The sequence below is a fragment of the Phyllobates terribilis genome, unplaced genomic scaffold, assembly GCF_046119375.1.
Source record: "Phyllobates terribilis strain yellow unplaced genomic scaffold, ASM4611937v1 Scaffold_70__1_contigs__length_7381418, whole genome shotgun sequence".
In the NCBI taxonomy this organism is placed as follows: domain Eukaryota; kingdom Metazoa; phylum Chordata; class Amphibia; order Anura; family Dendrobatidae; genus Phyllobates; species Phyllobates terribilis.
The window spans coordinates 154,306-226,394 of record NW_027362830.1 but is presented as its reverse complement, the minus strand read 5'-3'; positions in this window follow the sequence as shown (position 1 = coordinate 226,394).

The following is a 72,089-nucleotide window of genomic DNA, read 5'->3' as shown; positions in this document are numbered from 1 at the left end:
CTAACAGTTGCCTGGTCCATTGCATACTTGGTCATTTTTTCAATAAGGATGGTGTGAGATACTTTGTCAAATGCTTTGCTGAAGTCAAGATATACTATATCTACAGCATTTCCCTGATCCACCCAGTCAGTGATTCTGTCATAGAAGGAAATTAAGTTAGTCTGACATGACTTGTTAGTTACAAACCCATGCTGACTCTGGTTAATCACTTTATTCTTATCCATGTACTTACATACATGTTGTTTAATAATTTGTTCAAAGATCTTTCCTGGTATAGAAGTCAGACTCACCGGCCTATAGTTCCCTGGGTCCACCTTCTTCCCCTTTTTGAAGATAGGAACAACATTTGCTCTTCTCCAGTCTTCTGGGACTTCTCCTGTTCTCCAAGAATTTTCAAAGATTATGGAGAGTGGTTCTAAAATTTCTTCTACGATCTCCTTCAGTACTCTGGGGTGTAATTCATCTGGACCTGGAGACTTGAACTCATTTATGTTAGCTAAATATTCCCTCACAATCTTTCTGTTTACAGATAACTTGGATTCCTCTATTCCTTTAAAAGGACAGTGAAGATCAGTTGATATTACATTTTCTTTCTGAGAGAAAACAGATGCAAAATAGGAATTAAAAAGTTCGGCCTTCTCAACATCCTCTCTTACCATTTCTCCATTTTCATCCTGTAAAAATCCTATAGCATCTTTGACTTTTCTTTTACTTTTGACATACCCCCAAAATCCTTTTTTATTGCTTTTGACATCTCTTGCAAGCCTTAATTCATTGTCAGCTTTAGCTAACCTGATACGTGCCCTGCAGGATCTGCAGACTGCATTATAATCTTCTTTAGATATGCCTCCCTCTTTCCATTTAATAAACATTTCTTTCTTTCTTTTTAGCATGTGTTTAAGTTCTGTGTTCATCCATCCTGGTTTCCTTAAATGCTTCCCATTCTTCCTACTTTTTGGGATTGTTAACGATTGTGCTTTGAGAATCTCATTTATAAAAATTTCCCATCCTTCCTGGACATTTTTGTTCTTAAGGACATCCAGCCATTGGATCCCTCATATTCTCTTTCTGAGTCTCTTAAAATCTGCCTTTCTAAAATCTAACCTTGAAGTCTGATTCTTCACATGTCTTCCTCCTCTAGTTATCCAAAATTCTATAATAGCATGATCGCTGCCTCCTAGGGTCCCAGCCACCTTTACCTCCTCAACCATTTCCTCTCTGTTTATAAGGATTAGATCCAAAGTAGCAGATCCCCTTGTTTTCTCCCATACCTTTTGGAAGATAAAGTTATCAGCAAGAGAGGATAACAATTTGCTTGACCTGTTAGTTTTACTTGAGAGAGATTCCCAACAAATGTCTGGATAGTTGAAATCTCCCATGACCACTACGTCATATTTTTTGGAGAACTTGGTCATTTGATACATAAAGAGTTCATCCATATCTTCAGCTTGCCCAGGTGGCCTGTAGTAAATGCCTACAATGGTGTCCTTTCCGTTGTTCTCTCCTTGTATTCTTACCCAAACAGTTTCCACAGAACTCCCAGTCTCTGAAGCTTCAATCTCTGTGCAGATATACGCTTTTCTAACATACAATGCAACACCTCCTCCTCGTTTATCAACTGTTTGATTTCAGTTTCTAATAACCTGCTAATGTTTATAGTTTAAAAAATGACCATTTTTTTGCTCTTTATTAAAATGAAAAGGTTGATCGAAGAATGTGGGGGATCTAAGAGTGTGGCATCCCAGTAGTCAGGATTACTTCGAATTCTGACAATCTGAGGGTCATGTTGCAGGTAGTGCAGCAAGAAGGCACTCATGTGTCTTGAGCATCTAGGAGCCCCAAAATTATTTTCCGGGCTAGATGCAGCTAAAAATTATTATTAATTTGAAAGCTGGTGGAGCTTAGTATAGATGGCCTAATAGAATCAGTACTGCACACTGCTACAAAGCCCAGATAATTTTCCAGCCAAGATACAGATAAATATGATTAGTAATTTTAAATCTGGTGGAGCTTAGTATAGATGGCCTAATAGAATCATTACTGCACACTGCTAGAAAGCCCAAATTATTTTCCAGCCAAGATGCCGATAAACATCATTACTAATTTTAAATCTGGTGGAGCTTAGTATAGATGGCCTAATAGAATCAGTACTGCACACTGCTACAAAGCCCAAATAATTTTCCAGCCAAGATACAGATAAACATGATTAGTAATTTGAAAGCTTAAAACGGTTGGTAGGGTGATTTTAACCAATCATCAAGCTTTTACTCTCCCCAGGATGACACAGGGGTAGAAAAGTCATTTCGAATCCATGATTTGTTCATCTTTATGAACGTGAGTCTGTCTACATTATCAGTGGAGAGCCGCGTGCGCTTATCTGTCAGCACACCACCAGCAGCGCTGAACACACGTTCAGACAGAATGCTGGCTGCGGGGCATGACAAGATCTCCAAGGCGTAAGTGGCGAGCTCCGGCCATTTATCCAGATTGGAAGCCCAAAAAGAGCAAGGGTCCAGTGACACAGTCATGGCTTCAATGTTTACTTGGAGATACTCCTGTACCATCGTCTCTAGGCGTTGACTATGTGTCAGACTTCTTGTCTCCTGTGGCCTTGCAAAGGATGGGCTAAAAAAGTGGTGATATGATTCCGCAAAATTGATGTTACCAGCAGATACTGTGTTTCTGTTACGGTTTGAGTGCTGAACAATCGACGGTCCCACGGTTGGCAAGTTGGAACTGTGAGATTCACTACTTGCACCACTGGTGTTTTGTGGAAAAGCACAAGTAAGATTCTGCAACAGTCTCTGCTGAGACTCCTGCATGTGTGCATCCCTTTCTAAGGCAGGAATAATTTCTGAAAATTTACTTTTGTACCGGGGATCTAACAGTGTGGCAACCCAGTAGTCAGGATTATTTCTAATTCTCACAATTCGAGGGTCATGTTGCAGGTAGTGCAGCAAGAAGGCACTCATGTGTCTTGCGCATCCATGAGCACCAAGTCCCTGTTGTGTTGGTGGCGAGGTAACAATCATGCTTCCTTCCTCTGTCCTCTCCCCCCAACCTCGCACAACAGAAATGTGATCAAGGTCTCCCTCATCTGATGAGTCTTCCATCAGTTCGTCCTCCACTTCTTCCTGGGCTCCTGCACCTTCCTCACTAGTTTGGCTGCTACCATGCGCCCTGGTAAAACCATCTCCCCCACCCTCACATGCCTGCTGCCTTGGTGCTGCGGACCATCTGGACCTTGCAGATGTTAGCCCTTCCGCATACAACTCCTCCTCCTCTACTTCCTCCACCTCCTCTTGTGCCACCAACTGACTCCGAATTCTGTTTAACATGTGCTCCAGCATGTAAATCACCGGAATAGTCATGCTGATAATGGCATCGTCAGCACTAAACATCTTCGTCGCCATTTCAAAACTGTGCAGAAGGGTGCATAGGTCCCTGATCTGAGACCACTCCTCCAGCGTGATTTGCCCCACCTCTGGATCTCGTTGGCCCAGGCTATACGTCACAACGTATTGCACCAGGGCTTGTCGGTGCTGCCACAGTCGCTGCAACATGTGCAGAGTTGAATTCCACCAGGTAGGCACATCGCATTTTAGCCCGTGAAGTGGCAGGCGCAACGACTTCTGTAGAGATGTAAGTCGCTGAGCTGCGGGATGCGAACGGCGGAAGTGAGCACACAGCGACCGTGCCCTCTGCAGAAGGCCATCTAGTCCGGGATAGTGGGCTAAAAATTGCTGGACAACCAGGTTCAACACGTGAGCCATACAAGGCACGTGTGTGACATTGCCCCGGCGAAGGGCCGCACCCAGGTTTGCAGCATTGTCACACACGGCCTTCCCTGGTTTCAGGTCCAGTGGAGACAACCATTCATCACATTGGTTCTCCAGAGCTGACCACAACTCCTCAGCTGTGTGACTCACATTTCCCAGACATTTCAAAGTAAAAACCGCCTGATAACGTTGAGCCCTACTGCCAGCATAGTAAGGAGGTGTGCAGGATCCCTTCTGCGCAGTTAGAAAGCTTGTGGCATGACCAGACAGGCTATGAGTGCAGGTGGAGGACCGAGAGGAGGTTGAGGAGGCAGAAACAGTGGAGGAACTTTGAAATAAAGAGGATTGACGCACAACTCGTGGGGACGGCAAGACTTGGACAGCAGCCCCTTGTCCTGCTGTCACCATAGTTACCTAGTGTCCAGTCAGCGACATGTAATGCCCCTGTCCATGCCTACTCGTCCAAGTGTCTGTGGTGAAATGCACCCTGTCACACACAGAGTTTCTCAAAGAAGCGGTGATGTTGTGTGTGACATGCTGATGGAGCACAGGCACACCTTTCTTTGAGAAGTAGTGCCGACTGGGCATCTGGTACTGGGGCACTGCGACAGACATAAGGTCTCGAAAATCCTCTGTGTCCACCAGGCGGAAAGGCAGCATTTCTGTAGCCAAGAGCTTGCAGATGGTGAAATTCAACGTCTTAGCTTTCTCATGGCTAGGAGGAAATGGTCTTTTACTTGTCCACATCTGACCGAGGGCTGGCTGTTGTGCTTAGACGGGGTTGATAAGGGTGTCCCCGGCAAACTGCCGGTCTGTGAGGAAGATGCAGGCGGACATGTTAGGTTGCCTTGATCCAAAGGTGGTGCTATCGATGTCGGACAGCGCTCAACACCAGCTGGTGTTACCACCTCCAAAGAAAATAATGACCTGCCAATCACGCTGGCTGTTGCGGGTAAAGAGGTGGCAGGTCTGCGCCCCAAAACAGGTGTGACTGCTGTCCCCCCAGTCACAGAGTATGACGAGGCCGCGGATGCACAAGATGTGGCAGATAGTCGTTGGCCCGGCCGGCTAGGCCGCATTGTAGCACAGTGAGCTTCCCACTGCAACTTATGCTTCATGTCCATATGCCGGTTCATGCATGAAGTACTCAAACTATGTATTTTTTGGCCTCTACTTAGCTTTTGCTGACAAATGTTACAGATAACACGAGTTGCGTCACCTTTATTGATCTGAAAAAATGCCCAGGCTATGCAAGGCTTAGCACCCATGCTACCTGAAGAGCCACCACGACTTGTGGTCAGAGGCACTAGCATCCTCCTCCACCTCCTCTGCTGACCTCATCTCTTGGCTGACTGTGGGTTGACAGTAAGTGGGATCTCCAACCTCATCATCATCACCCTGTGCGTTATCACACCCGTCGTCCTCAGAGCCAACCTGTTCCTGCCCTGACAAAAAACTAAAGTTGTCGCTCCAATCAGGTATTTGAGTCTCATCATCGTCTTCCTCATTGTCTCCACCAACAGGAGTTACAGTTTGGGAATAAGGGTCTACATTATGGTCAGAACCTTCTGCGTCTGGTCCTGGATCCGACTCATAAAGATTCTGGGCATCAGTGCAGATCATTTCCTCGTCTGGATTCACAGAAGCTCTGGAGCCGACCTCTGATTCCCAGGCTATAGTATGAGTAAACAGCTCTGCAGACTCAACCATCTGTTCTACCTCATACTCAGACGGGCAGCTGGTGATTTGGGAGCTGTGAGGAAGCAAGTGCGATTGAGGTGACACCTCTGAGGACTGGAGTATTTGTGATGTTGAAGTTGAGGTGGAGGAGAGCCCACTTAAAGGAGCACTTGATATCCGTTGAAGCACCTGCTGTTTTTGTGCCTCATCTGGAATTTGTAGCGATTGGCGTGGCCGTAAGAAAGGGATCTTATCGCATTGTCCGCTAAAAGAAGCAGACATTTTAGTTTGGCTGGAAGATGGTGTTTCTTCTGCAGATGTTACTGTTGCTTTAACACCTACCCCACGGACACAACCTTTTTTCCCCTTCCCAACACGCCTATTCCCCTTTCCACCAGCAGCAGGCCTTTTTCCACTCATTTTGGTGGTTAACTAATTCACAACTTTGGAGTTGTTTGCACAAAAAAACAATGGATGGGAACCAAGCAGAGCTGAGTGGCCAAACTGTGGTATTAGGCCAAAAGTATTGGCTGGGTTAGATGCAGAAAAAAATTATATTGAATTTGCAACCTGATGGAGGTCAGTATAGATGGACTAATAGAGAAAGTCCGACACACTGCTAGAAGCCCAATTTTTTTTTCAGAGCTAGATGCAGATAAAAATTATATTCAGTTTGCAACCTGATGGAGGTCAGTATAGATGGACTAATAGAACAAGCGCCACACACTGCTAGGAGCCCAAATTTTTTTTCAGAGCTAGATGCAGAAAAAAATTATATTCAATTTGCAACCTGATGGAGGTCAGTATAGATGGACTAATAGAATGATGCTATGCCCAAAAGATTTTACTTCACTAGGTGCAGTAAAAAAATTGGTATTCTATACACAGGTGGTATAGCTTGCAACACAAATAGGCTACTCCACTGACTAACACACTCTGCAATAGGCCAAAAAGGATTAGCTTTTCTAGATTTAGCCAAATGCTGTGAAAATAACTTGCACAGCACTGGCACAGACCTGCCTGGCAAAAACTGATAGGAACTGATGTAACCTAGTCCTGAAAAGGACTGCAATTACAATTAGTCTTTACTCCCACAATCTATCTATTTAAGAGCACAGACCTGCCTGATAAAAGTCATAGGAAATGCTGTAACCTAGTCCTTAAAAGGACTGCAATCACAACTCTTCCCTACTCCCAAGCTATCTGTAGATTTGTGCGAAAATTGGCTTGAAATTAACAAGGTATAGCGCACACAGCAACAGCGGTGCCGTCTAACACGCAGCTGCAGCAGTGAGAAAATGGTGGCGACGGGGAAAATGGCTTGGTCTTATAGGGCAAGGACATATGACATACACTGCCAATGACACATGCCCTTGCTTGTGTGAAAAAAAGCACTTCGCTCCGTGTGTGCGCTGCTAATAGGCTGACAGATTGCACCTCCCCACTGTAAATGCGGGAAAGAGAGAAAAAAATGGAGATCTTCATTGTTCCTGCAGAGATCCATCCCCTGCCCCTCCCCCCACCCCGCTGTACACTCAAACTGCGTATTAACATTAATTTTCAGAATTACTAAGAAAAAATCCAGTTATGATTTTGGGGCACGAACAGTTATCGAACATAACCTCGAACAGCCGAATTTTTTTCAAATCGTTCGTGTTCGCCGAACGGCTCGAACACCGCCCAAAACAGCTCGAATTTGAGATTGGCGAACAGTTCGAGTCGAACAACGCTCATCTCTAGCCAAGACTCTCCACTATCAAGAAAGTGCGGCAGTTCCTCGGGCTGGTAGGCTACTACAGGAGATTCATCAAGGGTTTCACCAAGATAGCGGCACCCATGCAGGACCTCTTAGTGGGCTAGTCCAAGAAGGCCAAGAAACCAAAACCTCCATTCAAATGGGGTAAAACAGAAGACGAATCTATCACTCGACTGAAAATCGCTCTTTCTGGAGACAAAGTCCTGGCCTACCCCGACTATGGCCAACCCTTTATACTTCATACAGATGCCAGTGACGTGGGACTGGGAGCGGTGCTGTCCCTGGTACAGCAGGGCAGAGAGAGAGTGATTGCCTATGCTAGCAGAAAGCTCTGACCTACAGAAAGGAACCCCGACAACTATAGTTCCTTTTAGTTGTAGTTTTTAGCCGTAGTCTGGGCTGTAATGGAGTGCTTCAAACACTACCTCGCCTCCTCCACATTTACAGTCTTCACAGACAACAACCCGCTGACGCACCTGAAGACTGTGAAACTTGGTGCCCTAGAGCAACGATGGATGGCCGGACTGTCTAACTACGAGTTTACCATCAAGTATCGGGCGGGGAATAAAAACACCAATGCTGATGCGCTGTCCAGGATGCCCAACTTTCCAGATGGGGAAGAAGACCCGGAAGATCTGGAGGAGATTCCATCGCCACGGGGTGACCCAGTGCTCCCACTGTGTGAGGAACAAGCGCTCTGCCAACAGAGAGGCCACGTTCAACCCATTGCCCCACCATGGATGGGCAGAGACGCAAGATAGCAACCCGGCTGTCTGCCTAGAAAAGGAGTTTCTGACAAAGCTGACTCTAACCCTGATGCAGATGCTCCACAGGAGGTCCAACAGTTCTGGTAGGAGAAGGGCAAACTGTTCATCTATGAGGGAAAGCTGTGTAGAAGAAGCATGAATTCCCGGACACACAATCTGGTCTGGCAGGTGGTGGTCCTGAGGTGGGATGCACCAATGGTCTTAGAAGCGTACCACGATGGAGCAGGACACTTCGGGTAGAAGAAGTTGGAAGTCCTGCTACGTGAGCGATTCTACTGGGTTGGCATGAGAAAAGCAATCGAGAGATGGTGTTGAGAATGTGGTCCATGCAACCTGAGACAGAAAGACCGTGACAGCCAGAGGGCTCCCCTGCAGCCCATAATCACCAAACAACCACTTGAACTGGTAGCCTTGGACCACGTGAAGATAGACCCAAGCCGGTCAGGCTACGTCTATGCTCTCACCATAGTAAACCACTATTCCAGGTTCTTTGTAGTAGTGCCAGTGAAAGATCAGATGGCTCAGATGGCAGCCAAAGCGTTTCAACAACACTTTTGTTGCCAGCACGGTTACCCTGAACGAGTGCTGACCGACCAAGGTCCTGCCTTTGAAGCAGAAGTGTTTCAGGAATTATAATGACCATGACGTATTATCCCCAGACCAAAAGATTTTGCTAGAAAATGAACCAGGTGGTAAGAGACCTGTTGAAGACGTTGCCCCTTGAAGAGCGTAGCCTGTGGCCAGAGAAGTTACCAGATTTGATGGACCTATATAACCACATCCCGGTGAACTCCAGCAACTGTACACCCGCTTACCTGATGAGAGCAAGACCTGCTAAGCTACCCATTGACTTAGACATGGGAGTCTTGACACCAGAGACTACATCACCAGAGCGGCAGCAACAATACCGCAAGGTGCAAGAATGTCTGGAGAGAAGTTTGTCCCAGGCGAGACAGAAGCAGGAGAATACTTATAATCAGCACGCACGTGCAGTTCCCTTATCACCTGGAGAACAGGTAATCAAGAGGAAGAGACGAGTCCATAAATTATATGACCAGTGGGAGGTTGAGCCATATACTGTCCTACCCTCGAATTATGATAACACCAAAGTGTGCCTCATCAGTAAAGATTGAGGGGAAACTTCTGCTGCAGTCTCAAGAGACCACCTGAAGATATTCCCTGAACTGTTGAAACACAAAGAAGAAGACCAAGACAGCCCTCAGCCCATAGAAAAAGTGGATGAAACGGTCCAGACAGTCCTTGTGGCATTTCCCCGGTCTTGGACGCAGGTGAACAGAGCAATTGTGGTATCGGTCCTGACCTTTCTCCAAGCGGACTCACCGGAAGCTGCAGAGGCTCCAGAACAGCAGAGAGACCAATCAGCGTCAGAGACAGATGCTTCATCAGCAGCAGATCAGGAGAATCTACCCTCTGCTAGCAGTGAACCTGTCATACCCAGGGTGAGCCAAAGAATTCGTAGGAGATTACCCAGCCTACCGGTGTTACCTCAGACTACCCATACTGTAGTTCACACTGAACCCACAACACCAGGGGCAGACACTAGGGACCAGGGTAGGTCAGTGACAACAAATGTACTACGTAGATCGACCCGGAGTACTAAAGGTCAGCTCCCTGCCCGCTGGGGGAACTAAAGTGTATGTTATATATAGTTGTATCCATTAAATAATCTTGGAAATATATAGTTGTTAAACTTATGGACAATTGGACCACAGGACTAGGTGTAGTCAGGACAATATTGAAAATAGTTAGTAAGTGGCCTTGAAAATAAAGAGCAGGCGTGGCCGAAGACCGGGCCCAACGACAGAGTGCCCTGAAGCCACGCCTGGGGACAATAGACAAAGTGCACTGATGCGGTTCCCACCAGCAAATTTCAATTATCCGATTGTGGTGTAAAGACTAAGCGCCACAGTGACTGCTATACATTTTTGGTTTGGTTGTTTGTAATTTTTGACTTCGTAAACTAATTGTAATGTGAATTGTTATTCTTGTTGATTGTTAATTAAAAAAGAAAGGTATCCTCAGTCCGTAAGTACTGAATTTAACTAAGGGGGAATGTGGCACCCCAGGGGTCCGGTTGCGACAGTGGCATTGCCTCCCTCACAAGAGGTGATGCCATGCCAGGAAGCAAGCAGGGGTCCCATAGTCAGGTATACTAGCATGCAACACTTTCCTGGCTCCAGACCAGTGAGGGGAGCTCCTCTCCTTAGCAACTGGGATCTGGAGGTGGGGTTAGTTAGAGTTAGTGAGAGGAATTGAAGACAGGACAGCGAAGAGGAAAGACCTGGTGAGTGGAGCTGCATGGCAGTTCACCCCAGAGAGGAGCATAGAAGAATCGGACACCGGAGTCTGAGGTTGTGGGGCACTGAAGGCCCAGCAGCAGAAACCGGAGGGCAAAAGACTGCATGTCTCCTGGCCCCATCAGATGCCCGGAGGCTCCGCAGCACATAGGGCCCAGAAACACCACATAGGAGCGACACTCCAGGAAGGCCCGAGCTGCTTGCCATACGGGTGAGCACAGAGAAGTTTTACCCAGGGACGATGACCACAGCACAGCTATAAGCAGCAGGGCCAAAGAGATTAGCGCAAAGAGAAGGCCTCCAACTTCACCTGGCGAGTTGGATTCCCAACTTGCTTTCAGGCCGCCCGGACCTCTACTACAAGCTAGTACCCGTGCCGCGGTCTGCCTAACCACCACAAGTAAAAATAAGAGGAAACCACCCTTAAGTTGTGGACTGGTTATTATTAGTGTTGAGCGAGCACTAAAATGCTCGGGTGCTCGAAGCTCGGGCCGAGCTCACTGTGATACTCGGGTGCTCGACCCGAGCAACGAGCCCAATGTTAGTCTATGGGAGACCCGAACATTTTTGCGGCGGCTCCCCCGGCAGTCTGTAGACAGCCTAAAAAGTGCCCAAAACGATAGTGACAGTGCTCAAATGACATGGGGACAGCATGGGGATCACCCCTGGAAGCATTTCTGACCCCCAGGTCACTGCTGTCAACAACGTGGTCAGAGGTATTGAGCCACTTTTACAGGCTCACAATAAAACGTTCAAAAACGAAAGTGAAAGTGCTTTCCTGTGAAATATGTTAACCCCTTAACGACCACGGATCTTTCTGTTTTTGTGTTTTCCTTTTTTGCTCCTCTTCTTCCCAGAGCCAGAACTTTTTAAATTTTCGTTCAATATGGCCATTTGAGGGCTTATTTTTTGCGGGACGAGTTGTACTTTTAAACACCATCACTGGTTTTACCATATCGTGTGCTGGAAAATGGGAAAAAAATTCCAAGTGCAGTGAAACTGCAAAAAAAATGCAATTCCACAGTTGTTTTTTGGGTCCTTTTGTTACCACGTTCACAGATTGCTAAAACTGACCTGCCATCATTATTTTCCAGGTCGTTACGAGTTCATAGACACCAAACATGTATAGGTTCTTTTTTATTTAAGTGGGGAAAAAAAAATCCAAAGCTTGCTAAAAAAACAAAAAAAAATGACGCCATTTTCCGAGACCCTTAGCTTCTCCATTTTTCGGGATCTGGGGCCAGGTGAGGGCTTATTTTTTGCGTGCCGGGCTGACGTTTTTATTGATACCATTTTGGGGTAGATCCGATGTTTTGATCGCCCGTTATTGCATTTTATTGCAAAGTTGTAGCGACCAAAAAAACTTAATTCTGGCGTTTAAAATTTTTTTCTCGTTACGCCGTTTACTGATTGTATTAATTCTTCTTTTATATTGATAGATCGGGCGATTCTGAACGCGGCGATACCAAATATGTGTATGTGGTTTTTTTATATATATATATTTTATTTTGAATGGGGCGAAAGGGGGGTGACTTAAACTTTTATATATTTTTTATTTTTTTTATTTTTTTAAAAACTTTTTTTTACACTTTCTGCTTGCTTCTATAGTCTCCAGAGGAGACTAGAAGCAGCAGTTGTCTGATTGCTTCTACTGCATACAAGCGATGAGCAGATCGCTTGTATGCAGGAGAAATGCTCACTTGCTATGAGCGCTGACCACTAGGTGGCGCTCATAGCAATTGAGACATGACAACCACAGGCGTCTGCTGCAGACCCTGAGTTGTCATGCCCACCCATTGGTGACCCGTGATCACGTGACGGGGTCACTGATGGGCGGGGCTTAGGACTCCCGGAAGCGCGAGTTAAATGCCACTGTCAGAGATTTAACATATTAACAGCCGCGGGTGGATTGCGATTCCAATAATCAGCTGACATGTGCTCGCTTCAGTGCGGGCTCACCGCCGGAGCCCCCGCTGAACCGGCCATCCCGACCTGGTGCGTACTATTACTGACCAGGTCGGAAAGGGGTTAAGGAACATCCTTTCCAGGGTAAAGACTTGTGTATAAGGTAAAATAAATAACCAAAAACAAAAATACTCCTCCACACCTTGGGCTATGTTCACAAGTAGCATTTTTTATGCGTTTTTGCACGTTTGTATTGCTTTCAACCGTGACAAATGCATTCACCGGGAAATGTCATTTTAACATTTTACAACCTTATCTGGCCATGTGCTGTGTGACACATGCATACAGCGCTAAAAAGACATGGGAACAGCATGGGGAAGACCCCTGGAAGCATCTCTGACACCCAGGTCACTGCCTAAAAGTGTGCCCATCAGAAGTGATTCTTGCCGCATCAGAAGATGCAGACTTGCAACTATCCCCATGCAAGTCCTTGTCCCAGGGCAGTGTTCAATTGTACCTCCCCCATAACTTGCAATACAAGCGCAAGTATGCAGCCTGCCACCCACCCACCCCCAGGCTGCAATACCATACTGCTAGCTTGCTTGCACTTGAAATTGGGCCTTTTAGGCATGTGGAGGTGGAATCTGGCCACCACGTCATGGCTGCGTCGGTAGCCTGGTATTCATACTCAGTCCCCAGCCGCCCGGCGGCCGGGTGTCCACGCTTGGTCCCCAGCCGCCAGGGGGCGGCCGGGTGTCCATTCTCAGTCCCCAGCCGCCCCGCGTCCGGGTGCCCACACACAGTCCCCAGCTGCGTGGGGGTGGCCGGGTGTCCATAAACGGTCCCCAGCCGCCCCTATTTGTCCCGGTGCGCCTTATACACAAGCGCGCATACCAAAACATTACCTGTGCCCTCCCCAGTGCATTTAGTGGGAAGGACAGCCTAACCACAAACACGTGGACAAGTGAATGTGGCCAGGAATGGTCCATCTCACTGACGCCTTCACACTGGGTTAATATTGTGGAAGCCGGGACACAGTTGGACACTGGGATGCAACACGTCCTCCAGACATAGAGGATTGCGGGTCCTGGGTCAATCAGGCTTCAACACAAAGTTCAGAAGGTAGACAGCAGCAGTGGTCGGCCTCCTACACAACGAGTAAATTATTCATGATCATGAGGCCATCCACCTCCTTAGCTTTCTGTTCCTTGGAATGCAAGCGCATGTATGTAGTAGCAGCTAGGCCTGAGGTGGTCAGCATTTTGGCGCATATTCTACCTCCTTCGAGGATTGCTGGATGTTTTCCTGCTACTATCCCAGTTCTATGACTCCCGTTAAAACAAAGCTTCAGGTGATGAATGATGGATGAGGTGGTGGCAAAGGAGAAAGAGCAGGAGGAACAGGGACCACTCACATCAATATCAGGCCAGCCAACCACACATGTCTTGTAGGATATGTTTCCGTACCAAAAGGAGCGGTTCAGCTACACAGTTATAAGGCATACAGTGAATGCAATGCCTACCAAAAATTTCGAGGCACTCCAATGCCCCTTGGAAGTGACATGGAGGTCAGAGGGCCTTAACTAAACCTTTTTTTCCATTTATAGCAACTGGGTCTCCTGTACACTGTTGGCCTAAGCAGGGAATGGAAGGCTTTCCAAAAATTATTAGGTACTGCAATGCCCCTTGAAACAGACGTGGATTACAGCGTATTAACAACCTTCTACCCATTATTGGAGAGTGGGTCTCCCTTAGTGTTCGCCTATGCATTGAAAAGCAAAAGCTGACAAAAATTAAGAGGAAATGCAATGCCCATTGCAAGAGTCGTGGAGGTTAGAGGTAATTAAAAACAACATGTCAATGCCCCTTGGAAGAGCTGTGGAGTTCAGAGTGGTTTAACAAGACGGTTTTAATGCCCCTTAGAAGAGACGTGGAGTTCAGAGTGGTTTAACAAGACAGTTTTAATGCCCCTTGGAAGAGATGTGGAGGTCACAGTAGCTTAACAAGATGGTTTTAATGCCCCTTGGAAGAGACGTGGAGTTCAGAGTGGTTTAACAAGACAGTTTTAATGCCCCTTGGAAGAGTGGTGGAGGTTACAGTGGAATAAAAAGACAATATCAATGCCCCGTGGAAGAGATGTGGAGGTCACAGTAGCTTAACAAGACGGTTTTAATGCCCCTTGGAAGAGTGGTGGAGGTCGCAGTGGAATAAAAAGACAATATCAATGCCCCTTGGAAGAGTGGTGGAGGTTACAGTGGAACAAAAAGACAATGTCAACTCCCTGTGGAAGAGACGTAGAGGTCACAGTAGCATAACAAGACGCTTTTAATGCCCCTTGGAAGAGTGATGGAGGTCGCAGTGGAATAAAAAGACAATATTAACGACCCTTGGAAGAGACGTGGAGGTCACAGTAGCTTAGCAAGACGATTTTAATGCCCCTTACAAGAGCCATGCAGTACAGCATATTAAAAACATTATTCCCATTTTATTGGGGAGTGGGTCTCCCATAGTCTTTGCCTATGCCTTCCAAGCAAAAGCTGCCAAAAATTAGGACAGAGGAACTTGCAATGCTGGCAACATGGACCACGGTCACCCTGGTGATATAGTGGTCGTGGAGGCTGAGGATAAGGAGAAGAGCAAAAAACAGCCGAAATGAGGAAGCGTATACCCATGTGTGGGTGTGAAGCGATGCATGGGAATACACCTCCCGAAATAACACAGTGGATTTGACTTTATGTTACTCTGCTGTCATTTGGTGGTGATGAGAAGTCTGGCCCAATCCAGCCCTTGTTCATTTTGATAAGGGTCAGCTTGTCAGCATTGTCAGTTGACAGGCGAGTGCGCTTATCAGTTATAATTCACCCAGCGGCACTAAAAACACGCTCCGATAACACGCTAGCGGCAGGGTAGGCCAGGACCTCCAAGGCATACAGAGTGAGTTCATTCCAAGTGTCCAGCTTGGATACCCAATAATTAAAAGGCACAGAGGAATCACGGAGGACGCTGGTACTCCCTCACCATCTTTTGAAACTTTCCACTCCTTGTGAGAGTACCCTGCGCCTCAGGGCCTGTAAGCTGGGCAGGTCTCAGAAAACTGTCCTAGAACATTGACAGTGTTCCCCTGCCTATGCTGGATTGGAGTTGCATCTCTCTCGCCTGTACGCCTTAGTTGGGCAGCGAACTGTGACCTCTGCCGCTAGCGTGTTCAGATGGGAATTTTTTTAATAGTTCTGCAGCAAGGGCCTTCTGGTACTGCCCCATTTTTGTAGACCTCTCCAACTCAGGAATAAGAGAGTGAAAGTTCTCCTTGTAGAGGGGGTCTAAAAGTGTCATCAACCAGTAATGACTGTCACCCAACATTTTGACAATGCGAGGGTCACGGTTAAGGCAGCATAACATAAAGTCAGCCATGGGTGCCAGACTGGTAACGGGCAAGACTTCCGTGTCCTCACCAAGATGACGACTGATAGTGTTGAGCGATCACTAAAATGCTCGGGTGCTCGAAGCTCGGGCCGAGCTTACCGTGATACTCGGGTGCTCGACCCGAGCAACGAGCCCAATGTTAGTCTATGAGAGACCCGAGCATTTTTGCGGCAGCACCCCCGGCAGTCTGTAGAAAGCCTAAAAAGTGCCCAAAACGATAGTGACAGTGCTCAAAAGACATGGGGGCAGCATGGGGATCGCCCCTGGAAGCATTTCTGACCCCCAGGTCACTGCTGTCAACAACGTGGTCAGAGGTATTAAGCCACTTTTGCGAGCTCACAATAAAACGTTCAAAAACGAAACTGAAACGGTTTTCCTGTGAAATATGTTAAGGAATTTCCTTTCCAGGGTAAAAACTTGTGTATAAGGTAAAATAAATAACCAAAAACAAAAATACTCCTCCACACCTTGGGCTATGTTCACAAGTAGCATTTTTCATGCGTTTTTGCACTTTTGTATTGCTTTCAACCGTGACAAATGCGTTCACCGGGAAATGTCATTTTAACATTTTACAACCTTATCTGGCCATGTGCTGTGTGACACATGCATACAGTGCTGAAAAGACAAGGGATCAGCATGGGGAAGACCCCTGGAAGCATCTCTGACCCCCAGGTCACTGTCTAAAAGTGTGCCCATCAGAAGTGATCCTTGCGCATCAGAAGATGCAGACTTGCAACTATCTCCGTGCAAGTCCTTGTCCCAGGGCAGTGTTCAATTGTACCTCCCCCATTCCTTGCAATGCAAGCGAAAATATGCAGCCAACCACCCGCCCACCCGCAGGCTGCAATACCATACTGCTAGCTTTCACTTGAAATGGGGCCTTTTAGTTTGGAGGAGGCCGAAGCTGGCCACTACCTCATGGCCGCTTCGGCAGCGAGGTATCCATACTCTGTCCCCAGCCGCCCGGCAGCCGGGTGTCCACGCTCGGTCCCCAGCCGCCAGGTGGAGGCCAGATGTCCATACTCGGTCCCCAGCCGCCCTGATTTCTCCTGTCACCTTCCCCCACACTTTTCTTAGCCTGGTCTGCTTTAGGGCAGCATTGGACGAGCCCACCAGAGAACAAGACTCCTCCGGTGGGCCCTGGCTTCTCCATCAGGGGAGTTGAGAGTGCCTAGGTGAGGAGCATGATGATGATGATAGAAGTTAACATCTGCTTTGTTTTCTTGGAATGCAAGCGCATGTATGTAGTAGCGGCTAGGCCTGAGGTGGTCCGCGTTTTGGCGCATATCCTACCTCCTTCGAGGATTGCTGGATGTTTTCCTGCTACTATCCCAGTTCTATGACTCCCGTTAAAACAAAGCTTCAGGTGATAAATGATGGATGAGGTGGTGGCAAAGGAGAAAGAGCAGGAGGAACAGGAACCATTCACATCAATATGAGGCCAGTCAACCAGATATGTCTTGTAGGATATGTTTCTGTAACAAAAGGAGCGGTTCGGCTGCACAGTTATAGGGCATACAGTGAGTGCAATGCCTACCAAAAATTTTGAGCCACTCCAATGCCCCTTGGAAATGACATGGAGGTCAGAGGGCGTTAACTAAACCTTTTTTTCGATTTATAGCAACTGGGTCTCCCGTGCACTGTTGGCCTAAGCAGTGAATGGAAGGCTTTCCAAAAATTATGAGGAACTGCAATGCCCCTTACAAGAGCCATGTGTGGCACACCAGGGGTCTGGTCACCACTAGTGTTGAGCGATATCTTCCGATATCAGGAAATATCGTATCGGATTGGATCGGACCGATACTCAAAAAGTATCGGATATCGCCGATTCCGATACCGGAAACCAATGCAAGTCAATGGGACACTAATATCGGAATGAAAATAAATCCTTTCTTTCCTTGTAGGTTAATTCTACATGAAGTAAAACAACTAAGAATAATGTAGAATGTATTATGCGAACAGCTGGCAATTCATCAGCGCATACACCGGTACCCGACAATTTATAACAGAAAGAATAGAGCTTCACACATAGATTAGATAGATAGAAACATGTCAGTCACATATATATGAAGTACAGTGACAGTGTTGATTACTGTACTTGTCATTTAGTGTAAAGGATTTATTTAAAAAAATAATAGTGTTTTCATGCACCGTCTCTTTAAAAAAGCCGGCTGGCAATTCAGCAGCGGTACCCGACAATTTATAACAGACAGAATACAGCATCACACATAGATTAGATAGATAGAAACATGTCAGTCACATATATAAGAAGTACAGTGATAGTGTTGGTTACTGTACTTGTCATTTAGTGTTAAAATAAAGGATTTATTTAAAAAAAAATTGGCGTGGGGTTCCCCTTAATTTTAGTCTCTAGCGGAGGTTAAGCAGACAGCTGGGGCAGATGTTTGAAGCCTGGGAAGGGGATAATGCCCACGGAGCTTCCCAGGCTACTAATATCAGCCCCCAGCTGAATACATAGCCCTTACTAGCTATTAAAATGGGGGACCCCCCAAAAAAATGACGTGGGGTCCCCCCTATTTTAATAGCTAGCAAAGGCTAGACAGACAGCTGGGGGCTGATATTAATAGCCCAGGAAGGGAGCCATGAATATTGGTCCCCTCCCAGGCTAGAAACACCAGCCGTCAGCCGCCCCAGAAATGGCGCATCCATAGGATGCGCCAATTCTGGCACTTAGCCTCGCTCTTCCCACTGCCCTGTAGCGGTGGCAGTGGGGTAATAGGGCTGGGGTTGATGTCAGCTTATAATGCCAGCTGACATCAAGCCCAGGTTAGTAATGGAGAGGCGTCTATAAGACACCCCCATTACTAACCCCATAGTGAAAGTTAAAAAAAAAAACACAAACACCCAGAATAAAGTCCTTTAATTGAAATAAACACACAATTCTTTATTGTTCTAAATTAAACCATACTTACCGTCACGCCCATTCCAGCTGAAGCCAACGATCTCCTGCAATAAAAGAAAAATAATAAAGCAACCTCATCCTTACCTTTCCATGGTTCCCACGATGGCTCCAGCTCTGCTACATCGAGATGACAGGCTGGACCGCAGCAGAACGCTGCCATCCAGCCTGTCACCCCGCGGACACTGAGAAGCGCAGGCTTGCTTACGCTCCTCAGTGTCTCTCTGTGACGGCATCCAGATGAGCCGGCAATGAACTCGGCTCACCTCATGCACGTCACTGACAGCGTGGGAGAATTCTCACGCTGAAGCGCTGAGTGCAGGAGAATTTTCCCACGCTGTCAGTGACGTGCATGAGGTGAGCTGAGTTCATTGGACATGAACTCGGCTCATCTTTATGCCGTCACAGAGAGACACTGAGGAGCGCAAGCATGCCTGCGCTTCTCAGTGTCCGCGGGATGACAGGCTGGATGGCAGCGTTCTGCTGCGGTCCAGCCTGTCATCTCGATGTAGCAGAGCTGGAGCCATCGTGGGATCCATGGGAAGGTAAGGATGAGGTTGCTTTATTATTTTTCTTTTATTGCAGGAGATCGTTGGCTTCAGCTGGAATGGGCGTGATGGTAAGTATAGCTTAATTTAGAACAATAAAGAATTGTGTCTTTATTTCAATTAAAGGACTTTATTCTGGGTGTTGTGTTTTTTTTAAATACTTTACTAGAAATTCATGGCGGTCATGTCTAATATTGGCGTGACCCCATGAATTTCGGGCTTAGGGCCAGCTGATAATGCCAAGCTGGCCCTAACCCCTTTATTACCCAGTGAGCCACCGCACCAGGGCCCTGGATGAGTTGGGTACAGCGCCAGAAGATGGCGCTTCTATGAACGCGCCATTTTCCGGGACGGCTGCGGACTGCAATTTGCAGCGGGTGGGGCCCAGAAAGCTTGGGCCTCCCTGCGTTGCGGATTCCAGCCCCCAGCTGCCTAGTTGTACCTGGCTGGACACAAAAATAGGGCGAAGCTCCACGTATTTTTTTTTTTAATTATTTCATGAAATTCATGAAATAATTAAGAAAAAAAGGGCTTCCCTATATTGTTGTGTCCGGCCAGGTACAAATAGGCAGCTGGTGGTTGGGGGCAGCCCGTTCCTGCCTGCTGTACCTGACTGGACACAAATATAGGGCGAAGCTCCATGTCAATATTTTTTTAATTATTTCATGAAATAATTTTTTAAAAAAAGGGCTTCCCTATATTGTTGTGTCCGGCCAGGTACAAATAGGCAGCTGGTGGTTAGGGGCAGCCCGTTCCTGCCTGCTGTACCTGGCTGGACACAAATATAGTGCGAAGCTCCATGTCAATATTTTTTTAATTATTTCATGAAATAATTTTTTAAAAAAAGGGCTTCCCTATATTGTTGTGTCCGGCCAGGTACAAATAGGCAGCTGGTGGTTGGGGGCAGCCCGTTCCTGCCTGCTGTACCTGGCTGGACACAAATGTAGGACGAAGCCCCACATAATTTTTTTTTAAATTATTTCATGAATTTCCTGAAATAATTTAAAAAAAATTGACGTGGGGCTTTGCACTATATTTGTGGGAAAGTTCATGTGAGTTCATGCAATGCAGTCAAGCATGAACTCACATGAACCCTCTGAGGGCACCGCGGCGACTTCAAATGAACAGCTGATCGGCATCACCTGATACCTCAGCTGTTCATTTGAAATAACCGGCGGGAAAGCGCAGCACAGAACGGGAAAGCCGGCGGTGAAGTCTTTTCACTGCCGGCTACCCCGCCCGGGTCCTTCGCTCCCCGCTCCTTGGTGCTGCGCTCCCCGCCCGGTCCTAACTTACGATCGGGATGGGAGGTGGCGAGGGGAGCGGAGGATCGGGGTGGGAGGCTGCGGGGAAGCAGTATGGGGCTGTGTGATTGTTTAAAAGCCGGCGGCTTTTTACCGCCCGCCGGCTTTTAAACAATCAGGAGAATTCTCCCACGCTGGGATGGCATTCTGATGACAGGCTGGATCTCAGCTGAGCGCTGCCATCCAGCTTGTCATCGTTCAGAGACACTGCAGAGCGCAGGCATTATGGGAACTTCCGATTCCGGTATTCGATATTGTAAAAGTATCGGAATTAAGTATCGGAATTCCGATACCGCGAATATCGGCCGATACCGATATTTCAGTATCAGAATGCTCAACACTAGTCACCACAGTAATAGAGATATTACGTGGGAGGTTTCCTGGTCAGGATCCCTTAAACATGCAACATCCTAGGCGGGTGTCAGAAAACTGTCCCAGAACGTTGATAGTGTTCCCCTGCCTCTGCTGGATTGGAGTTGCATCTCTCTCGCCTGTACGCCTTGGTTGGGCAACGAACTGTGACCTCTGCCGCTAGCGTGTTCAGATGGGAATTTTTTTAAGAGTTCTGCAGCAAGGGCCTTCTGGTATTGCCCCATTTTTGTAGACCACTCCACCTCAGGAATAAGAGAGTGAAAGTTCTCCTTGTAGCGGGGGTCTACAAGTGTCACCAACCAGTAATGACTGTCACCCAACATTTTGACAACGCTAGGGTCACGGTTAAGGCAGCATAACATAAAGTCAGCCATGCGTGCCAGACTGGTAACGGGCAAGATTTCCGTGTCCTCACCAAGATGACGACTGACAATGCTCTCCTCCTCCTCCTCCTCCTCTTCCTCCTCCCCCCTGTCCTCAGGCCACCCACGCTGAACCGACGGTATGACACTTGTACAGGTACTACCGTCTACAACGCATGATAGCAGCTCCTGTTCTTCCTCCTCCTCCTCCTCCTCTCCCTCATTGTCCCCCAAAGCACGTTGGGATGAGATGAGGCTGGGCTGTGTGTAATCGCCCACTATGGCTTCTTGATCCATCTCATCATACTCTGGCTGCAATGCCTCCTCTTTAATTCTCTGCAGAGAGCGTTGCAAAAGACAGACAAGTGGGATGTTGACACTAATGATGGCGTCATCGCCACTCACCATCTTGGTGGCCTCCTCAAAGTTTGTCAGGATGGTACATATGTCAGACATCCAGGTCCACTCCTGAGGTCTTATGTGTGGAGTCTGACCTGAATATCTACGGCCTTGTTGCAGCTGGTACTCCACAACTGCTCTCTTCTGCTCACAAATCCTTTGCAACATGTGGAGGGTAGAGTTCCAACGTGTGGGGACATCACACATCAGTCGGTGTGCCGGAAGCTGCAAACGCTGCTGCAACACAGCAAGGGCGGCGGAAGCTGTAGCCGACTTGCGAAAATGAGCTGACAGGCGTCGTACTTTCTCGAGCAGATCTGGCAACTCGGGGTACGATTTAAGAAACCGCTGAACCACGAGGTTAAGTATATGAGCCAGGCATGGTACGTGTGTGATCTAACCTCGCCTCAGACCCGCCACCAGGTTACGGCCATTGTCACACACGACCATGCCGGGATGTAGGTTCAGCGGTCTCAGCCACAGATCTGCCTGCTCTTTCACAGCTGTCCACAACTCACAAGCAGTGTGAGGTTTATCACCTAAGCTTATGAGTTTCAGCACAGCCTGTTGCCGCTTGGCGGAGGCAGTACTGCAATGCTTCCAGCTTGTAACTGATGTGGTGATATCTGAGATGGAGGCTGAACATGAGGAGGAGGAGTAGGAGGATGCGCAGGAGCTGTACACTGTGGGGGCAACTCTGACTGACATAGGGCCCGCAATCATCGGTGTGGGGAGGATGTGTTCCGTCCCAAGGTCCGACTGGGTCCCGGCTTCCATTAGGTTTACCCAGTGTGCCGTCAGAGAGATGTACCGTCCCTGGCCACAAGCACTTGTCCACGTGTCCGTTGTCAGGTGGACTCTCCCAGTAACTGCGTTGTTGAGGGCACGGCAGATGCTTTGGGACACGTGCTTGTGTAGTGCGGGGATGGCACACCGGGCAAAATAGTGTCGGCTGGGGACCGAGTACCGAGGGACGGCCACCGCCATAAGATTGCGGAAGGATTCCGTCTCCACCAGCCTAAAAGGCAGCATTTCCAATGCAAGCAGTCGTGAAATGTGCGAATTTAGGACTGTGGCCTGTGGGGCGTTAGCTGCGAATTTCCGCTTTCGTTCAAAGGTCTGGGATATGGACAATTGAATGCTGCGGTGGGACGTGGACGTGGACGTTGATGCTGTTTCTTGAGAAACTGCCATAACAAGTGAAGACTGAGAGGAGGGGGCATCTTTACATGCAGTATGGACAGGGGATTGCCTTGCACACACAACAGGGGGTTCTATTGCACGCACAACAGTGGAAGAAGCAGTGGTGACACCCGCTGACACTGGTCGTGGACCTTGGGTTTCGCCCCACAAAGTCGGGTGCTTTGCTGCCATGTGCCTGATCATGCTGGTGGTGGTCAGGCTGGTAGTTTTGTCACCCCTGCTGATGCTGGCATGGCAGGTGGAACATATGGCCTTTTTGGGGTTATCAGCAGAGTCTTTAAAAAAATTCCAGACTCTGGAAGACCTACCGCTGGTACTAGCAACGTCCCTCGTGTTGGTGTTAGGGGGAACGGTTGCCTGCCTTCTGTCTGCGGCCACCACACTGCTTCTTCCTGCCTGTTGGGGTACTCTGCCTCCCTCCCCCTGTGTGCTGCTGGCCTCACTCTGCATGTCCTCCTTCCATGTTGGGTCAGTTACTAGATCATCCACCACCTCCTCCTCTTCCACTTGCGCACCACGATCCTCCTCCTCACTTCCTGTCAATTGTGTCTCGTCATCGTCCACCTCTTGTGACAGATTGCCAATGTCGACTTCCTGTGGCCGTGGCTGTTCAAATATTTGGGCATCACAACATGGGATCTCCTCTTCCACCACTTCAAGCGTATCAGGCGAGAGGCCCAAATATGGAAATGGACCAGTGAACAGCTCTTCAGAGTGTCCAAGTGTGGGATCACTTGCTGTCTGATGACACTCGGCATGGTGGGAGGAAGGAGCATCAGGGTGAGGAGGAGTATGCGGTTGAGACTCACGGCTACTAAGAGTTGACCGTGTGGAAGACAGACCGGAGGTGGTGGTGCCCAGGTAACTGGAAGTATTGTCTGCTATCCAATTAATAACCTGTTCACACTGATCAGTTCTCAATACTGGTGTTGTTCTGTGCTTCCCTAGTAATTTGGTCAAGAAGTGGGAGCGAGAAGATGTGGCTGTTGGTTGTGGCACATTTTCACCTTGGCTCGTCCTCTGCACGAACCATCACCAGAACGTCCACTTCCACGTCCCTTGCCACGCGCCTTGCCCATTGTAAATGAAGTAAAATAGCTTACACTCGCACTATCAATGGAAAAAGGGTAATAAAGAGTAGATTAGAACCGTGGAAGAGGAAAACCACAGTTATTGTTTACTGGGGTATACCACACTTTTTTAAATAGAGATATTTGCGGCGGAACAGTGAGCGACACACTCAAACTGCTTTTTTTTTAGATACCAAAGGCCCAAAACTGGATAGTACAGCGATTTGACCCGTGGAACTGCGAAACCACACTGGGATTTGTCGGGCCTACACAAGACTATTTTCAACAGATATATTTTTGTGTCACAACAGTCAGGAGACACTACTGTTTTTCTTTACGGAAAAAACTACCAAAACTTGAATAATAGAGATTTTTTACCGTGGAACAGCAAAACCACAGTTATAATTTACTGGTGTATACCAGGCTTTTTAAAATATATATATATTTGCGGCTGAACAGTGAGCGACACACTCAAACTGTTTTTTTTAGATACAAATGGCCCAAAAGTGGATAATACAGAGGTTTGTACCGTGGAACTGCAAAACCACACTTGTATTTCTCGGGCCTACACCAGACTATTTTCAACAGATATATATGTGTCTGAAAAATCAGGAGACACTACTTTTTTTTTTTTAACAGCAAAAAATGCAAAAAGCAGGATAATTGAGATTTTTTACCGTGGAACAGCAAAAGCACACTTCTGTCTCTCTGGCCTACACCAGACTATTTTCAACAGATATATTTGTGTCTGAAAAATCAGAGGCACACTTTTTTTGGGGGGGGGAAGGGGGCACCAAAAGGTTAATAAGATGGGTATTTGTACATTGTGAAGGAGGAAAAAAAAAGAGGATTTAGATAAAAAAAAAGGATTTTTCCTGGCCCCCGGGACCTGGAGCTAAGTCCAGCAATTTCAGCAACAGGAGCAGCACACAGGACTGTAATGCAGCGTTTGCTGGTATAACCACTGCGTCTCCTATACAGCCTGCCTGCCTGCCTGCCTGATATCTGGGATGGATATTAGTCCTGAGAAGGACTGTTTGTTTGATCTGGCAGCCTTTACAGACCCTACACTAACTATTTTGCAGGATATATCCCTCCCTAAATCAGCAGCGCTGTCCCTACACTGTCTGATCCGGAGCGAATGTGTCCAAGATGGCGGCGCCCGGTTTTAAATACTCGAGGTGACGCTGTGCGGCCAGCCAATCACTGTAATGCCCACAAACAACATGGCTGCGGTATTACAGTGACTGGCTGGCAATCCCTGCATGTTCAGTGTCTCTGTAAAGAGCGCCAAACATGCAGGGCGGAGACCCGAGCTCCCGCCCGAGTAACCCGGAAATGCTCGGTGCTCGCCGAACATCCCGAGTAACGTGATGCTCGGGCGAGTACCGAGCAGTGTCGAGCATGTTCGCTCAACACTAGTTATTATCTGCGCCTTCCCCTGCATTAAACTGCACAGTAACATTTATAACATCACCACTTCCTGCCCTGGAGCTAAGCTCTGCCTGTGGAGAGCTGTCCCAACTCTGCTGCGTCACCATCAGCTCCAGAGGATCTGCACCGCAGCGCCGGCTCCACATAGCCGCATACCACAGGTGGCGTCACGAACATTAACCCCTTTAAAGCCCAAGACGTACTAATACGCGTCAGTGCCCTGGGCTTGAAGAGCCTGACCCGTATTAGTACGTCATCGCGATCGCGCGCGCACACGGCTGTGCGGGCGGGATCGCCGCCGGGTGTCAGCTGATTGTCACAGCGGACACCCGGTACTATGTGCAGGGAGCGGTCCCGCACCAGTCCCGGCACATTAACCCCAGCAATGCTGCGATCAAAGTCGATCGCAGCATTGCGGTGGCTGAGAGGAGGTGATCGGTATACTCACCTCCTCTTCCGGCCTCCAGCGCTGTCTGACGTGGCTTCCAGGATGTTGCCATGACGACCCGATGTCGTCATGACAACATCCGGGTCACCAGACAGCAGGAAGATTTTTTGGACATGCGCAGTGCATCTCCAAACTATCTTCTCCCTGTCCAGCGCTTACTGCCTGCATGGCACAGGGATGGTGCTGCATTCCTGTGCCATGCAGGCGATCAGAATAAAAAAGTGAAAGTCCCATAGTGGTACAAAGTAAAAAAGTAAAAAATCTCCCAGAAAGTGAAAAAAAAAAAAAAAAAATTGTAAAAATCTAAAAAAAATAAATAAATAAATAATCCACAAAAAATAAAAATAAAATGTACCCATCAATAAATATTATAATGAAAAAAAAGCAAAAAAACAATAAAAGTACACATATTTGGTATCGTCGCATCCATAACGACCTGCCCTATAAAACTGTTTCACTACTTAACCCCTTCAGTGAACACGGTAAAAAAAAAAAAAAAAAAAAACGAAGCAAAAAACAATGCTTTATCATCATACCGCCAAACAAAAAATGGAATAACACGCGATCAAAAAGACAAATATAAATAAAGAAGGTACCACTGAAAACGTCATCTCGTCCCGCAAAAAACAAGCTGCAATACAGCTCCATCAGCCAAAAAATAAAAAAGTTATAGCTCTCAGAATAAAGCAATGCAAAAAAATATTTTTTTCTATAAAATAGCTTTTATTGTGTAAAAGCGCCAAAACATAAAAAACTATATAAATGTGGTACCGCTGTAAACGTACTGACCCAAAGAATAAAGCTGCCTTATCAATTTTACCACACGCAGAGTAGAATAAAAAAATGTAAAAAAACACAATTCCTGAATTGTTGGTTTTTGTTTATTCGGCCTCCCAAAAGCTGGAATAGAAAGCGATCAAAAAATGTCACGTGTCTGAAAATGGCACCAATAAAAACATCAACTCATCCCGCAAAAAACAAGCTGTCACATGACTCTGTAGGCCAAAATATGGCGATGCAAAAACTAGATTTTACAAAATATGCGTCTTTTAGTGTGTGACAGCTGTCAATCATAAAAACCCGATATGATTCTGCTATCGCTGTAATCACACCGACCCGAAGAATAAAGTAATCTCATCACTTATACCGCACGAGGAACGGCGTAAAAAATAAATGCTAGGGCTGGGGTTGGGGTTGTGCTAATGTTAGGGTTGGGGTTGTTGTTTTTTTCAAAAGTAAAAAAAAAAAAGATGACAATATGGCAACTAGTGTTGAACTCAAGTGCTCGCTACTTGAGTTTGCATCGGGTGCTCGGGTATGCACTGAGTATCGCGGGTGCTCGAGTCTCCGCCCCATATGCTTCGCGGCCAAAAAAACCTTGCGGGGATTGCCTGCCATGCACGAGCGATCCTCGCATGTTTTTTTTGGGGTGTCTAATAACCGTGAAACATGTGGGCGGGGACTCGAGCATTTCACTTGAGCACTCGTGATACATGGTGAATATCTGAGTACCCGATGCAAACTCAAGTAGCGAGCACTTGCGCTCAAGAGTAATGACAACTTATTCAATATGATGACCTAATGTTATCAAATTCTGTGTCGTACCTCTGGGTTCAAAATGTTCACTATACCCCTTAATAAAATCCTTGAGGGGTATAGTTTCCAAAATGGGGTCACTTGTGGGGGGTTTCCACTATTTAGGCACATCAGGGGCTCTCCAAATGCGACATGGTGTCCGCTAACAAATTGAATGGAAAATCGGCTCAAATTGTTAGCGGACACCATGTTGCGTTTGGAGAACCCCTGTGTGCCTAAACATTGGAGCTCCCCCACAAGTGACCCCATATTGGAAACTAGACCACCCAAGGCACCTATCTAGATGCATAGTGAGCACTTGGAGCCCCCCGGTGCTTCACAAATTGATTCGGAAAAATGAAAAAGTGTTTTTTTTCCACTCTTTCATTTTTACGAATCAATTTGTGAAGCACCTGGGGGTTCCAAGTGCTCACTATGCATCTGGATAGGTGCCTTGGGGGGTCTAGTTTCCAAAATGGGGTCACTTGTGGGGGAGCTCCAATGTTTAGGCACACAGGGGCTCTCCAAACGCAACATGGTGTCCGCTAACAATTTGAGCCGATTTTCCATTCAATTTGTTAGCGGACACCATGTTGCGTTTGGAGAGCCCATGTGTGCCTAAACATTGGAGCTCCCCCACAAGTGACCCCATTTTGGAAACTAGACCCCCCACGGCATGTATCTAGATGCATAGTGAGCACTTGGAACCCAAAGGTGCTTCACAAATTGATTCATAAAAATGAAAAAGTGGAAAAAAAAATACTTTTTCATTTTTACGAATCAATTTGTGAATCACCTAGGGGTTCCAAGTTCTCACTATGCATCTAGATAGGTGCCTTGGGTGGTCTAGTTTCCAAAATGGGGTCACTTGTGGGGGAGCTCCAATGTTTAGGCACACAGGGGCTCTCCAAACGCAACATGGTGTCCGCTAACAATTTGAGCCGATTTTCCATTCAATTTGTTAGCGGACACCATGTTGCGTTTGGAGAGCCCATGTGTGCCTAAACATTGGAGCTCCCCCACAAGTGACCCCATTTTGGAAACTAGACCCCCCACGGCATGTATCTAGATGCATAGTGAGCACTTGGAACCCAAAGGTGCTTCACAAATTGATTCATAAAAATGAAAAAGTGGAAAAAAAAATACTTTTTCATTTTTACGAATCAATTTGTGAATCACCTAGGGGTTCCAAGTTCTCACTATGCATCTAGATAGGTGCCTTGGGTGGTCTAGTTTCCAAAATGGGGTCACTTGTGGGGGGTTTCCACTGTTTAGGCACATCAGGGGCTCTCCAAACGCAACATGGCGTCCGCTAATTATTCAAGCAAATTTTTCAATCAAAAAGTCAAATGGCACTCCTTCCCTTCTGAGCCCTGCCGTGCGCCCAAACAGTGGTTTTTCCCCACATATGGAGTATCTGCGTGCCCAGGGGAAATTGCACAACAAATTTTGGGGTCCATTTTTTCTTGTTACCTCTGCAAAAATAAAAAAAATTGGGTCTAAAGAAACATTTTTGTGAAAAAAGTTAAATGTTCATTTTTTTCTTCCACATTCCAAAAATTCCTGCGAAGCACCTGAAGGGTTAATAAAGTTTTTGAATATGGTTTTGAGCACCTTGAGGGGAGCAGTTTTTAGAATGGTGTCACTTTTGGGTATTTTCTGTCATAAAGACCTCTCAAAGTGACTTCAAATGTGATGTGGTCCCTAAAAAAATGGTTTTGTAAATTTTGTTGGAAAAATGAGAAATCGCTGGTCAACTTTTAACCCTTATAGCTCCCTAACAAAAAAAAATTTTGGTGCCAAAATTGTGCAGATGTAAATTAGACATGTGGGAAATGTTATTTTTTAACTATTTTGTGTGACATATCTCTCTAATTTAAGGGCATAAAAATTCAAATTTTGAAAATTGCAAAAATTTTCAAAATTTTGAAAAAATTTCCATTTTTTTCACAAATAAACGCAAGTGATATCGATGAAATTTTATGACAATCATGAAGTACAATATGTCATGAAAAAACAATCTCAGAATCAGGGGGATCCGTTGAAGCGTTCCAGAGTAATTACCTCATAAATTGAAAGTGGTCAGAATTGTAAAAATTGGCCTGGTCATTAACGTGCAAACCACCCTCAGGGGTAAAGGGGTTAAACTATAAAATCTATAATCCCCTTTTTATTGACCGCCCTTGGTCACGGACCAGGTTACCGCCACTGTGACATCCTCCAGCACCGATCGGCCTGGCATCGAGTACCCCATCGCCCAGGGGGTGCGTCAGATAGATGGGTAAGATGGATGTGAGATCCAGTCTTCAGCCTCCATTGTCTTTTATGGAATAATAATACTCTGTGCATTTAATAAACTTAGAGATGTTTCTGTAGGTCTTTTCGTGCGCTTTGTAATTAGTAAATTACTTGGCGGCCGTCTCTGTCACATGGATGACTGTCTGCAGACACAGGAGCGGTTTACTTCTGGATTCTGTGCCAGTACATTAATGAGGTTGAGGATATTGATCTCAGCTTAAAAAATTAAGAGCAAATATTGTCACGCTGTCCCCAAGATTGCAGCTCACACAATGATTTGTAAAGTACGTGTCACGGGTGTGTCGCCACGAAGATCGTCACGAGTACACAGCCTGACTTCTCGCAGCTGACTTGTTGGTGCTTTGTGTTTTTCGGCAGTGAGGGAGTTAATTCTCTCTCTCTCTGTGCTAGACGAGGTCCAGCCTCACCCAGCTGCAATCAATACTTCTGTAGTGAGACTCCTTCAAATGCCTGCTGGTCTGTTTGGGAAGTGTCGGTGAAAGCATTTCATTCAGACTTACAGAGCGGATCGTGGTGTTTGGAGTTTCTGAGATAAGTGTTTTTGGAGTGTTTTTTCCCTTCCTCGCTTTATCATTTATCTCCTTTCCCGTTGGTGTTCCCTCTGTTGTAGTTGTGTAGTTGTTGTATGCGAGGTGGTTTTGGTTTTTCCCTTGTACTGTCTCGTTCGTCTAAGTACTGTGTGTGGGCATATTAATTCTTGTCCCCTTTTGTAGTGATCGGGGTCCTTCTCAGGACTAGATTACTTAGGTGCAGGGATCCTCAGGAGGTAGGGGTTACGCTGGCGGCCTGGACCTCTGTACCTTTAACAGTACCTCCAGGTTGAGGGATTAGTCAGGGCCCCAGCTTAGGGTCAGCTTAGGCCCCCTACCTCCAGTATACAGAGACAGCGTGACATTTTCACCGACCCACTTAGTTTTTCTCCAGCTACCATGGATCCAGTAACCGGTCTAGCTCGGCAGTTGCAGAGTTTGTCCATGGAGCTGGCGGACGTTAGGTCCAAGGTTTTGCATCCTCAGGAGCAAGCCGGACCAGAACCTAAAGTAGCTCTCCCTGACAGGTTCACTGGGGGGCGGGACAAGTTTTTTGTTTTCCGGGAGGCATGCAAGTTGTACTTTCGGCTGCGGCCTCGGTCATCGGGGAGTGAAGAACAAAGGGTGGGAATTGTCATCTCGCTCCTACAAGGGGACCCACAATCTTGGGCGTTCTCTCTTCCCCCGGGCTCCCCGGCTCTCCAGTCAGTGGATAGGTTTTTCGCTGCTCTGGGACTCGTATATGATGACCCAGATCGGATCTCCCTTGCTGAGTCTAAGTTACGTAGGATCCAGCAGGGAGATCGTCCGGCGGAGGAATTCTGTTCGGAGTTCCGTAGGTGGGCCACGGACACCCAGTGGAATGACCCGGCTCTTAGGAGCCAGTTTTGTCATGGTTTATCCGACAAAGTACAGGATGTGTTGGCACAGTATGACTCTCCCGCGTCACTGGAAGCCGCTATGGCCCTCGCTATTCGCGTTGACAGACGGCTTCGGGAGAGGTGCGGGATAACTCTACCCCCTGTGATGACTCCACCTCCTACAAGGTCCCCTCATATGGTGGTTCCCCTGGTCAGTCCAGAGGAGCCTATGCAATTAGGAGGGACATCATTTCGGGGGAGGGGACCGGTGGTGCGCCATAAGACAGGAAGGTGTTTCTTCTGCGGGAGAAAGGGACATTTTATTGGGGGGTGTCCATCCCGTCCCTTGCAGAGTGAAGAGTCGTCGGAAAACTGTTGATCCCAGGTTGTGTGGTGGACGGCAATCTGGGAGTAGGTATTTCGTCCCTAGGTTCGTCTCAGTTTCTCGTACCGGCGGAGGTGGTGGTGGGTACGAGAACTGAGAGGATATCTGTTCTTCTGGATAGTGGGGCCGGGGCTAATCTGGTTGATGCTCGGTTTGCCCGGGTTCAAGGTATGCGATTGAGTGAGTTGGCTAAACCCATCCCCATATTCTCGATCGATGCCAGGCCTCTCGGTCAGGGAAGTCTTTTGCAAGCTGTGCATGACGTAAAACTTCAAGTGGGGGCGATACATAAAGAACTGTTGTCTTGCTACGTGTTGGAGGGTCTTCCCACTCCTATAGTGTTGGGCCTTCCTTGGTTAGCTAAGCATAACCCGGTTATTAATTGGCAAACCAGAGAGATAAGCCAATGGAGTAAATTCTGTAATAAAAACTGCATGAACACGGTCATCGGTGCGGTTACTCCTTGGGTCTTACCTCCATTTCTGGCGGACTTTGAGGATGTATTCTCGGAGAAAGGGTGTCAGGAACTACCTCCTCATCGCGAGTATGACTGTTCTGTAAAACTGCTCCCTGAGGCCAAGTTACCTAAAGCTAGGTTGTATAACCTTTCTGGTCCTGAGAGGCAGGCCATGAAGGATTATATTTCAGAAAGTCTGGCTAAGGGGCATATTTGACCTTCATCTTCACCGGTGGCTGCGGGGTTCTTCTTTGTTAAGAAGAAAGATGGAGGCCTACGCCCTTGCCTGGATTTCCGTGAACTTAATCGGATTACGGTCCGAGATCCGTATCCGCTCCCACTTATTCCCGATCTCTTTAATCAGATCGTGGGCGCCAAATGGTTCTCTAAGTTGGATCTCAGGGGGGCGTACAATCTGATTAGGATGAAGGAGGGGGATGAGTGGAAGACGGCGTTTAACACTCCGGAGGGGCATTATGAGAACCTTGTCATGCCATTCGGTCTGACTAATGCCCCGGCGGTGTTCCAACACTTTGTTAATGACATTTTTCGCCGCCTGGTGGGACAGTTTGTTGTCATATATCTTGATGATATCTTAATTTACTCGCCAGATCTGGTGTCTCATCAGGAGCACGTTAGGCAGGTGTTACAGATCTTGCGGGATAATAAACTGTATGCCAAATGGGAAAAGTGTGTGTTCGCCGTACAGGAACTCCAGTTTTTAGGCTTCCTGGTTTTAGCGTCCGGTTTTCGTATGGACCCTGGGAAAGTGCGGGCAGTTCTTGAGTGGGATCGGCCAGAGAATCTTAAGGCACTACAACGTTTCCTGGGGTTTGCTAATTATTACCGGAAGTTCATTCGTAATTTCTCGTCCATGGTTAAGCCTCTCACAGACATGACTAAAAAGGGGACGGATTTTTCTAGGTGGTCTGACAAGGAATGTCAAGCATTCTCCTCCTTGAAAAAATGTTTTGCCTCGGCACCCATACTCATTCAACCTGATGCGTCACAGCCATTCATTGTAGAGGTAGACGCTTCCGAGGTAGGGGTGGGAGCAGTATTGTCACAGGGTTCGTCCCCTGGTAAGTGGCATCCGTGCGCCTTTTTCTCTAAAAAATTGTCGTCCGCTGAGAGGAATTACGATGTCGGCAATAGGGAACTCTTGGCCATTAAGTTAGCTTTTGAGGAGTGGCGCCATTTTTTGGAGGGGGCAGTCCATCCGGTCACCGTCATCACCGATCACAAGAACCTGCTATATCTGGAGTCCGCGAAACGTCTGAATCCCAGACAAGCTAGGTGGTCATTGTTTTTTACCAGGTTTAATTTTGTCGTTACATATCGTCCTGGGTCAAAAAATGTAAAGGCGGAAGCCTTATCTCGTAGTTTCCCTGGGGCCGGGAATACGGACGACCCGATTCCTATCCTTCAGGAGGGGGTGGTGGTTTCGGCAGTATGCTCTGAGCTGGAGGAGGAGGTATTGGAGGCTCAGGGGGACGCCCCTGTTGGACCTCCGGGGAGACTGTTTGTTCCAGATCAGTTGCGACAAAAGGTGATCGAGGCACACCATAACTCAGTTTTTGCAGGACACCCGGGGAGTAAAGCAACTGTGGATCTCCTCTCGCGTCGGTTTTGGTGGCCTAACTTACATAAGGAGGTGGTAACTTTTGTCGCGTCCTGTGGGGTTTGTGCGCGCTCTAAGACCTCACATACCCGTCCGTCTGGGTCCCTCTTACCTTTGAAGATCCCGGAGCGTCCTTGGACTCATCTGTCTATGGACTTTATTACGGACCTCCCTCCGTCTTCGGGTAAAACGGTCATACTCATTGTAGTGGACAGGTTCAGCAAGATGGCACATTTTATCGCTCTTCCGGCTCTCCCTAATGCTAAAACTCTTGCGCAGGTGTTCATTGGGGAGATTGTGAGGCTTCACGGGGTACCCTCCGAGGTGGTGTCTGATCGGTGGTCTCAGTTTGTGTCCAAGTTCTGGAAGGCGTTTTGTGCACGGCGGGGGATGCATTTGTCATTCTCTTCGGCTTTTCATCCTCAGACCAATGGTCAGACGGAACGTATGAACCAGAGCTTGGAGACATATCTCCGGTGTTTTGTGTCAGAGAACCAGGAGGACTGGGCTTCTTTCTTACCTCTGGCAGAGTTTGCTCTTAATAATAGGCGGAGCGAGTCCACTGGTAAGTCCCCGTTTTTTGGGGCATATGGTTTTCACCCCCAGTTTTGTACTTTCAGTAGGGGGGGCTCTTCGGGGGTTCCTGAGGAGGAACGATTTTCCTCATCACTCGCTTCAGTATGGAGAGGGGTGCTGAAGAATCTGAATACTATGGGGAACCGATACAAACGTATGGCTGATAGGGGGAGAGTGTCTGGTCCGGACCTAAGTGTGAACGATCGGGTATGGTTGTCTACCAGGAATATTAAACTTAAGGTTCCCTCCTGGAAACTGGGTCCCAGGTTCATCGGGCCGTACAGAATCAGTTCTATTATTAATCCGGTGGCATTCCGTCTTGACCTCCCCCCTACGTTTAAAATTCACAACGTGTTCCACAGATCATTGCTTAAGAGGTATGTGGCGCCGGTGGTACCGTCACTTTTACCTCCCCCTCCAGTGGTGGTCAATGGTAACTTGGAGTTCCAGGTATCGAGGGTCATCGATTCACGCTTTAATCGCCGGTCCCTTCAGTACCTGGTTCATTGGAAAGGGTATGGTCCTGAGGAGAGGATGTGGGTTCCTGCGTTGGATATTAACGCAGACCGATTAGTTCGGGCCTTCCACACGACTCACCCGGATAAAACTGGCCCTGAGGGTCCGGAGGCCCCTCGTAGAAGGGGGGGTACTGTCACGGGTGTGTCGCCACGAAGATCGTCACGAGTACACAGCCTGACTTCTCGCAGCTGACTTGTTGGTGCTTTGTGTTTTTCGGCAGTGAGGGAGTTAATTCTCTCTCTCTCTGTGCTAGACGAGGTCTAGCCTCGCCCAGCTGCAATCAATACTTCTGTAGTGAGACTCCTTCAAATGCCTGCTGGTCTGTTTGGGAAGTGTCGGTGAAAGCATTTCATTCAGACTTACAGAGCGGATCGTGGTGTTTGGAGTTTCTGAGATAAGTGTTTTTGGAGTGTTTTTTCCCTTCCTCGCTTTATCATTTATCTCCTTTCCCGTTGGTGTTCCCTCTGTTGTAGTTGTGTAGTTGTTGTATGCAAGGTGGTTTTGGTTTTTCCCTTGTACTGTCTCGTTCGTCTAAGTACTGTGTGTGGGCATATTATTTCTTGTCCCCTTTTGTAGTGATCGGGGTCCTTCTCAGGACTAGATTACTTAGGTGCAGGGATCCTCAGGAGGTAGGGGTTACGCTGGCGGCCTGGACCTCTGTACCTTTAACAGTACCTCCAGGTTGAGGGATTAGTCAGGGCCCCAGCTTAGGGTCAGCTTAGGCCCCCTACCTCCAGTATACAGAGACAGCGTGACAGTACGAGAGACGCCACATTGACCATCTCTGCCCCCTGATGACATTGGAACAGCAGACCCAGAAATGTACTGACAGGCGATCCACTTATCTTCAGTAATTGGTGTAGACCCCAATACTGAAAAGCCAGGGTGACACCAATAGGGAGCATTCTCCAAGAACATGACACTCCTTCCCCATGAATGAGACGTCTCTGATACCGTTCATCGTATATAATTCTGGTAATAGAAATATGGGAATGAATTTGATGCAAATTGAATTTGTGCTAAATTTTAGGAATTCACATAACTTGGCAAATTCAAACAATATGTGATTGTCTTTGTGTAAGTCTCCAAAGATGATCTTCTACATTGCAGAAGACAGCGTCCACCAGAGAAGGATCACATGGCCTCGCATGGTGCCGCTGGGTTTCCCTTGTAGCGTTTTTTCTTTTTTACATTTATGCAGAAACAAGCCGCAAATATTGCTGAAAGAAAATAAAATAAAAAGAACATTTACCTCTATGACGCCTCACAGAATGTTCATGTCACAAACAAGAGGAGTTTTTGAACACCTGTTTTATTAATCTAACTTACCAAACATTCACAGCACAATTATAATGCGGACTGCTGCTGCTGTTATTTAATTGTGTACCTTGTATTTCTTGGTTGCTCCTTTATGGGAAGTGGATAATGGTGTTAAATAAATGCCATAGAGAAGTGAATATCAATTTGTGACGGATTCATCGTGGTTAGCATTGCAGCCTTGCAGTGCTGGGGTCCTGGGTTCAAATCCCACCAGGGACAACATCTGCAAGGAGTTTGTATGTTCTCCCCATGTTTGTGTGGGTGTAACGGGTCTGAGAGGTGGAACCTCTGAGCAACTATACAAGTGGGCGGTCCTTGTAAGGAAGCGGGTGGCGACCAGGGAAGACGGGCAGGTAGTCACGGCAAGTGACCGGGGCAGTCTCTGGGTAAACGGACAGGAGGTCACGGCAAGTGACCGGGACAGTCTCTGGGAAACGGGAAGGTACGACCTGTGACGGCTGAGCCTCCAGGTAGGCTAGCAAGCAGATGGCAGATGTGCGCTCCCAGGTGAGCAGGCGAGAGTCTCTGGATAAGCAGGTGGTCACAGCATGTGACGGCGGAGCCTCCAGGTAGGTTAACAGGCAGGTAGCAGATGAGCGCTCCCAGGTGAGCGGGCAAGAGTCTCTGGACTGGCAGTTGGTCACAGCACGTGACGGCGGAGCCTCCAGGTAGGCTAGCAGATAGGTAGCAGGTGAGCTCTCCCAGGTGAGCGGGCAAGAGTCTCTGGACTGGCAGGTGGTCACAGCACGTGACGGTGGAGCCTCCAGGTAGGCTAGCAGATAGGTAGCAGATGTGCGCTCCCAGGTGAGCGGGCACGAGTCTCTGGACTGGCAGGGGGTCACAGCACGTGACGGCGGAGCCTCCAGATAGGCTAGCAGATAGGTAGCAGATGTGCGCTCCCATAGACAGACTGACAGGTGTCGGAAGGCAGACCGTCGGACCTCAGGCTAGCAAGCAGGTAAGCGGATTATCAGGCAGGAATCAGACAGCAAACTGGCAGGAAACTGGCAGGTAACTGGCAGGTAACAGGAAACGGGACCTGAGGGCTGAAGCAGAGTAGTGAACAGTGCAACAACATTGCTCGGGCACCTCCATTTTGGAGGAGGTGCCTTATATATGGTGAAGTCCTCCGGCCATTGGCCGGGGACTCCTTAGGACGGCGCGCGCGGCCCCTTTAAGAGGGGGGGAGCGCGCGCGCGCGCCCTAAGCACCGTGGCCGGGAAGGAGCGTGCGCTGCCAGCAGAGCGGGAGGAGGACGCCGGGCTCGGAGCGGAGAGGTGAGGGGAACAGCGTCCCTGCCTAGCAGAGGGCAGTGACGCCGACGCTACAGTACCCCCCCCTTTAGGCCCCCCCTTTTTTAGGCCAGACAGAAATTTAGCAAGGATGAGAGGGGCATGGATGTTCTCCCGGGGCTCCCACGTTCTCTCTTCAGGACCAAACCCCTTCCAATCTACTAGAAAAAAGGTCTTTCCTCTTACCCTTTTTGTGGCCAGAATGTTCTCTACCTCAAACTCGTTTTCAGCGGAAACCGGAGCAGGAGGCGTACCTGTAGACTTGGAAAAAGAGTTAAGTACCACGGGTTTGAGGAGAGATACATGGAAGGAGTTAGGGATCCGCAAGTTGGCCGGGAGTTTCAATTTATAGGCCACCGGGTTGATCTGACTGATGACCTCCAGAGGACCGATGAACCGAGGCCCTAACTTATAGGAAGGAATCTTGATCCGGACATACTTGGACGAGAGCCAGACCTTATCCCCTGGATGGAATTGAGGAGGATCCAGACGTTTTTTGTCAGCATGTCTTTTCATACGCTCGGATGACTGAAGGAGTGCGGACCGGGTACTCTCCCACATGGAGGAAAATTTGTTAACAAGAGATTCCGCTGCCGGATTATCCACCGAGGTGGAGACGGGAAATGGGATCCGAGGATGCTGACCGAAGACTACAAAAAACGGGGATTTGGAGGAAGATTCGCTCTCGTGATTGTTGTAAGAGAATTCGGCCCATGGCAGGAGATCCACCCAGTCAGAATGGTGGGCATTAACGAAGTGCCGGAGGTAACTGGTCAGGATCTGATTGATCCGCAACACTTGACCATTAGACTGTGGGTGGTAAGCGGAGGAGAAGTCCAGGGTGACGTCTAGCAATTTACAAGTGGCTCTCCAGAAACGTGAGGTGAACTGTACCCCACGATCCGACACGATGTGGAGGGGCAGGCCATGAAGACGGAAGATGTGGCGGATAAAGTCTTTAGCCAGCTCGGGTGCAGACGGGAGGCCTGGCAGGGGAATAAAGTGAGCCATCTTGGAAAAGCGGTCAGCGACCACCCAAATGACCGTACAACCGGCAGAGACGGGGAGATCAGTTATGAAGTCCATAGCTATATGCTGCCAGGGGGCAGCAGGTACAGGAAGCGGAAGGAGGCGACCGGCTGGCAGGTGTCTCGGGACTTTGTTGCGGGCACAGGACACACAGGCAGAAACAAAGTCTATTACGTCCTTGTGCAGGGTAGGCCACCAGTAGTGCCGGGTAATAAGCTGGAGGGTCTTTTTCTGACCGGCGTGGCCAGCTAGTTTAGACGAATGACCCCAGTGTAGGATCTTCTCCCGATCAGGCACCGATACGAACGTCTTACCGGGAGGGAGACGATTTAGACTCACGGGAGCCACCTGCATTACTCTGGCGGGATCGATGATATGTTTAGGTTCTTCCTCGAGATCAGACACCAGAAAGGATCGGGACAAGGCGTCCGCTTTGATGTTTTTGTCAGCCGGGCGTAAATGAAGAACAAAATCAAAGCGAGCAAAAAACAAGGACCACCGGGCTTGGTGCGGGTTAAGTCTCTGGGCATGCTGGAGGTAAGCCAAGTTCTTGTGGTCAGTGTAAATTATTACCGGGTGAAGAGCCCCCTCGAGTAGGTAACGCCACTCCTCCAATACCAGCTTGATGGCCAATAACTCTCGGTCTCCTATGGAATAGTTGCGCTCAGAAGAGGAGAAGAGTTTGGAGAAGAAGCCTCAAGTTACCATTCTCCCGGAAGATGATTTTTGGGTAAGTACCGCTCCGGCTCCAGAGGAGGAGGCGTCAACTTCCAGGAAGAACTGCTTGTTGCCGTCCGGGCGATGCAGCACCGGGGCGGAAGAGAAGGCCTGTTTTAAGGAAAGAAAGGCCTCCTCTGCTTCGGGCGGCCACTCTCTGGGATTAGTGCCCTTACGGGTGAGCGCGGAAATTGGGGCAGTCCGGGAAGAGAAGTGCGGTATGAAGAGGCGGTAGTAGTTGGCGAAGCCCAGGAACCGCTGGATAGCCTTCAACCCCTCCGGTCGAGGCCATTTCTCGATGGCAGACAGTTTCTCTGGATCCATTCGGAGGCCGGTCTGAGAAATAATGTAGCCCAAAAACGGAAGCGAGGTCTGCTCAAAGAGGCACTTCTCATATTTAGCGAAGAGGTGATTCTGCCTGAGCCTGAGCAGGACCTGACGAACATCCCTCCGGTGAGTCTGGAGATCCGGAGAGAGGACCAAGATGTCGTCCAGGTACACCACTACGCAGGAGTAGAGAAGGTCCCGGAAGATGTCATTGACCAACTCTTGAAAGACGGCAGGAGCGTTACAGAGACCAAAGGGCATTACCAGATATTCATAGTGGCCGTCCCGGGTGTTGAATGCAGTCTTCCATTCATCCCCCTGACGGATACGGACCAGGTTGTACGCCCCACGGAGGTCCAGTTTGGTGAAGATTCTAGCCCCCCTCAGACGATCAAATAATTCCGGAATGAGTGGAAGGGGGTACTTATTCTTCACCGTGATCTGGTTAAGGCCTCTATAGTCTATACAGGGACGGAGAGAGCCGTCCCTCTTTTTAACGAAAAAGAAGCCTGCTCCCGCCGGGGAGGTAGATTTCCGGATGAATCCCCGGGCCAGATTCTCCTTAATATATTCGGACATCGACCGGGTCTCAGCAGCGGACAATGGGTAAATACGCCCACGGGGAGGCGTAGTACCGGGTAACAGGTCGATAGGACAGTCGTATGGTCTATGAGGGGGTAATGTCTCTGCCTCCTTTTTATTAAACACATCAGCAAATGACCAATAAGGAATCGGAAGTCCAGGTAGATTAGTTGGGGTAGGAGAAGGACGGACGGGATGAACGGGAACCAAACAAGTCTTATGGCAGTCCTGTCCCCAGCGAAGGACTTCTCCGGTCAGCCAGTCAAGCACGGGTGCATGTTTCTGGAGCCAAGGTAGGCCTAGTAAGAGGGCGTGAGAGAGTCCAGGCAGAACATGAAAAGAGATGCTCTCAGAATGCAGCATTCCCACCTGCAGAGTAATGGATTCGGTGATGAGTTGGATGGGATAAGGGTACAGCCAGAGGTTTGGTGGGAATGCGATATTTTTCTACCAGGGACTGTGAAATAAGATTCCCGGCTGCTCCAGAGTCAAGTTGGGCTAGTTCGAAATAACGGTTCTCCCCGCAGATAATTGAGACTGACAGCAGCAGAGATGGAGAGGATTTATTCTTGTCTAGGTCGACCTCTCTGAGCGAACCTAGACACAGGCGTTTCCCGACCTCTCCGGGCAGGTACGGATCCGGTGCTCCTTGCTGCCACAGTAGAAGCAGCTCCCCTCGGCACGGCGTAAGTCCTGACGGGTTTTGACCATCTTGGTCTGGTCGACCTGCATAGGCTCAGGAGAGTGTACCTGGGGAGAAACGGAGGGAGTGACGGGTTTCTGGAAAGTAGGAGCTAGACGTGGAAACCTCCTCTCACGGGTGACCTCTTTGGCATGCTCCTGGAACCGTAGGTCAATCCGGGTGGCAAGAGTTATTAAGTCATCGAGAGTGGTAGGAATGTCCCGACCGACGAGTTCATCTTTAATACGGCCGGACAGACCCTCCCAGAAGACAGATACCAGAGCGTCGTTATCCCAGGCCAGCTCCGAGGCAAGGGTACGGAACCGTATGGCATATTGGCCCATGGTGAGACTTCCCTGACAGAGGCGTAGCAGAGACGATGCGGATGAGGTCTTCCGTCCGGGTTCGTCGAAGACTTTCCGGAAAGCCGTGAGAAAGGCAGGCAAGTCGGACACCAGGGGGTCTCCTCTCTCCCATAGAGGATTTAGCCAAGCCAGTGCCTCCCCCGTGAGATGGGACATGATGAAGGCTACTTTGGCCCGGTCGGAGTTAAACTGGTGGGACAGGAGTTCAAAGTGCAGGGTGCACTGGTTTATGAAGCCCCGAGCCTGAGCGGAGTCGCCTCCGAAGCGAGGAGGTGCAGAAAGCCGGGGTCCGGAGCAGGACACCATGGTATTGGTGGACAGCGGAGCTGCCGGGTTGCGAGTCATGACACTAGCGGTGGTTGCTGGTGGAGCAGTCAGAGAGTCCAGGCGAGAATTGACATTCCGCAGGTGAATCAGGATGGACTCCTGTTGGGACCTCTGACGGGACAGTTCATGACAAAGGTCCGAGAGCGAGGGAGCTTGGGTGCCACCGGGTTCCATGGCCCGAGCAAACTGTAACGGGTCTGGGAGGCGGAACCTCTGAGCAACTATACAAGGGGGCGGTCCTTGTAAGGAAGCGGGTGGCGACCAGGGAAGACGGGCAGGTAATCACAGCAGGTGACCGGGACAGTCTGTGGGTAAACGGACAGGAGGTCACGGCAAGTGACCGGGGCAGTCTCTGGGTAAACGGACAGGAGGTCACAGCAAGTGACCGGGACAGTCTCTGGGAAACGGGAAGGTACGACCTGTGACGGCTGAGCCTCCAGGTAGGCTAGCAGGCAGATGGCAGATGTGCGCTCCCAGGTGAGCAGGCGAGAGTCTCTGGATAAGCAGGTGGTCACAGCATGTGACGGCGGAGCCTCCAGGTAGGTTAACAGGCAGGTAGCAGATGAGCGCTCCCAGGTGAGCGGGCAAGAGTCTCTGGACTGGCAGGTGGTCACAGCACGTGACGGCGGAGCCTCCAGGTAGGCTAGCAGATAGGTACCAGGTGAGCGCTCCCAGGTGAGCGGGCAAGAGTCTCTGGACTGGCAGGTGGTCACAGCACGTGACGGCAGAGCCTCCAGGTAGGCTAGCAGATAGGTAGCAGATGTGCGCTCCCAGGTGAGCGGGCACGAGTCTCTGGACTGGCAGGGGGTCACAGCACGTGACGGCGGAGCCTCCAGGTAGGCTAGCAGATAGGTAGCAGATGTGCGCTCCCAGGTGAGCGGGCACGCTGGTCCATAGACAGACTGACAGTTGTCGGAAGGCAGACCGTCGGACCTCAGGCTAGCAAGCAGGTAAGCGGATTATCAGGCAGGAATCAGACAGCAAACTGGCAGGAAACTGGCAGGTAACTGGCAGGTAACTGGCAGGTAACAGGAAACGGGACCTGAGGGCTGAAGCAGAGTAGTGAACAGTGCAACAACATTGCTCGGGCACCTCCATTTTGGAGGAGGTGCCTTATATATGGCGCGGCCCCTTTAAGAGGGGGGGAGCGCGCGCGCGCGCCCTAAGCACCGTGGCCGGGAAGGAGCGCGCGCTGCCAGCAGAGCGGGAGGAGGACGCCGGGCTCGGAGCGGAGAAGTGAGGGGAACAGCGTCCCTGCCTAGCAGAGGGCAGGGACGCCAACGCTACAGTGGGTTTCCTCCGGGTTCTCCGGTTTCCTCCCACACTCCAAAGACTGATAGGGAATGTAGATTGGGAATCCCAATGTGGACAGTGCCGATATTGTCTGTGAAGCGCTGTGGAATTAATGGCGCTATTTAAGTGAGTAAAATAAATAGTGCGCCTGTCACATAGCAATATCAGCTTTTCACACCTATTAAATTAGTCTCATTCGATGTGTGTACATGACACACTAATAAGGCAGAGTTTTGCTGCTGTTATTTTTTTGGACATTTATCTATAATTTCTTAGCTCCTTTTCTTGGAAAGTGGAAATTGTGGCTGTAAAAACAAATATTAATTATAATGCAATAAAAAGTACGGTGAATGAAAAAGAGGCAATGGACATGGATGGGGAAATGTGAAAAATAAGGAGAAGAAAAACAAGAATCTATGAGCCATATACCCTTGTTTGGATGGGAAGTGGTGCATGGGAATACAACAAAAAAAAAGTAACATTTGAATTGGCTTTATGTTACGCTGCTGTCATCCGGTGATTTTGAGAAGTCTGGCCCAATCCAGCCCTTTTTCAGTTTGATAAGAGTTGGCCTGTCAGCATTTTCAGTTGACTTGCCTTTGTTGGATCTGGTGTGTGTCTCCCTCATCTCTCCTTTTTGGTTGCCGAAGGAACTATGTCCTCTGCCGCCAGTGTTGTCAGATGGTAATTTTTTTACTAATTGTTTGACTAGGGAATTCTGGTATTGCACCATTTTACTAGTCCTGTTCGCCACAGGAAGGAGTGATGAAAAGTTCTCCTTGTAGACTGGGTCGAGAAGGGTGAACAACCAATAATCAGTGTTGGACAAAATGCATATAACGCGAGGTTCACGGAAAAGGCAGAGAGACATAAAGTCAGCCATGTGTGCCAGACTCCAAACAGGCAAGACTTCACTGTCCTCACCAGGAGGACGACTCTCCATCTACTCCTACTCCCTCTCTTTCTCCCCCTCTTCAGCCCATTCACGCTGAACAGACTAAATGAAGATGGTTTGGCTGGTATCCTCTGTAGTGCAGGCAACCATCTGCTGTTCCTCCTTCTCCTCCTCAGCCTCCTCCTCTTTATTACCCATTCTGTGCTGAGATGAGGCTGGGCTGGGTAGTATCACCCGGGGTATCATCCTGTGTAATTTCTTCTAAGGACACCAGGGACAAAATTGTAGACCTGTACAAGGCTGGGATGGGTTATATGACAGTAGGCAAGCGGCTTGGTGAGAAGGCAACAACTATTGGCACAATTATTAGAAAATGGAAGAAACACAAGATGACTGTCAATCTTCCTCGGTCTGGGGCTTCATGCAAGATCTCGCCTCGTGGGGTAATGATAATTCTAAGAGAGGTTGGGAATCAGCCCAGAACTAAACGGGAGGAGCTGGTCAATGATCTGAAAAGAGATGGGACCACAGTCTCAAACATTACCGTTAGTAACACATTACGCTGTCATGGATTAAAATCCTGCGGGGAACGCAAGGTCCCCCTGCTCACGATAGCACATATCCAGTGACCATCTGGATGATCCAGAGGAGACATAGGAGAAAGCCATGTGGTCAGATGTGACCAAAATAGAACTTTTTGGTATCAACTCCACTCGTCGTGTTTGAAGGAAGAAGAAGGATGAGTACAACCGTAAGAACACCATCCCGACCGTGAAGCATGGATGGGGGAAACATCATACTTTGAGGGCGATTTTCTGCATAGGGGACTGGATGACTGCACCGTATTGAAGGGAGAATGGATGGGGTCATATATCACGAGATTTTGCCCATCCACCTCCTTCCCTCAGTAAAAGCATTGAAGTTTCTTGGTCTTTCAGCATGACAATGACCCAAAACACACAGCCAGGGCAACTATGGAGTTACTCCGTAAGAATCATTTCATGGTCCTGGAGTGGCCTAGCCAGTCTCCAGACCTGAACCCAATGGACAATCTTTGGAGGGAGCTGAAACTCCATGTTGCCCAACGACAGCCCCGAAATATGAAAGATCTGGAGAAGATCTGTATGGAGGAGTGGACCAAAATCCCTGCTGCAGTGTGTGCAAACCTGGTCAAGAACTACAGCAAATGTCTGACCTCTGTAACAGCAAACAAAGGTTTCTGGACCAAATATTAAGTTCTGTTTTCTTACTGTTTCAAATACTTATTTCATGCAATAACATGCAAATTAATTATGTAAAATTCATACAATGTGATTTTCAGGATTTATTTTTAGAGGGAAAATTTGCAAAGTCGGCAAGTGTATCAAATACTTATTTACCCCACTGTACATAGTTAGAAGTGTCTGGTGAGTGCTACTGTCTCCTCATTATCTATGCTGTTGCATCCACTTGCATCATATACAAGTTGTGCCGGTTGGATGGGTGGGTGGAGGGCTGCTTGTAGGGAAAGGTCTCTTGTAAGCGCCAATGGCATCTGTAGTTCTGTATGAACTATAATCCTTACTTTATTTGGGAACATTATGATCTTTGTTCTTTACTTGCTGGCAGAGACCAACATCCTGAATTGCATAAAACATTTTGGCGCAAAACCCAAATGTAAACAGCACCTGGCCGTCCTCCATCATCAGACCGTCATCCATGTGACAGAGGTGGTGCCAAGTCAGTTCATTAATCGCAAATTAAATATGAAGCACAACAAGTTCACATATTGTACTGTATATAGCAATATTATATTATATAAGACAATGGTGGTTAAAACATATTTATCTATCTATTATCTATAATCTACCTTTTATCTATTTATCTATAATCTACCTATTATCTATCTATCTATCTATAGATAGACATGTTCCCTAATAATAACAGCTCACAGCTGTTTCATTAGCCGCTACATCCCCACGAACAGCTAGAAGCAGCACTTTGGATGCAGCGTATTTTTGTTGCGTTCAAAACGTGGGGTTCTAATCCTAAATCTAAACTCTAGTCTCCGCTGCAGGTTTTGACCGATTGAAGTGTCATTATATGCATTGGATTCATATTTACTGACAACAAAATTGCGGCATTAGAACCCCGCATTTTGCATTCAATGCAAAATACACTGAGTCTAAAGTGCTCCTTCTATCTGTTCGTGGGGATGTAGCGGCTAATTAATCAGCTGTGAGTTGTTATTATTAGGGAACATGTTTGAAATCTAACTCTTTTGTTTGGTGATGACAAAGTGTGAATCAGACCCTTTCATCACCAAAGTAAAGTAAAGAGCAAAATAAACACACAGACACGGAGTAAACACTTTATTTGAAATACAACAAACACATTATTTAATCATTTAAATTATATAATGACACTTCATTCGGTCAAAATCTGCAGCGGAGACTAGCGTGTCCGCTACAGTAATTGACATGCTGTCAGTGAATTTGGGTACGTAGCCACGTTCAGGAGCCGTTGCAGGTTTTACGCTGCGTACTTGTGCAGTGTCATACCCGCAGGATTCAGATGTTACAGCATAGTGAATGGGATCTCTAGGAATCCCATGTCCGCTATGCGTGCATCAGAGGCTACGTATCACTCGTGGACACGGACATGCAGTGTGTCTTTCAGGACAGCAGCATGTAAAATTCTCTTCGCAACTGAAATTTGTTCATGAGAAAGTATAGAATGCGATAAATCCACATGGTTCAGTGAACACATTGAATAGAACGCAACGTTTTGGATGCAGTAAAAGATATGCGTCCAAACGCGTCATTTTTATAACCAGCAGAGGGAAAGCCGACAGCTGAAGGCTGATATTAGTAGACGGGGAAGAAGCCATTAGACAAAAATGTTCCCTGGCAGCTGCGGGCTGATTTTAATAGCCAGGGAAGGGGTGATGGATACTAGCCCCTTCTGCAGCTAATAATATCATCCCTCAACAGTCCCAGATATGGTGCATCCATAAGATGCGCCAAATCTGGTGCTTAGCCTCCACTTTTCCCACTGCCCTGTAGCTATGTAAAGTGGGGTAAAGGGGTTGGGGTTCACGTCAGCCTTGTACTGGCGGCTGACTGAAGCCCAGGATAGTAATGGAGGGTGTCTTATAAGACGCCCCCATTACTAACCGCGTAGTTAAGTGGTCGCCGCTTTTTCAATAAATACACAGCCAGAATAAAGTATTTTAATTAAATAAAAAACACATGGTTCTAAAATAAATTTTATTACCCTCTCAGTCCCTGAAGCCTTCGATCTTCTGAAAAAAAAGTCAAATAACAAACAACCATATCCCTCACCTATCCGCCGTCAACGACGTAGTCCACGCGCCGCCAACAATTGTCCTATGATGATCTGTGTCACTTCTACAGGAGTAATATGAAAGAAAACCTCGGCACACCATTAGAAAAATAGAATATGGACAATGAAGATTGTGCAAAAAGAATATAGTTTATTCAGCCATCCTTTTCATAGTCTAAAAAATAGCTATACGTAAACATATACCATCCTTTACTTATTCATAGTCCAAGAATATTGTGCTCAAGCATTCACCGACGTTTCGACCTATGTAGGTCTTTATCAAGGTAATTTGGTGTTAGATCAACAAGGACTGACGTTTTGACCTATGTAGGTCTATATAAGGTAATTCTATAATAGAAAAAGACATTTGTGAACTGGTCATATACAATGGAGAAAGGTAAGCGACTACACACGTATAAGAGTGAAATGTAGTTAGGAAAGGGAAAGAGGAAGAAAAAAGGGGGGGGGGAGAGCAAGTGAATTAATAGACAAATATCCGTATATGAAAAGGATACTGACATATACTGTTAGTTCTAAACTCAGGCCCGTTTGCATAGAGGGGCATATATAAATGAATAAATATTATCAAAAAAAAAATCTGATATCATCGTATATCATGAAAACAAATGCCCATAAAGTCAGAGAACTTACTGGTATATGTTGTTAGGACAATAGGGACTAATGGAATAAAGGCCCCTGTGGTGCTAAGGGAAAACCTGATAAAAGGAAAAAAAATCTTTTTTAAAGAGAAGACCAAACTATTAGAGAGATAATGGATACATATCCAAACCTAATTTGCCGTATTGCAGTGTTGTACCGACATACCTGTGAGGGATAGAGAGTGCTGGCCAAAGGATTCGTCCCGTGTCAGGAGCGGTGAGTGAAGTGAGCACAGGGGTGTATTATATATATGCACGCTGGTGATTATGCCCTGTGTCCACATCCAATCGCGTGTCCGTAGCCCACATGCATGGTCGGTATATCCGGTGAAGTTCGTCACTAAGAGCCCGAGTGACGTCATTAAACTTCCGGGAGAGCACTTCCTGTCTATGGAACGCATGGTGAACCGCATAGGGATTCTTGCGCATGCTCCCTATATAGTGACATGTATTTCCGGGTATTGGAGCGCACAGTGGGACGCTAACAGGATGCTGGCACCTATAATTTTAATAACGGGGACGGAGACTAGGATCAAACAAGATTATAAGTGACCACTATGTGTAATGTGTAACAGAAGGAGAAGATCCTATCCTACATAACGGGGAAAGGGGGAAAAAAGGATTCTCATTCTTAATTATGAGTCTGTAAGAGAAAAGAAAGAAAAGATAAAAAGGGATACAAGTTAGAATACAGCTGAAACCCATTAAATATTCAGGTACAAAATCATGTTGTTTATGAATATAATCGACGATAAAGTACAGTTGAAATCAATCATATATACAGATGCAAAATCATGTTGTTTATGAATATAATCAGTGATAATGGGTCTCGTACTCCCTATTCAAACCCCCAGGGGATAAAGTTTGTAAAGTGTGGATCCAATAAGATTCTCGTTCTTTCAATCTCGCAACACGATTACCTCCTCTTCTGTTTATTGGAATGTGGTCAATCACTTGAAACCTCAACTGCGAAATCATATGTGACATTGCTATAAAATGAGCTGGAATTGGTAACATCGTACGGGAGCATCTAATAGTAGACTTGTGTTGAGAGATACGGTCTCGGATATGTTGGGTAGTCTCACCAACATATCCGAGACCGCAGGGGCACTTAATTAAATAGACCACATAGCTGGAATCGCATGAGCAGTATCCCTGTATAGGATATCTTTTCCCCGAGCGGGGATGTGTGAAAGAATCACCTTTGGTGATATTTGAACACTGAGGACATGATAAGCAGGGAAAAGTGCCTCGACGGGGAGTAACCAGAGACCGTTGAGTCGGTCCTGTCTGCTTAGATCCAATGTCTGCCCGGACGAGGAAATCTCATATGTAACGAGTTCTTTTGTAACAGCACAGGGGGGTAGTGCTGAATTCAGGAATTGTAGGATAAGATTCTTTCAATAGGGGCCAATGTTGTTCAATGCATTTGTAGATGGCTCTACTAAATGGATGGTATGTTTTAACAAATGCTATCCGAGAGTTTTTAACTTTTTTAGAATTGTGTATTGTCTGTCGTAAAGATTCGACGGGGTAGTCTCTTTGTCAAAATTTAGAGTCCATCTCTGAATGTCTCATGTGCTTAGCCGTGTCATTGGATACGATTCGATCAACTCTGCAATGTTGTGATTTGGGAAGTGACTTCTTCACATGTCGTGGGTGGCAACTAGAATACAGCAAAAGGCTGTTTCTATCAGTGGGTTTTGTATACAAGTCACTCTCAAGTGCTCCCGTACTGAGTAGTGTAATAGTTGTGTCCAAAAAAATGAATAGAACGTGGATCGCAGTGTCGGGTAAAGGTCAAACCTGGAACTCTCGTGTTAAGATAATCGAAAAAGAGGGTAAACTCAATGTCAGTACCAGTCCAGATCAAAAAAATATTGTCTATAAAACGTTTCCAATAGCGTACATTGGTTTGATAGAGAGGATGAGTGTATATATAATTGTTTTCTAAATCAGCCATATAAATGTTGGCATAAGGGGGTGCCACATTGGACCCCATTGCAGTTCCCCTTTTTTGTAAGAAAAATTGATCCCCAAAAAGAAAAAAGTTTTTCTTCAAAATGATATTCAGTAGATCTACACAGAAATCAATTTGTTGTATTGTAAGTTCTTTCTGTGTATTGAGGAAATGAGTTATAGCTTGGATTCCTCTGTCATGGTCAATGCTTGTGTAAAGGCTGTTGACATCGATAGTAACGAGCGTACTATTGGTAGGGATTGGGCCCAGTGCCCTGATAGTGGACAAAAAATGAGTTGTGTCCTTTAGATATGAGGTAATACGTGGCAAGTATGGAGTGAGGATCTTTTCCAAAGTTATGGCGAGTGGAGATAAAATAGAATCGGTCGAGGCAACGATTGGTCTCCCTGGTGGTGTCTGTGTTATGTTCTGCTACCAAAGCTAAGGAAAGAGAGGAGATCTGTCCCTACTATAGGACTCAGCTGAATCCCTACGATGTAACAGGGAACCTGATCCTGCGATCAGACCTGCTAAAGTCTTAATCTAGTCTGTACGGAGACCTATAGATGTGGGGAGGGAATCCCTACAAGTACTAAGGACTGGGAGGAACATGGGACACCTCCTAACAGAAATAGTAGCAGACAGACGAACAAACAAAATAGATAGAACATAGAGGTCCGTAGACCAAGCAAACTAACAGAGTTAGATACAGAGCACAGGCTAGCTAGAAAGTAGATATACAATGAAGTCCAGCAAAGCCAGAAGGGCGGAGCAGGACTAAATAGGCCAACAAGGTCATGTGACCAGCAAAGGAAAAAAAACCTAACAGCAAGGTTCTAACAGTACCCCCCCTTCTAAGAGGATCCTCCGGATCCCCTAGGACCAGGCTTATCAGGAAATCTCCTGTGAAACGCTCTGATAAGTCTGGACGCGGAAACATCATCTGACCTCACCCAAGAGTTATCCTCGGGTCCGAAACCTTTCCAGGCCACAAGATACTGCAAACTACCTCTATACCGTCTAGAGTCAAGGATGCGAGAAATTTCATATTCCCCGTCCTCCACCACCGGAGGAACAGAGGCAGAGGCGTCACCATCCGACACAACAGCTTTTTTTAACAGAGAGACATGAAAGACCGGATTAATTCTCCAGGAGGTAGGAACCTCCAACCTAACAGCAGATTGGTTGACAACCTGAAGCACCTTAAAGGGCCCTACAAACTTGGGACCCAATTTCTTAGAAGGAATCCTCAACCGCAGATTCCTAGAGGACAACCAAACCATGTCACCAACAGCGAACAAAACCTCCTGTCGTTTCCTATCAAAGTAGTCTTTAGATTTTCTGTTGGCCTCCTGAAGATTACCACGCACATCCGTCCAAACTCTTTCCAAATCACCGGAAAAATTCTCCTCCTCAGGCACGGCAGATCCCAACTTGGAGAACGACCCAAACGACGGATGTCTCCCAGAACAACAAAAAAAAGGCGAACAACCAGCAGAAGAAGATGTATGATTGTTCAGAGCAAATTCGGCAAGTGGCAGAAACTCAGACCACCCCTCTTGATTGTCTGCCACAAAACAACGCAAGAACTGCTCAACATCCTGGTTTTTCCTTTCTGTTTGGCCATTAGATTCAGGATGATATCCGGACGAAAACGACAAATGAATTCCCAACCTGTCACAAAAGGCACGCCAGAAACGAGCCACGAACTGAGGACCCCTATCAGAAACAATGTCAGTAGGAACGCCATGAAGTCTGACAATTTCCTTGACAAAGGCCTTAGCGAGAGTTTTAGCGCAGGGCAGTTTGACGAAGGGAACCAAGTGACACATCTTGCTAAAACGGTCCACGACCACCCAGATGACAGTAAAACCCTCAGAGGGGGGAAGGTCAGTTATAAAGTCCATAGCCAAATGTGTCCAAGGAGCACTGGGGACCTCCAAAGGACAAAGCAACCCCGCAGCAGGAGTATGTGAGGACTTAGATCTAGCACATATAGTACATTGGCGCACCCACTTAATGACTTCCTTCTGCCATCCAGGCCACCAAAAACTGCGACCCACCAGTCTCTTAGTCTCAGAGATTCCGGGATGACCTGCCAACCGAGATTCGTGACACTCAACAAACAAATCTCTCCTAAAGGTCCCAGGCACAAACAACCTCCCATGAGGAGTGTTAGATGGGGCATTCTCCTGAGCTTTAAGAATCTCATCTTCCAAAACGGAGTCTAAAGCAGCTATCACAACACCTTCTTGTAAAATGTTTTCCTCTTTCTCAGCTCCGACTATGGGAGAAAAACTGCGAGACAAGGCATCCGCCTTAACATTCTTAGTACCAGGGATGTAAGTAACGGAGAAATTAAACCGCGAGAAAAACAGTGCCCACCTAGCCTGACGGACATTCAGGCGCTTGGCAGCATCAAGATATATCAGATTTTTATGATCCGTAAGAACCTGAACGGGAAATTCCGCACCTTCCAAGAAGTGGCGCCAGTGTTGAAATGCGAGTTTAATAGCCAATAATTCCCGATTACCAATATCGTAATTCAATTCAGTCTCCGAAAATTTTTTTGAAAAAAAGGCACAGGGATGTAATCCATCCCCGTTATCCTGAGACAATACTGCGCCAACCCCCACAGAGGAAGCATCAACCTCAACCAAAAACGGCCTAGTAACATCAGGCTGCATAAGGATGGGAGCAGAGGTGAACCTCTCCTTGAGATACACAAAAGCTTCAATGGCCTCAGAAGACCACTGAACCGCATCAGCACCTTTCCTGGTGAGATCAGTCAGAGGTTTGACAATACTAGAAAATTTTTTTATGAATTTTCTATAGTAATTGGCGAAACCCAAAAACCTCTGTATCGATTTCAAACCAATAGGCCTAGGCCATTACTGCACAGCCTGAACCTTAACCGGATCCATCTCAAAACCTTTGCTGGAGATAATGTAGCCCAAAAAACTAATTCTCTGTACAGCGAACTCACATTTCTCCAGCTTAGCAAAAAGCGAATTGTCCATTAATAACTGTAATACCTCACGCACGCTCCGCCAATGAGACTCCAGATCTGGCGAATAAATCAAAATGTCATCCAAATACACAACCACATTTTTACCGATCAAAGGTCTAAGGATGTCATTAATCAGATTCTGAAAAAATGCAGGAGCATTAGTAAGACCAAAAGGCATAACCAGATTCTCAAAATGACCCACAGGAGTGTTAAAAGCAGTCTTCCATTCATCACCCTCCTTCATGCGCAACAGATTGTATGCCCCCTTAAGGTCAATTTTAGAGAACCACTTGGCCCCCAATAACTGGTTAAACAGATCAGGAATCAATGGCAGTGGGTAAGGATTGCGTACCGTAATTTTGTTAATCTCACGAAAATCCAGACAAGGACGTAAACCGCCGTCCTTTTTTTTTACAAAAAAAAATCCAACCGCCACAGGAGACTTAGAGGGCCTAATGTGACCGGCGGCCAAGCTTGTCTGTATGTATTCCTCCAAAGCCTTCCTCTCAGGAATAGTAAGGTTAAATAAACGACTCTTAGGAAGAGTCGCTCCAGGGACAAATTCAATAGAACAATCATAGTCTCTATGGGGAGGCAAAACCTGCGATTCTTTCTCAGAAAAAACTCTCCAAAAATCCTGAATAGGAACAGGCAATTCTCCCCTATCCAAAGCTGCAATACGCCCGTTACAACACTTGTCATAACATTTATGGCTCCAGGATTTAATTTCACTGGTAGACCAATCCAGTACAGGATTGTGAAATTTTAACCAGGGCAAACCCAATATTACTGGAGAAGGCAAGTTATTCAACACTACCAAATCCAATTTCTCATGGTGAACACCATTAATAGTGAGAGGAAATTCACTGACCTTGAGAGTAATATTCTTCAAAGGGGAGCCATCCACAGAAACCACAGCAATGGGGGATGATAAAGGTTCAGGTTTTAAATTGAGTTTTTCCACGAATCCCCCATCAATTACATTCAGTGTAGACCCGCAATCAACAAACACCCGAAATTCCATCAATTTTTCCTGAGCAATCGTGGAAGCAGCTAAAAATATACCCCTGGAATTTAAACAGGCAATACGGGCGTGACTGACCTTTTTTTTTTCTTTCTTCATACGAAGCTCACAGCCTTTAATCAAATGACCAGATTTTCCGCAATAGAAACACAAGCCTTCCGAAAAACGACGGTCTTTTTCTTGAGAGCGAGGTGCCACCGATCCAATCTCCATCGGTTCACCACTGTTAGTACACACATTATCATAACCAGAAACTGACATAGCAGAGGATTTGCTCTCATTAACCCTAGCACGCAGTCTTCTATCCACCCGTATAGCTAATTGCATAGCCTGTTGCAAATCCTCAGGTGTAGGATAAGCAATTAGCAGGTCTTTAACCCTTTCACTGAGCCCAGCAAGAAATAGACTTTTCAGAGCAGAATCGTTCCACCCTGTTTGAGTGGACCAACGACGAAAATGTGTACAATATTTTTCAACATTACCCGATCCTTGTTTTAAACGTCTCAACTCAGTCTCAGCTGATGCGACACGGTCAGGATCATCATATAATAGTCCCAAAGCAGAAAAAAAACTATCCACTGATCTGAAGCATGAATCACTAGGTTGCAAAGAAAAGGCCCACTCCTGAGGCTCTTTGCGCAAAAGTGACATTATGAACCCTACGCGCTGGGATTCATCCCCAGAGGACTTAGGTCTCAAACGAAAATACAATAAGCAAGCATTTTTAAATGAAAAAAATTCTCGGTGTTCACCAAAAAATAAATCCGGCAAACATACCTTCGGCTCCAAGAAATGTGCTCCAGGACAGTTACTCACGTGCTGACGGAGCTCGGCCACCTCCAGAGAGAGTCCCTGCAGGCGATGAGCCAAATCCTGAACCGACACCATGATGGAACAGAAAAATCTTTCCTTAGAGAATTTGCTGGCTGGACTTACTGTTATGTTCTGCTACCAAAGCTAAGGAAAGAGAGGAGATCTGTCCCTACTATAGGACTCAGCTGAATCCCTACGATGTAACAGGGAACCTGATCCTGCGATCAGACCTGCTAAAGTCTTAATCTAGTCTGTACGGAGACCTATAGATGTGGGGAGGGAATCCCTACAAGTACTAAGGACTGGGAGGAACATGGGACACCTCCTAACAGAAATAGTAGCAGACAGACGAACAAACAAAATAGATAGAACATAGAGGTCCGTAGACAAAGCAAACTAACAGAGTTAGATACAGAGCACAGGCTAGCTAGAAAGTAGATATACAATGAAGTCCAGCAAAGCCAGAAGGGCGGAGCAGGACTAAATAGGCCAACAAGGTCATGTGACCAGCAAAGGAAAAAAAAACTAACAGCAAGGTTCTAACAGTCTGTAGGTTCTTATGTATCTTTAGTAATGTATAGAAAACAGGGACGATGGGGTGATTGTTAACCAAAAATTCCTCCAGTTTAGTATCAATGGACCCGACCTGTACATGTTTCGTAATCAAATTGGCAATGAGACCAGATATTTCAGAGGTAGGATTAGAGGATAAAGGTAAGTATGTGTCTCTATCCAATAGTTGTGTTTGAATCTCTGTAATATAGTAGGTGCGGTCCATAACTACCACTGCGCCCCCTTTGTCGGCGGGTTTTATGATCAAGTCCTTCCTGTTTTTTAATGAGGAAAGGGCACTTGTTTCCTCTATCGTGAGATTATTTTTATTGTGAAACTCACCACGTTTAACTGCATCTAGGAACCCATTAATATCCCTCTGTACTAGGTCTATGTATGTTTCCACATGATAGTAGGACCTGGGAAGCTGAAAACGACTGGGAATATTCAATTTTAGATCTTGTAAATGAAACATATTGGTTTTGTCACTATGATCATCGACAAGACGATCTATACAATATTTATCTGATGAAAAATGTACTTTTAGTCTCAAAGTCCCATAGAAACAAAGAAGTTCTTGTTCCAGGGTAAAAATATTCAAGGGGGGGGGGGTTGGGCAAAAAGAGAGTCCTTTTTGTAGAACGGATAGTTCAGTTGGAGTTAGTATGTTTGATGAAATATTACAGACTATGTTTGATGTCCTACCTGGGATCTCTTCATCATTCAGGTAATGTCCCATTGGTAATGCTCGCCTCCCCCTCCTTGTCTTCTTCGGAAGAGTGGTGGTCTTTGTTGCTGTAAAAAATGACTCGGATAGCTTGTGTCTCTTTCACTATCCGTAGAAGAATTATGACCTGTAGATGAAGTATAACCACGTCTGTGAGAACTGCTCCCTCTGTAAAAATTGGACGTACGCCAATTGTATACTCGATTATTAAGATAATCTTCGGTATCACAAAGAAATGTAGTTTTTTTCTTTGCTTGAAGGTCGTTGCGATAATCAATGATGACTTTATCTACCCTGTTCTTCAGAGCCGTGAAGTCCTCAGAGGAGATGGTGTTGTTAAGTTGTTGTTCTGTTGCTGTGATCCTAGTGTTCAAGTCTGTTATTTCCTTGTGGAGAAAATCAACAGTAAGTGAAATAATGTCCATTGAACATTTGTTTAAGATTCCCTCAAATTTAGCACAGAATTCCGGGTTGTCATGGAATAAGGTGGGCCGTAATGGAACTCTCAAGCCCCGTGGAATGCGCTGGTTTTCATGGTATTCGGCAAGAGTTATACTATGTAGCTCGTATGTCTTTTACGTTCTTTTTCTAAATCTCTTGTTCGTACTTCCTCTATTGGGGTATGGAGGAAAGTACCAGGGGTTGTAACACGTGAAATGATGCCGTTAGCCTCCTCCTGATTGTATGCAAAAGTGGAAAAAGACATGGAGACTACAGGAGCGGGAGCCCAAAAAAATATATATTATGCAAAATGAGGGGTCGCTCACTGTGGAATTGGGGGCTCAGAGGTAATGTAAAGTCTAATAATACACCCCTGTGCTCACTTCACTCACCGCTCCTGACACGGGATGAATCCTTTGGCCAGCACTCTCTATCCCTCACACGTATGTCGGTACAACACTGCAATTCGGCAAATTAGGTTTGGATATGTATCCATTATCTCTCTAATAGTTTTGTCTTCTCTGTAAAAAGATTTTTTTTCCTTTTATCAGGTTTTCCCTTAGCACCACAGGGGCCTTTATTCCATTGGTCACTATTGTCCTAACAACATATACCAGTAAGTTCTCTGACTTTATGGCCATTTGTTTTCATGATATACGATGATATCAGATTTTTTTCTGATAATATTTATTCATTTATATATGCCCCTCTATGCAAACGGGCCTGAGTTTAGAACTAACAATATATGTCAATATCCTTTTCATATACGGATATTTGTCTATTAATTCACTTGCTCTCCCCCCCCCCTTTTTTTCTTCCTTTTTCCCTTTCCTAACTACATTTCACTCTTATACGTGTGTAGTCGCTTACCTTTCTCCATTGTATATGACCAGTTCACCAATGTCTTTTTCTATTATAGAATTACCTTATATAGACCTACATAGGTCGAAACGTCAGTCCTTGTTGATCTAACACCAAATTACCTTGATAAAGACCTATATAGGTCGAAACGTCGGTGAATGCTTGATCACAATATTCTTGGACTATGAATAAGTAAAGGATGGTATATGTTTACGTATAGCTATTTTTTGGACTATGAAAAGGATGGCTGAATAAACTATATTCTTTTTGCACAATCTGCATTGTCCATATTCTATTTTTCTAATGGTGTGCCGAGGTTTTCTTTCATATTACTCCTGTAGAAGTGACACGGATCATCATAGGACAATTGTTGGCGGCGCGTGGACTACGTCGTTGACGGCGGATTGGTGAGGGATATGGTTGTTTGTTATTTGACTTTTTTTTCAGAAGATCGAAGGCTTCAGGGACTGAGAGGGTAATAAAATTTCTTTTAGAGCCGTGTGTTTTTTATTTAATTAAAATACTTTATTCTGGCTGCGTATTTATTGAAAAAGCGGCGACCACTTAACTACGCGGTTAGTAATGGGGGCGTCTTATAAGACACCCTCCATTACTATCCTGGGCTTCAGTCAGCCGCCATTACAAGGCTGACTTGAACCCCAACCCCTTTACCCCACTTGACATAGCTACAGGGCAGTGGGAAAAGTGGAGGCTAAGCACCAGATTTGGCACATCTTATGGATGCACCATATCTGGGACTGTTGAAGGGTGATATTATTAGCTGCAGAAGGGGCTAGCATCCATCACCCCTTCCCTGACTATTAAAATCAGCTCGCAGCTGCCTGTTTAGCCTTTTCTGGTTAGATTTTATAGGGGAACCCTACGTCAATTTTTTCTGGGGTCCCCCTGTAATCTAGCAAGTAAAGGCTAAACAAACAGCTATGGGCTGATATTAATTGCCAGGGAACATTTTTGGCTAATGGCTTCTTCCCCGTCTACTAATATCAGCCTTCAGCTGTCGGCTTTCCCTCTGCTGGTTATAAAAATGACGCACTTTGGACGCATATCTGATGCACGCATAGCAGACATGGGATTCCTAGAGATCCCATCCACTATGCTGTAACATCTGAATCCTGCGGGTATGACGCTGCACAAGTACGCAGCGTAAAACCTGCACCGGCTCCTGAACGTGGCCACGTACCCAAATTCACTGGCAGCATGTCAATTTCTGTAGCGGACACGCTAGTCTCCGCTGCAGATTTTGACCGAATGAAGTGTCATTATTAGTGTTGAGCGAGCACTAAAATGCTCGGGTGCTCGAAGCTCGGGCCGAGCTCGCCGTGATACTCGGGTGCCCAATGTCAGTCTATGGGAGACTCGAGCATTTTTGCGGTGGCACCCCCGGCAGTCTTTTAAAAGCCTAACAAGTGACAGTGAACGATAGTGACAGTGCTCAAATGACATGGAGACAGCATGGGGATCGCCCCAGGAAGCATTTCTGACCCCCATGTCACTGCTGTCAACAACGTGGTCAGAGGTATTAAGCCACTTTTACAGGCTCACAATAAAACGAAAGTGAAACTTTTTTCCTGTGAAATATGTTAAGGAACATCCTTTCCAGGGAAAAGACTTGTGTATAAGTTAAAATAAATGACCAAAAACAAAAATACTCCTCCACACCTTCGGCTATGTTCACAAGTAGCATTTTTTATGCGTTTTTGCACTTTTGTATTGCTTTCAACTATGACAAATGCATTCACCGGGAAATGTCATTTTATCATTTTACAACCTTATCTGGCCATGTGCTGTGTGACACATGCATAAAGTGCTGAAAAGACATGGGAACAGCATGGGGAAGACCCCTGGAAGCATCTCTGACTCCCAGGTCACTGTCTAAAAGTGTGCCCATCATAAGTGATCCTTGCCGCATCAGAAGATGCAGACTTGCAACTATCCCCATGCAAGTTCTAGTCCCAGGGCAGTGTTCAATTGTACCTCCCCCATTCCTTGCAATACAAGCGCAAGTATGCAGCCTGCCAGCCACCCACCCCCAGGCTGCAATACTATACTGCTTGCTTGAACTTGAAATTGGGCCTTTTAGGCATGTGGAGGCGGAATCTGGCCACCACGTCATGGCTGTGTTGGCGGCCTGGACTCCATACTCAGTCCCCAGCCGCCCGGCGGCCGGGTGTCCATACTCAGTCCCCAGCCGCCCCGCGGCCGAGTGTCCACACGGTCCCCAGCCGCCTGGGGGCAGTCGGGTGTCCATAAACGGTCCCCAGCCAACCCCATTTCTCCTTGGAACATCCCCCCACACACTTTTCTTGGCCCGGCCTGCTTTAGGCAGCATTGGACGAGCCCACCAAAGAAAGAGACTCCTCCGGTGGGCCCTGACTTCTCCATCGGTGGAGTTGAGAGTGCCAAGGTGAGGAGCATGATGATGATGACAGAAGTTAGCATCTGCTATGTTTTCTTTTAATGCAAGTGTAAGTGTGCAGCCTGCCACCCACCCACCCCCAGACTGCAATTCCATACTGCTAGCTTGCACTTGAAATGGGGCCTTTTAGTTTAGAGGAGGCCGAAGCTGGGCACTACCTCATGGCTGCTTCGGCAGCGAGGTATCCATACTCAGTCCCCAGCCGCCCCTATTTGTCCTGGTGTGCCTTATACATAAGATTAAGCGCGTATACCAAAACATTACCTGTGCCCTCCCCAGTGCATTTAGTGGGAAGGAGAGCCTATTCCGCTGTAGTGTGTGCATGCCAAACCCCTGTTCATGGTACATGCGAAGATGCCTCCCACCTTGCACCTGTCGTTGCAGACTTGCAACTATCCCCATTTAAGTCCTTGTCCCAGGGCAGTGTTCAATTGTACCTCTCCCATTCCTTGCAATGCAAGCACAAGTATGCAGCCTGCCACCCACCCACCCCCAGGCTGCAATACCATACTGCTTGCTTGCTTGCACTTTAAATTGGGCCTTTTAGGCATGTGGAGGCGGAATCTGGCCACCACGCCATGGCTGTGTCGGCGGCCTGATATCCATGCTCAGTCCCCAGCTGCCTGGTGGCCGAGTGTCCCCGCTTGCTCCCCAGCCTCCAGGGGGTGGCCGGGTGTCCATACTCGGTCCCCAGCCACCCCTATTTGTACCAGTAACCTTTCCCACACTTTTCTTAGCCTGGCCTGCTTTAGGGCAGCATTGGCCGAGCCCACCGGACTATCAGACTCCTCCGGTGGGCCCTGGCATCTCCATCAGGGGAGTTGAGAGTGCCAAGGTGAGGAGCATGATTAGAATGATAGAAGTTAGCATCTGCTTTGTTTTGTTGTAATGCAAGCGCATGTATGTAGTAGCGGCTAGGCCTGAGGAGGTCAGCGTTTTGGCGCATATCCTACCTCCTCCGAGGATTGCTGGATGTTTTCCTGCTACTATCCAAGTTCTATGACTCCCGTTAAAACAAAGCTTCAGGTGATAAATGATGGATGAGGTAGTGGCAAAGGAGAAAGAGCAGGAGGAACAGGGACCATTCACATCAATATCAGGCCAGTCAACCAGATATGTATTGTAGGATATGTTTCTGTAACAAAAGGAGCGGTTCGGCTACACAGTTATAGGGCATACAGTGAGTGCAATGCCTACCAAAAATTTCGAGGCACTCCAATGCCCCTTGGAAATGACATGGAGGTCAGAGGGCGTTAACTAAACTTTTTTTTCCATTTATAGCAACTGGGTCTCCTGTGCACTGTTGGCCTAAGCAGTAAATGGAAGGCTTTCCAAAAATTATGAGGTACTGCCCCTTACAAGAGCCATGTGTGGCACCCCAGGGGTCTGGTCACCACAGTAATAGAGATTACGTCGGAGAGCAAGTGGGAGGTTTCCTGGTCAGGATCCCTTAAACATGCAACATCCTCCTGCCCCAGTCCTGGGAGGGGAGAATTCTGCCCTTATAAACTGGATCTGGGGTGGGGTTGAGTGAGTCAGAGAACAGACAACAGTCAGAGTCAGACTGAGAGCAAGGGAAAGTAACAGCAAGGAGCTCTGTAGGAGCTAGGAGCTAAAGACGAGGGGCTAGAAGCTGAGCAGAGCTCGCCCTGGCAGAAGACAATAGGAACCGGACACAGGAGTCCGAAGCTGTGAGGACTTATATATCCAGCAGCAGAAACCAGCCGGCAGGGGATTTCAGGTCCTCTGGCCATAGAAGCCCGGAGGCTCAGTCACAAGCAAGGGACCAGCACCGCCGTCGTGGAGTGGAGGCTAATAGAAGGACCCAAGTCACCAGCCATACGGGTGAGCACTACACGGTACACTCAGGGACGTGGGCTACTTCTACCCGCTTACAGCAAGGTAGCCAGGAAGAGTGCAGACAGACGGGGAGGCCTACAACTCCACCTGGCCAGGGGAACTCCTGCTTGCTCACAGACTGACCAGGCCTCTTATGCTAGCCAGTACTCCCGGGAGGGTCTACCTTATAATCATCAGTAAAGACCCTGAACTGCACTGCAAAGACTCTGAGTCATCCCTGCTGCACTCGTGCACCATCACCCCCATCATCCACACTCACTGCCCTGAGGCTATACTCCTCCCGAGGGGAGTTATCCCATTTTATGCTGCGCACACAACACCAGCCTCAGCGGTCTGCCTCGCAGCGGTGGTACTCCCTGACCGCAATCCACGGGTGGCGCAGTCGGACAATTAACCTCAAAACCTAAGAAAGATTGCCACTGGTTTGACCAGCCTGAGCCACGGGACCGGGTCACCGCCACGGAGACTACAGACCCCAGAGACCGGGCACCGGGTATCCCACACACGTGTACACACGGCCCAGGGGGCGCGTCACATGCAGTACAGCATATTACAAACATAAGTCCCATTATTGGGGAGTGGGTGTCCCATAGTATTTGCTTATGCCTTGCAAGCAAAAGCTGCCAAAAATTAGGACGGAGCAACTTGCAATGCCCCTTACAAGAGCCATGCAGTACAGCATATTACAAACATAAGTCCCATTATTGGGGAGTGGGTCTCCCATAGTATTTGCTTATGTTTTCCCAGCAAAAGCTGCCAAAAATTAGGATGGAGCAACTTGCAATGCCCCTTACAAGAGCCATGCAGTACAGCATATTACAAACATAAGTCCCATTATTGGGGAGTGGGTGTCCCATGGTATTTGCTTATGCTTTCCCAGCAAAAGCTGCCAAAAATTAGGACGGAGGAACTTGCAATGCTGGCACCCTGGTGGTATAGTGGTGGTGGAGGCTGAGAATAAGGAGAAGAAGATTAAACAGCCGAAACGAGGAAGCGTATACCCATGTGTGGGTGTGAAGCGGTGCATGTGAATACACCTCCCGAAATAACACAGTGGATTTGACTTTAAGTTACTCTGCTGTCATTTGGTGGTGATAAGAAGTCTGGCCCAATCCAGCCCTTGTTCATTTTGATAAGGGTCAGCTTGTCAGCATTGTCAGTTGACAGGCGAGTGCGCTTATCAGTTATAATTCCCCCAGCGGCACTAAAAACACGCTTCGATAACACGCTAGCGGCAGGGCAGGCCAGGACCTCCAAGGCGTACAGAACGAGTTCATTCCAAGTGTCCAGCTTGGATACCCAATAATTAAAAGACACAGAGGAATCACGGAGGACGCTGGTACGATCGGCAAGGTACTCCCTCACCATCTTTTGAAACTTTCCACTCCTTGTGAGAGTACCCTGCGCCTCAGGGCCTGTAAGCTGGGCGGGTGTCAGAAAACTGTCCCAGAACGTTGACAGTGTTCCCCTGCCTCTGCTGGATTGGAGTTGCATCTCTCTCGCCTGTACACCTTGGTTGGGCAACGAACTGTGACCTCTGCCGCTAGTGTGCTCAGATGGGAATTTTTTTAAGAGTTCTGCAGCAAGGGCCTTCTGGTATTGCCCCATTTTTGTAGACCACTCCACCTCAGGAATAAGAGAGTGAAAGTTCTCCTTGTAGCGGGGGTCTACAAGAGTCACCAACCAGTAATGACTGTCACCCAACATTTTGACAACGCGAGGGTCACGGTTAAGGCAGCGTAACATAAAGTCAGCCATGCGTGCCAGACTGGTAACGGGCAAGATTTCCGTGTCCTCACCAAGATGACGACTGACCATGCTCTCCTCCTCCTCCTCCTCCTCTTCCTCCTCCCCCCTGTCCTCAGGCCACCCACGCTGAACCGACGGTATGACACTTGTACAGGTACTACCGTCTACAACGCATGATAGCAGCTCCTGTTCTTCCTCCTCCTCCTCTCCCTCATTGTCCCCCAATGCACGTTGGGATGAGATGAGGCTGGGCTGTGTGTAATCGCCCGCTACGGCTTCTTGATCCATCTCATCATACTCTGGCTGCAATGCCTCCTCTTTAATTCTCTGCAGAGAGCGTTGCAAAAGACAGACAAGTGGGATGCTGACACTAATGATGGCGTCATCCCCACTCACCATCTTGGTGGCCTCCTCAAAGTTTGTCAGGATGGTACATATGTCAGACATCCAGGTGCACTCCTGAGGTGTTATGTGTGGAGTCTGACCTGAATATCGATGGCCTTGTTGCAGCTGGTACTCCACAACTGCTCTCTTCTGCTCACAAATCCTTTGCAACATGTGGAGGGTAGAGTTCCAACGTGTGGGGACATCACACACCAGCAAACGCTGCTGCAACACAGCAAGGGCGGCGGAAGCTGTAGCCGACTTGCGAAAATGAGCTGACAGGCGGCGTACTTTCACAAGCAGATCTGGCAACTCGGGGTACGATTTAAGAAACCGCTGAACCACGAGGTTAAGCACATGAGCCAGGCATGGTACGTGTGTGATCTCAACTCGCCTCAGAGCCGCCACCAGGTTACGGCCATTGTCACACACGACGATGCCGGGATGTAGGTTCAGCGGTCTCAGCCACAGATCTGCCTGCTCTTTCACAGCTGTCCACAACTCACAAGCAGTGTGAGGTTTATCACCTAAGCTTATGAGTTTCAGCACAGCCTGTTGCCGCTTGGCGGAGGCAGTACTGCAATGCTTCCAGCTTGTAACTGATGTGGTGATATCTGAGATGGAGGATAAACATGAGGAGGAGGAGGAGGAGGAGGATGCGCAGGAGCTGTACACTGTGGGGGCAACTCTGACTGACATAGGGCCCGCAATCCTCGGTGTGGGGAGGATGTGTTCCGTCCCAAGGTCCGACTGGGTCCCGGCTTCCACTATGTTTACCCAGTGTGCCGTCAGAGAGATGTACCGTCCCTGGCCACAAGCACTTGTCCACGTGTCCGTTGTCAGGTGGACTCTCCCAGTAACTGCGTTGTTGAGGGCACGGCAGATGCTTTGGGACACGTGCTTGTGTAGTGCGGGGATGGCACACCGGGCAAAATAGTGTCGGCTGGGGACCGAGTACCGAGGGACGGCCACCGCCATAAGATTGCGGAAGGATTCCGTCTCCACCAGCCTAAAGGGCAGCATTTCCAATGCAAGCAGTCGTGAAATGTGCGAATTTAGGACTGTGGCCTGTGGGGCGTTAGCTGCGAATTTCTGCTTTCGTTCAAAGGTCTGGGATATGGACAATTGAAAGCTGCGGTGGGACGTGGACGTGGACGTTGATGCTGTTTCTTGAGAAACTGCCATAACAAGTGAAGACTGAGAGGAGGGGGCATCTTTACATGCAGTATGGACAGGGGATTGCCTTGCACACACAACAGGGGGTTCTATTGCACGCACAACAGTGGAAGAAGCAGTGGTGACACCCGCTGACACTGGTCGTGGAACCTGGGTTTCGCCCCACAAAGTCGGGTGCTTTGCTGCCATGTGCCTGATCATGCTAGTGGTGGTCAGGCTGGTAGTTTTGTCACCCCTGCTGATGCTGGCATGGCAGGTGGAACATATGGCCTTTTTGGGGTTATCAGCAGAGTCTTTAAAAAAATTCCAGACTCTGGAAGACCTACCGCTTGTACTGGAAACGTCCCTCGTGTTGGTGTTACGGGGAACGGTTGCCTGCCTTCTGTCTGCGGCCACCACACTGCTTCTTCCTGCCTGTTGGGGTACTCTGCCTCCCTCCCCCTGTGTGCTGCTGGCCTCACTCTGCATGTCCTCCTTCCACGTTGGGTCAGTTACTAGATCATCCACCACCTCCTCCTCTTGCACTTGCGCACCACGATCCTCCTCCTCACTTCCTGGCAATTGTGTCTCGTCATCGTCCACCTCTTGTGACAGATTGCCAACGTCGACTTCCTGTGGCCGTGGCTGTTCAAATATTTGGGCATCGCAACATGGGATCTCCTCTTCCACCACTTCAAGCGTATCAGGCGAGGGGCCCAAATATGGAAATGGACCAGTGAACAGCTCTTCAGAGTGTCCAAGTGTGGGATCACTTGCTGTCTGACGACACTCGGCATGGTGGGAGGAAGGAGCATCAGGGTGAGGAGGAGTATGCGGTCGAGACTCATGGCTACTAAGAGTTGACCGTGTGGAAGACAGACCGGAGGTGGTGGTGCCCAGGTAACTGGAAGTATTGTCTGCTATCCAATTAATAACCTGTTCACACTGATCAGTTCTCAATACTGGTGTTGTTCTGTGCTTCCCTAGTAATTCGGTCAAGAAGTGGGAGCGAGAAGATGTGGCTGTTGGTTGTGGCACATTTTCACCTTGGCCACGGCCCCGTCCTCTGCACGAACCATCACCAGAACGTCCACTTCCACGTCCCTTGCCACGCGCCTTGCCCATTGTAAATGAAGTAAAATAGCTTACACTTGCACTATCAATGGAAAAAGGGTAATAAAGAGTAGATTAGAACCGTGGAAGAGGAAAACCACAGTTATTGTTTACTGGGGTATACCACACTTTTTTAAATAGAGATATTTGCGGCGGAACAGTGAGCGACACACTCAAACTGTTTTTTTTAGATACAAATGGCCCAAAAGTGGATAATACAGAGGTTTGTACCGTGGAACTGCAAAACCCCACTTGTATTTCTCGGGCCTACACCAGACTAATTTCAACAGATATATTTGTGTCTGAAAAATCAGGGAGACACTATTATTTTTTTTTTTTACAGCAAAAAATGCAAAAAGCAGGATAATAGAGATTTTTTACCGTGGAACAGCAAAAGCACACTTCTGTCTCTCTGGCCTACACCAGACTATTTTCAACAGATATATTTGTGTCTGAAAAATCAGGGAGACACTATTATTATTTTTATACAGCAAAAAATGCCAAAAACAGGATAATAGAGATGTTTTACCGTGGAACATCAAAACCACAGTAATAATTTACTGGTGTATACCAGGCTTTTTAAAATATATATATATTTGCGGCTGAACAGTGAGCGACACACTCAAACTGTTTTTTTTAGATACAAATGGCCCATAGAACTGCAAAACCACACTTCTATTTCTCTGGCCTACACCAGACTATTTTCAACAGATATATTTGTGTCTGAAAAATCAGAGGCACAGTTTTTTTTTTTGGGGGGGGGGGGACACCAAAAGGTTAATAAGATGGGTATTTGTACATTGTGAAGGAGGAAAAAAAAAAGAGGATTTAGATAACAAAAAGGATTTTTCCTGGCCCCCGGGACCTGGAGCTAAGTCCAGCAATTTCAGCAACAGGAGCAGCACACAGGACTGTAATGCAGCGTTTGCTGGTATAACCACTGCGTCTCCTATACAGCCTGCCTGCCTGCCTGCCTGATATACCTGGGATGGATATTAGTCCTGAGAAGGACTGTTTGTTTGATCTGGCAGCCTTTACAGACCCTACAATAACTATTTTGCAGGATAAATCTCTCCCTAGGTCAGCAGCACTCTCCCTACACTGTCTGATCCGGAGCGAATGTGTCCAAGATGGCGGCGCCCGGTTTTAAATACTCGAGGTGACGCTGTGCGGCCAGCCAATCACTGTAATGCCCACAAACAACATGGCTGTGGCATTACAGTGACTGGCTGGCAATCCCTGCATGTTCATTGGCTCTGTAAAGAGCGCCAAACATGCAGGGCGGAGACCCGAGCTCCCGCCCGAGTAACCCGGAAATGCTCGGTGCTCGCCGAACATCCCGAGTAGTGTGATGCTCGGGCGAGTACCGAGCAGTGTCGAGCATGTTCGCTCAACACTAGTCATTATATAATTTAAATGATTAAATAATGTGTCTGTTGTATTTGAAATAAAGTGTTTACTCTGTGTCTGTGTGTTTATTTTACTCTTTACTTTACTTTGGTGATGAAATGGTCTGATTCACACTTTGTCATCACCAAACAAAAGAGTTAGATTTCAAACATGTTCCCTAATAATAACAACTCACAGCTGATTCATTAGCCGCTACATCCCCACGAACAGATAGAAGGAGCACTTTAGACTCAGCGTATTTTGCATTGCATCCAAAATGCGGGATTCTAATGCCGCACTTTTGTTGTCAGTAAATATGAATCCAATGCATATAATGACACTTCAATCGGTCAAAACCTGCAGCGGAGACTAGAGTTTAGATTTAGGATTAGAACCCCACGTTTTGAACGCAACAAAAATACGCTGCATCCAAAGAGCTGCTTCTAGCTGTTCGTGGGGATGTAGCGGCTAATGAAACAGCTGTGAGCTGTTATTATTAGGGAACATGTCTATTTATAGATAGATAGATAATAGGTAGATTATAGATAAATAGATAAAAGGTAGATTATAGATAATAGATAGATAAATATGTTTTAACCACCATTGTCATATATAATATAATATTGCTATATACAGTACAATATGTGAACTTGTTGTGCTTCATATTGAATTTGCGATTAATGAACTGACTTGGCAGCACCTCTGTCACATGGATGACGGTCTGATGACGCAGGACGGCCAGGTGCTGTTTACATTTGAGTTTTACGCCAAAACGTTTTATGCAATTCAGGATGTTGGTCTCTGCCAGCAAGTAAAGAACAAAGATCATAATGTTCCCAAATAAAGTTAGGATTATAGTTCATACAGAACTACAGATGCCATTGGCGCTTACACAAGACCCTTCCCCACAAGCAGCCCTCCACTAGTGTTGAGCCACCCCCGTAGTGTTCGAGTTCGGTTCGGTTCGTCGAACACCCGTGTGTTCGCCGAACTGTTCGTCGAACTGTTCGTCGAACACTTTCGAACACCGTTAAAACCAATGGCAGGCAAACAAAAACACATAGAAACACATAGAAAACACCTTCAAAGGTGTCCAAAAGCTGACAAACTGCTCAGAAGACATAACTAACACATGGAAAAGTGACAAGTACATATAGTCATGCGAAAATAAAAGAGGTGGAGGAGTAAAAGGAGGGGGAGACACAGATATAGGCATGTCATGCCCTTCTAAAATCCAAAAAGTGAGAAGCCGACACGGCCAGTCCGCTCCTGCCCGTGCCACCTCCGTGTCGCCGGGTTTGTGCCAGAGCCGCGGTGAACCCTGACGGCCAGCCCCCCTCTCCCAATACTGGTGCCTGTCCGCTGGTGGGTCGAGCGAGCCCCCCTGTGGTGGAGGCAGCTCTAAGCTTTTTAATTTAAATTGTCCCTCTAATTTGAATGAATACACTTTAAATCCATTTACAAGGATCTATTGGAGGGCAAGTCTCATGCCAGCAGCCGCGTAATTCCAGCTCCAGTAGCGTCCACTAAAGCTGCTGCAGTTAAAAAGCTTTTATAAGGATCGAGCTCGGCTGTCCACCGCAAGGCATCCTACTGCCAGTCCCAGCCCCTATGCCTTGGGGTGCCTCCTGATGCTCTTCACTAAGTATCCCATGGTCCCGAAGCATTTCCTTTGAAAAAATTAAGTGTCTAAACTACAGGTGGTGCAGCTTGCTTAACAGCCAGGATAATCCGCTCACTAGCAGACACTGCTACTAGGCACAAAGTATTTCCTGGGCTAGATGCAGTTAAAAATTTGTAATTAGATACTCTCGTTGGATGCTGAGAAAGCATTCCATAGAGTCTCCTGGCACGCCATATATGATTCTCTTAAAAAGCTTGGGGTAGGGGTCTAGGGGACCCTTTTATAGCCAAAATCACGGCCCTGTATCGCAATACGTCACCTAGGCTGAAGATAAATGGAACTGTAGCACCCTGAGGGCTCGGTTGCTACAGACGTATTGCACCTCACCCAGAGGTGTGATATCTCACTCTCAGGTAAGGATGGAGTGTGGATCAGGACCCGACACCTGCATGCATTACACCACATTGCCGTGGGGCAGGGCGACCAATATGCCCCTGAGATGGGCACGACAGTCCCTGTCCCTGGCTGGAGTGGGGGGAGGGAACACTGAGGAAGGGGAACCCTGTAGTGCAGGAGCAGGGAGGAAGCAGTTCCTGGGTGCATTGAGAAGGGAGTATAAAAGGTGGGCACCATCTTAGTTCAGTGCAGAGAAGTCTGAGCAGAAGTGGCAGGGAGCAGGGGCTCTGCATGAGCTCTGCTCCGGAGGCGGGCCTAGTAACAGAGGCCCAGGCCTGGAAGAGGGAGAAGGAAGGAAGAGGAGCGGAGAAGGCTCCAGGAACGAGGAATGAAGGGATCCCAGGGGTGCGGACGGGCGAGTCGCCCCCGCACGCCCGAATCCACCTGCGTGGAGGGGTCAGGCCAAAGGGGGAGACCGGTCCCCGAACTAGTGGAGGCAGGAAACGACCCTCAGCTAGAAACCGGAGGCTCTGACATTTTATGTGGCGCAGCCCCTCGCTACACCCGCTAGGAAGGCACCACATAGGGTCAGGGAAACTGGCGCCAAGTTTACCAAGAGGAGGCCCGAGGCAGCCGGACAGAAGTGTTGGTAAGAAAGGCCAGACAAAGGACACACAAAGGGGGTCCTGTGAAGTGCTCCAAAGTTATCTGGGAGTTGTCTGAGCCCCTCACCTGGTGAGCACAGTACGACGTGAGCAGCCGTTACCTGCAGACGTGGTCTGGATAATAAGAACTGTGAGTAAAGGCCCTGAACTGCATCACTGACTCCGTGTCGTTACTGCTGCTGCCCTGCACCATCACCCCCATCCTCCGCATACACTGCCCTGAGGATATACTCCTCCCGTGGGGAGTTATGCTACGCTCTGCTGCACCCACAACACCAGCCTCAGTTGTCTGCCCTGTAGCGGCTGTTCACTCTGACCGCAATCCACGGGTGGCGTAGTCGGACATTTAAACATCAAAACCACATAAATAGTTCCGCCACTGGTTTGACCGCCCTGAGCCACGGAACTGGGTCGCCGCCACGAAGACTACAACCACCAGCATCCACCAAAAAGGGTCCGGCTCCGGGTGTCCCAAGGCCCAGGGGGTGCGTCAGAACATTTTCATCACCTTTCACAATCACCAATGGGACAAGGCAGGGATGTCCTCTGTCCCCTCTCTTATACATCCTAGTGACGGAGCACCTGCTCTCATCAATTCGCCATAACCCCAATATTAGGTGGATTGAGGTGGGAGGCACCGAGTACAAGTGCTCTCTATTTGCTGATGATGTCCTAGTATATATCACTCAATCACATATATCCATCCATGCTGTTATGGCTGAAATAGATCACTTTGTTACATGGTAAAATTTTAAAATCAATGCAGCGAAGTCTGAGGCCCTCGATGTCTCCCTCCCCAAATCCATATAGGATTCCATCCAGTCCAACTTTCCCTTTGCCTGGCCCTCATAGGGTATCAAATACTTAGGAATTCCTATTCATAGAGACCTCTCCCATCTATGTTATCTTAATTTTGGGCCCTTTATTGAACAACTCCATACAGACCACGGTTGGCAAGTTAGAACTGTAAGATTCACTACGTGAACCGCTGGTGTTTTGTGGAAAAGCACATGTACACTGCGTTCCAAATTATTATACAAAAAGTGTTTAGGAGTGATAAGGGAAGAATTTGTTTGTTTGTCAGTTAAACTCATTGATGGTGATGTGTGTCAGGGCTCTTTATATCACTGTAAGCAATTGCAGACACCTGTGCTAATTAGTTTGGCAGGTGTGTCCAATGAAAGGCAAGACTACTTAAGAAGGCTCTCTCACATTATTAAGCAGCCTACATTTTCTGCCAACATGGGAAAGAAAAAGGATGTGTCGGCTGCTGAGAAGCAACAAATTGTGGAGTGTTTAGGTCAAGGCATGACTACAATCAACATTGTGCGATGATCAGGATGAAGTGTCTTGGCAATCAAGAAGTATGTAGCTGATTCACAGTACACACGTGTGCGTGCTGATAAGGGCAAATTGAGGACTCTTTCCTACAGGCAATTACGTCAGGTTGAAAGAGCAGCGGCAAAAAAGCCTTGTCATAGCAGCAGACAAGTTTTTGAAGCTGCTTGTGCCTCCAACGTCCCCCGAACAACAAGATGCAGGGTCCTTCAGAGGTTTGCAGCTGTGCATGCGCCATCCTGTCGACCTCCTCTATCCACTTCACACAAGCAGAAACGGCTCCAGTGGGCCAAACATTACATGAAGACTGATTTCAAAACTGTTTTGTTCACGGATGAGTGCCGTGCAGCGCTCGATGGTCCAGATGGATGGAGTGGAGGATGGCTGGTTGATGGACACCCCACGCAAACACGGCTACAGCGCCAACAAGGAGGAGGTGGAGTAATGTTTTGGGCTGGAATCATGGGGAGAGAGATTGTCGGCCCCTTTAGGATCCCTGAAGGCGCTAAAGATGAACTCCATAATGTATGTGGATTTTCTCAAACAGCACTTCCTGCCATGGTTCAAGAAGAAGAACCGTGTATTTCACAGCAAGATCATTTTTCTGCATGATAATGCACCATCTCATGCTGCACATAAAACATCTGCATCTCTGGCTGATATGGGCATTAAAGGGGACAAACTTATGGTGTGACCCCCATGCTCCCCTGACCTCTACCCCATTCAGAACCTTTGGAGCATCATTAAAAGGAGTGTCTATGATGGCAGGAGGCAGTTCACATCTAAGCAACAGCTCTGGGAGGGTATTCTGTCCTCATGCAAAACAATTGAAGCAGAAACCATCCAAAACCTGACAAATTCAATGGATGAGAGAGTTCAGAAGCTCCTTTCGAACAAGGGGTCCTATGTGAAAATGTAACATCACCTAGAATAAAGTTTTGAGTTGAAAACTGTTTGATTTCAGTTTGTAATAACCTGCTAATGCTTATAATTTCAAAAATGACCATTTTTTTGGTCTTTATTAAAATGAAAAGGTTGATCGAAAAGTTTGGGGGATCTAAGAGTGTGGCAACCCAGTAGTCATGATTACTTCGAATTCTGACAATATGAGGGTCATGCTGCAGGTAGTGCAGCAAGAAGGCACTTATGTGTCTTGCGCATCTCGGAGCCCCAAAATTATTTTCCGGGCTAGATGCAGCTAAAAATTATTTTTAATTTTAAATCTAGTGGAGTTTAGTATAGATGGCCTA